The sequence below is a fragment of the Bubalus kerabau genome, chromosome 1 (genome assembly GCF_029407905.1).
Source record: "Bubalus kerabau isolate K-KA32 ecotype Philippines breed swamp buffalo chromosome 1, PCC_UOA_SB_1v2, whole genome shotgun sequence".
In the NCBI taxonomy this organism is placed as follows: Eukaryota; Metazoa; Chordata; class Mammalia; order Artiodactyla; family Bovidae; genus Bubalus; species Bubalus kerabau.
Window position 1 is genome coordinate 252,253,370 of NC_073624.1, and position 72,089 is coordinate 252,325,458.

A 72,089-nucleotide genomic window follows, 5' to 3' on the forward strand; every position below is an offset into this window, starting at 1 on the left:
AGGGTCATCTTTAGGAGCCTGGTACCTGACCCTGGGTAAGCAGGGATCTGGCCTCCTGGAATGTAAGAGCCAGATAAAGAAGGTGGCTCAGAGTCTGGGCTCTCGATTGGCTGGTGTGCCTATGAAAGTCCTTTGCTATCACTAAGGATTGGCTGACCCTACGAGAGGCAGTCTCTCCCCAGTCAGGAAAGCCACAAATATCAGAGCATCAGGAATATTGAAAATAAGAAAAGGTAGTTTCTACAGTATGCATTGCCACAAATGAAATATTATTGCCCCCGAATTGAACCTAAAGTGTATAAACCAGCACACATGCAGTATATTACCAAAACAATCTTATCAAGATAGATTCTAGACCTGACTGCCAATTTAAAGGATATAGATTGCAAAGAAGAAATTGTTAAAGGACACCCAAGGATACATTCAACAAAATCTAAACTATAGAAAACTCTGTAAGACAAATAACCCTATTTCTTAAAAAAAAAAAAAGCAAATTGCAAAAATAACTAAATAAATAGGAGAGGGGAACATATAAATTAAGAGATCACACCAAGCAATTGAGATATTTAGATCTTATTTGGATCCTGATTCAACTAGACAAACTAAAGATATGGAGTACAATTGGGAAAACTTGATCATGGACTGGCTACATAGTATTAAAAGTGATTGTTAATTTTTTAAGTATGATAATGATTTTGTAGTAATTTTTAAAGAATTTTCCTATTTTAGAGATACAGGCTGAAATAGTTACATATGAATAATATTCTGTGAGTGGTTTGCTCCAAAATATCCAGTGATGGAAATGGGGTAGGTGTATAGGGGGTGGGTGGGTATATTCCTGAAACAAGACTAACCATCAGTTGACCATTGTTAAAGCTGTATGATAGGAACATTAAAGTTCATTTTATTATCTTTCTACTTTTTAAATATGTTTACATTTTTTAATAAAAGGTTAAAAAATAAAAAACATGGAAATTTAAAATCTGACATTATCCAGTTTTGCAGGGATGTGCAATACTGGAGTATAAATTGATCCATTGACTTTAAGGAACAATTGATCATATCTAATAAATGTGAGGACAGGCATACTCCATGACTCCATGGGGTAAGGCATACTTACCTCAGAGAAACTTTTTCACCTATACATGGGAATACACACACAAGATTGCTGTTGCTTGTTGCCAAAAAAAGAGGGAGGGGTGGAAATGATCTAAATGTTTGTTAACATTTAGGATGAGGATAAATAAATCCATGCAAACAAAAAATATGCCAGAAATTCAAATGAGAATTTCATACATCAGCATGACTAAATCCCAAAGCGATAATTTTGAGTTGAAAGAAAGCAAGTTGTAGAAAAAAGGGAGAAATGTAATTTACACATAGCTTATATAAAGCTTAAAAATAAGCACAATTAAATGGTATAATAGTTATGAACAACTAATTCCATAGTAATAATATACAAAATATATGTTGGTTTGATAACTCCAAATTCAGGACAGTAGTTACTGCTGGAAAGGAAGGAAATGATATAGGTTCTAGAATAAACCTCCAGGAAACAAATAAATAAGTGATACTTTATCTCTGAAACAAAAATAAAAGGAAAGCAAATATAGCAAATTGTTAAAATTCACTGACTCTGGATGGTGGTTACTTTATGTTTTGTTGTATTATTTTCCACAGTTGTCAGCATGTTTAAACTAGTTGATCATCCAAAAATAAAAAGGATGGTATGTTCTGTATTATTAGTAATAATGCAAGAATGGAATGTTGCAGTCATTTCAAAATTGCCTTAAAATAAATTAATAATTTAAGCCAATGTGAACACAGCAATCAGTCAAAGGAATTGAGAGTTTGAACCTCTATGGTATTAAGTGGGTGTTGTGCTACCCAACTGGCCTCTTAGCAAAGATTTACCTTCGACTGCTGTTAAAAGGGGATAAACACATATCATTATATGCTCCTGTTTTTAGTGCACACAACCAAGATTAGCTGTATTCCTTCCCTTGACTTTTGAAAAATCATAGTTTCCTCTTACAATGTAAAGCTTTTTGTCCTACTAGCTTGGCTTTGTAGGGTGAATGCATTATTAGATGCCGCGTATACACAAATGCTCTCTTGTAATAATACAGTTGATAGAGCCCAAATCAGACAGTTGTTTCTTTTTTACATTATATTTGAAATTAGGCCGTAGAAAACAGACACTGTAGTTATGACTATGTCCAGCTACTGAAGGCAATAAGGAGCTGTACAACAATCTACTCCTTATTGGTTACAATGGTTTCTTTCCAAATGAAAACCTATTTTAAATACTTCAGGTTGATATTTTTTTTCCTCCCTTCCAATTTTATTTTCTGTCTTTTTTTTTTTTTTTTTGGTTACAGTATTGTCCTAGACAGAGTGACCTGTATCTCTTCAATTCTGAGAAAGTTTCTTTTAATACTATAACCATATTTTGCCATCCTCAGTTGGCACTTAGCATGTTCTCTCTCACAGAGAACAACGTGTGAAATGTGCTGGAGAGCTGTCCCATATGCATGGCTCCACAAAGATACCTTCTGCTGCACAGCCAAAGCCTGCCAGCAGTATCTTTGGGGTGCAGTAGTAAGAAGAGGTAAATGGAGCCTCTGAGCACTGCAAACCCTCAGCATCTGAGGGGGGCTATTATCTGTATTTCATTACGAAAGCAACAGAAAGACTCCAAATACACTTGGTAGCATCTCTGAAAATAAACTTAGTCAAAAATCTCCAGAATCTCTGCTTCCTTCATTTCAGGCTGGTAAAACAAGACCCAGCTCTCTACTTGGGTGAGTGATGAGAAACCACTGTCACCCAGGTGACAGGCTCGATGCAGACATCACTTTTATACTGTTGGGAAATAGCACATTGTCTTCAGAAGCAAGACCCAATGTAAGTGTGTGTGTGTGTGTGTGGGTGTGTGTGTGCGCGCGTGCGCCACATGGGAGACATTAACCCAGGGCTCTCCTGTTAAGACAATGACACAAAACAAAAATGTAGCAGAAAGCCACTGAGGTTTGGAACAAATCATCAGACTCTACCCTCCTAGTAGAAGGAGGGTAGAATTTTCCTAGTATTTCCTAGTATGGTGGAAATTTCCTAATATTTCCACCTAGGAAAATGGCCTCAAATATATAGGGAGGTAGACTAGCTGTGCTTAAGTCAAAACAAAGATTATCTTTTCCCATCTCCTCTGTTGCCTTTCATCAGATTTCCTTCCTAAAGAGGGAGTGAAATGGAATAGATACATGAACACTTTCATTTCTTTTTGTTAATCTACACTTTTGCCTTCTATTTTATCTTCCTTATTCTGTTCTCATCTCTGCCTTAATTTTCTTTCTCCTGCGTCTAGCTTGACATTCATAATAACCTTTTCATTTGGTTTTTGCCCCAAACCACATGTTTGCATGTTTGTTCTTACAACTTCTGGTGACTGCAGTTTTCATGGTTCTTTGCGAGCTGTTTTCTCATCTTGTAACAACTTCATCATAACTTGGATGTCTTTAACAAAATAAAACAACATAAACTCACTCTCTTACTGAACCACAATTTCTGAAATGAATCCAAAAAATCATAGTATTTCATAAAATCCCAAGAGTTAATAGGTCAGTAAATAATTATGGGTTATTTCCAAGAAAACCCCACATAAACAAAAAACATTTTTACCAAAGTGAACAGAAAATGCATATGTACCCTCTGAGACTCTGAAAAATATGTGAATAATTAATTCTTGCAAACAAAATTCTCCTCCCATGGTTGCAATTATTTTGACTGAAATAAAACTTAGATTTATTCCTGAGTTTTTCTTGAGTCTACAGAGTCTACAAACTACTCCTAGGGGTCACAGTTTGTAAAGTTCTTGGAATAACAAGAAAAATCACTGCATATGTTCAGCTCCTCTTCGTCTCTGTTGATGAACTTTCATTGATCTAATATTTTGTCAACAGTTCATCAAAGTAATGAATGAGCAGTCTGACAGTTCTGTCTCCTGGGACCACCATTTCCATCTGTGAGGTCTTGTAGCTGTCTCTCCACGGACGACTGAATGTACAGGATTGTTTTCGGGGCTAGGTGAAGGAACATGGTTCTTTCAACCTCAGGAGTCTAGTCCCATCCTGATAACAGACCTGAGTCATTTATTCTTTCTCAAAATGTGTTTTCAGAAGAATTTTTTGTTTGTCTGTTCAAGTTCAGTTATCTGTAATGATATGGAGCATTTAGTATCCTTTTTTTTTCTTCTGAAAGACTGATCAAGTAAGCTGACCAGACTGGAACCATATCTTTCTCATTGCCAGCACAGGGTTTATCTAATTTAACAACAAAGGATAGCATTCAACAAACATTAACTCCTTTCATCTCTGCAATAGTCCTGGGAAATGAGGCTATTTCTTTGACTTTCATCCCCATTTTAAAGCTGAGGAAGCTAAGGCACAAAGATGCTCAGTGACCTTACTGAAGGTCACCGCAGCAAGTGGTAGAACCGGGCTCCAAGTCTCCACAATTATGATGCTAGTTTGCACATCTTTGCTCTACTGCTTTTGGTGCTCTGCTGCTGCTGCTAAGTCGCTTCAGTTGTGTCCGGCTCTATGCAACCCCATAGACGGCAGCCCACCTGCCTCCCCCATCCTTGGGATTCTCCAGGCAAGAACACTGGAGTGGGTTTTGGTGCTCTACCTACTCAATACTTCCTGTAGCTCAAATGGTAAAGAATCTGCCTACACGGCAGGAGACCAGGGTTCCATCCCTGGGTTGAGAAGTTCCTCTGAAGAAGAGAATGGCAATCCACTCCAGTATTCTTGCCCAGAGAATTCCATGGACAGAGAAGCCTGGTGGGCTATGTAAGTCCATGGGGTCGCAAAGAGTTGGACATGACTGAACAACTAACACAGTCCAGTCCAGTCCATACTCAGTACAAGTCTGTGGATGAGAGAACAAGTAGAAAAGAGAAAAGGAGGAAAGAAGGGAAGGGGAGAAGGAAGCAATTTAAAATGTGCATGAATCTGGGCCTTCCTTGGTGGTCTAATGGTTAAGACTCAGTGCTCCCACCACAGGAGGCATGGGTTCTACCCATGGTTGGGCAATTAAGATGCCACATGCCATGCAGCCAGAAAGAATCTAAAAATGTCATTAATGATTCAGGGATAAAGTTTCTTTCTGAATTTCCTTGTTATTATGTAGCACTAGCTAGAATAAATTTATCTTTTTAGTATATTTTGATAACTAAAAAGTATAGGCAACATTTATTTAAATTTTTTAAATTTTAAAAATTTATTTAAAATCTAAAGCAAAATACAATGAATGTCCAAGAAGCTAGCACTCATTCAGAAACTAGAATATGTGTTATAGAGACTGCCTAAGTGTTAACAACTCAGTTCATCTCATTCACCTGGGAAGAAGTAACAGCTACATGACTTTTGTGCTCATCATTTCCTTCCTTTTTTGGTAGAGTTTGATCAAACATATACAGGTTGGCTGAACAATAGATTGTTTAGTTTTGCTTGCTTTTGAGGTGTATTAAAATGGCTACATAAAATCTTCTATCATTTGCTTTTTCCACTTCACATTATCCTAAGTTTCATCTATGTTGAGTAGATTCTTCTTTATAAAACGTCCTATATTTTAAAAAGCACTTTTATGTAAATTATTTCAATGGATTCACATAAAAATCTCCGGTAATAGATATTTTGGCCTTATTTTTCCTGTTTCTTTTATAACAGCACTATGCTGGTAGCCATGAACAAACCCAGATTTTAAGCTGAAAATCTGCGCATCAAGACCCACAGGTATTTGGGCTCCAAGACTTAACACTAACAGTGGCAGTGCAAGCCTTCCATATCAGTGAATATGTTTGAATGCTTGTAACTGTGAATTTATTTTCCATGTGGTATGGGTATTCCCACGTTATAATGCAACAACAACAAAAACGCAAACAAAAACTAAGTCCATGCCCTCTTCTTAGGACTGCTTGGAATTTCATCTTATTTCCATATGTATGACACATAAATAAAGCTTTGTCTTCCAAATATGATGGTCATGTCTATTTCACCATATCTAATAGGCTATGGTAAATAATAGCATATGTAAATTCCAAATATATATATATATCTGAGTGGAGACTCTGTTTTCTATTATCTTCTGAATATCTTTTATAGACATTCTTTTAGCTGCCTAGCAAGTATGGAACCAGGAAAAGACCTGATGTCCCTGTGATTGTCAGGGGTTTTGTGTTACTTATTACTCAGTGCTGTGTTAATATCTACCTTACAAAAGAGCAATGGGTCAGCAGAGAAATCAGAATTTTGCTTCCTACATGAAATGTTCAAAACAAATATGCCAATGGCCCATGCTGTCTGTGAGAAGAGTAGGAACACAGAAATCTTCTGTAGACTCCACTGAAAGGGAGCTAAGTCCTCTGGTGTTTCCTCCATGCTGTCATTGTTGTTTACTTGCTAAGTCATGTCCAAATCTTTTGGTTTCCTCCAGGACATTAGACTAATTGATCACTCCTTGTCTAATGTGCTATCGTTGACAAGACATTGATGCTTTCTTCGTGAGTTTTGACTGAAGTTATGTCTCTATAGGGGGATTCATTGATGAATTGAAACCAACAGGGCAATTCAAGGCAGCCTTCCCTGACTGTTGGGAAAGGGGTGAGAGGTAAATTTTTCACATAAACTTCTCAAGTTTGTTCTTGCTTATGGATTGATTAACTGCCTAACCCCCTCCCCGCCCCCCAAAATTAGTCATTACCGTCTAGGGAATAAGAGATGTGCATATATGAGAAGCAGTGTGCTTTGTAAAAACAGTGAAAATTGACTTGTGCTGACACTAAAGCAGTTACCACCCTACAGATAAGAACAAGTTGTCCAGTATCCTACAAGCAGCCCAAACAACTGCTCCCCTTTGAGTTTATATGACTGAAGAAAAATCACAGAGCAAAAGTTGTTTCCTTTTGCCTCATTAGCCAGCAGCACAGTAAGGAAGTTGAGGGCACGTGTTTGGAATCAATCAGACTTAGGTTCGAGGTTCATCTTTGCTGCTGATTACATTTTAGCTTAAGAAAATTGTGTGTGCTCATGTTCAGTCGCTCAATCGTGTCTGACTCTTTGCGACCCCATGGATTGTAGCCTGCCAGGCTCCTCGGTCTGTGGATTTTTACAGGCAAGAACACTAGAATGGGTTGCATATCCTCCTCCAGGAGAATCTTCCTGACCTGCGTCTCCTGCAGCTTTTGCATTGGCAGGTGGATTCTTTAGCACTGTGCCACCCGGGAAGCCCTAAGAAAATTACATAACCTCTTTGAACCTCAGTGTCTAGCACCATAAAATGGGGATATTTTGAATGGTCTTGATTTCATAGAGTTGCTATGAATATTAAATGAGGTAAATATAGATCAGCTGACAGTACCTGCCATATAGTGAGTGCTTCTTATAGTAGTGCATCCCATTGGGTGATGGAATGATCCTCCTGATTTAAAGAGCTCTGTCATTTAAAGAGCTCCCTGTCTGCAGGAAGGAAGTGCCTTTCTGCAGACAGGGAGCTGGTGGCTGCACTCTTAGACAGTGTTTGCATTTGGGTGCCATGTGGCCCCCACCCCTGATGGAGCAGAGGGACAGACATCCATGCTCAGCAGCACCTGGGGAACAGAAGGCTTGCATTAGGCTTGTGCTTTCTCTACTCAGCATCTTAGGGGCCGGAAGAGACCCAGCAGCCTCCTCTCCCCAGAGTGATCCCTACAGAGAGTCCGGATACACAACCCAATTTCATCCTGCCTCCACATGGCAATTGTTGTTCTTTTCTAGGGCTTCATGTTTTCTTTCTTACCAAGTCCTTTTCATGTTGAAGCTGGGCAAGATGCACCTCCACAGCAGGCGGGCTCTCCCCTCCTGACAAGTATCTGCTTCTCGTTTCCATCCCACATGGCTAAAGCTGGCTGTTTGGGGAAACAAACAGGCAAGGCCAGAGAGAGGGCAAACAGGCTGTGTTCCCACTCAGGGGGTGGCCTCTGTAAAGGAAAGTCCCACCTGCGGTACTGCTCTCTCACCCAACAACTCAGTTTGACATGGTCAAGAAGAGCAAGGCAAATCTGGACAAAAGGAATAACGTTCATGCAAGTGAGATTTACTGGTTTTGATGACTGCCCCTTCTTGTCTCAGAAACAAAACTGGGCCTGGTGTTTTAAAGACAATTCATTTGGAAGCTGTAATCAAGTAATGCAATGTACTTGAGATATGGAACTGAAATGAAGAGTTCCATTCTGAAGACTGAACAATTCCAAGGGGCTTCCAATGAGTGGTGTTTAACTAAAACATGATAATTTTTAGTCCACCACTGACTAATGTACACCACAGAGAAGCAGAAGAAAAAAAGGAAAGGAGAGAGGGCTTTCACATTCAATTCAGGAATGGAAACTGAAACGAACAAGGGTAGAGTGGAGAAAGGACAAATTGAAGGACGTATGCAGTGCATTGAAACAACTGTGTGTTTAAGGAATGGCCATGCTTTGAGTTCAGAGTTCTCTGTAGGCTTCTTCCCCCAGGAAGTCTCAAGATTCTTCCCAGAGGCAGTCAGCTAGCAACTTCCTAGGCTGCATGTTCCTCTCACAATACTGCTTCATCTTTGGCTTGTCATTTCTTTTTCCCAATATAGTTCCCGTACGCACTGTCATCCTTGATGTCTATACAGTCAGTTGCATTGATTAAGACTGACTAGGATTTTCATCTTAAGCAGATTTTAAACTCATTTGAACATATTTCCAATTGAAATTATTTCAGTGCATTCTGGTACACATCTTTTTAAAGTTTTTTAATTTAATTTTATAAGAAATAAGCAGAACTGTGGTGGTGGTTTTTCAAATTTCCTAAAACTGTACACTATAAGGGTGAAGTATTCTTCATGTCAGTTATACTTCAAATTTTAAAAAGCTTTAAAAAACAAAAGACAAGTAAATGTTACAGAAGTATCAGCTACTTGAGGGGACTCTAGCTAAACAGAACACACTGGGTATAGTATACTGAAGTTTAGAACACCATGAGCCCTGGATTTTAGGCCTAGCCACACCGCTAATTATCTGTGAGCTCTTGGGGGTGCAATTTAATCTCTAAAAACTCAGTTCATCATCTGTAAAATGAGGGACTTATCCAGATTAGCATTTCTTGAAGTATGTTTGGCAAAATGCTACTTCTTCAGTTCTTTAGCATGTTTGTAGTTTTTGTGTTAAAAAAAAGGGTGGGGGTGGGTTTCCTTTGTCAAATAATTTTAAGAATTAAGACGGGTTACCCCCCCCAAAAAAAATCAAATAGGTTTGTTTGCTGCTGGACTTCTCATGGCTTTTTAGCCTACATATAAATGTGTACCGGAGAAGGCAATGGCAGCCCACTCCAGTACTCTTGCCTGGAAAATCCCTGGATAGAGGAGCCTGGTAGGCTGCAGTCCATGGGGTCGCTGAGGGTCGGACACGACTGAGCGACTTCACTTTCACTTTTCACTTTCCTGCATTGGAGAAGGAAATGGCAACCCACTCCAGTGTTCCTGCCTGGAGAATCCCAGGGACGGGGGAGCCTGGTGGGCTGCCGTCTATGGGGTCGCATAGAGTAGGACACGACTGAAGCGACTTAGCAGCAACAGCAGCAGCATAAATGTGTACAACATTCCATAAACATATTTAACTATCAAACCCTTTATCCTCTCCACTCCAGCATGTAGTATATAAACTCTGGGAGACACTTACTAAATCCTGTTTTCTTGACAATTGTTCTGATCAGTTTCTCAATCAACAATTTCATCTTAACACTTAAGATTAAATATAATGAATCTAAATGAAATTATTAATTGGTTGTTATAACAAATTTGTAACAAGGAACAAATAGAACCATACTTCATGTTGCATGTGTAGGCACAGACATGTTCAATCAATTCATCATATAAATATATTTCAGGTTTGCTCTAGCATCTTTTGAGAGAGTTGCATGTAGAAAGCGAGCAGAGGCTAGCAGAAATAATAGAATAGTACGGAAGATCCCCTGGAGAAGGGAATGGCAACCCACTCCTGTATTCTTGCCTGGTGAATTCCATGGACCGAGAAGCCTGGTAGGCAACAGTCCGTGGGGCCGCAAAGAGTCGGACGTGACTGAATGGTTAACACACACAAGCGTAGGCAGAGTAAAAGCAAATTCTATTGGAAAATAAAAACAATTTAGGCCTAAGAAAAGTTTGAACTTTGTTACAAACTTGAATCAACTATTTTCTCTCTCCCCTCTGACAATTTTAAGAGCCAAGTTATAGTACAAAAGAGACCTCGTTTTTAGCTCCATTCTGAGAATCCGTGTACCTACTGTTGAGGTGCAAAGCTGGAAACGGGGGAATCTTTCTGAACTGAATGAACCAGAAAAAGCAGTAGGCTGTTTTTCCACACTCTAATCAGCAGCCAAGTTTTCGGCAGTCGTGCTTCTGAGAAAAGGCTCATCTTGACTTTTCTGAAGGTCTTTTGGTATATGTTAGATTATTTATATGCTGACAAAAGTTGGCTGAAACCCAAGTATCCACATTTATCCACAATTGCTAGAAAACTTAGCATAGGATGTTCCTGTGGTCTCTCTGCCTTTCTATGAGGAACTTATCTAGTTATTAATGGTTACTGGCCTCCTTTACCATTCTTTTGCAATGAAATCCTTCTGGATAACACAAATACAGAAAATGTAAATATGGTCACATATAATAAATGACTGCTTTTACAATAGCTTGACTACATGCTGTATGTGATGAACCCCAGCAGTGTTCTCTCTTTCCTAATTTTATTTATTAGATACAGTGGTTGTTTTTCTTATGTTACCAGAAATGATACATTATTAAGCAATTCCCAACATATATTTTTTATAAGTTAAACATAAATAAAAATCTTGGTAATTAAATTAATGGCACAATTTTCTTGGAAAGAAGTTGAACAAATGCAATGAGGAAAATATGAAGTCCTCAGTCAGAGTTGCAGAAAATAAAATTATGCTATACACAATTGGAAACAGAAGGATAACAAAAGTTTGTGGCCCCTCCAAGGCAAAATTTCAAAAGTGACCTCACTGCTCCTTTACTTGAAAATAAAATAGTTGTCTTCTCTTTCACAATATAGAAGAAAGGAGGAAAACACAAGTAGATATTGTGTTCTCCTGTATATTAGGGCAGTGGTTATATGAAAGTGAAAGTGAAGTCACTCAGTCGTGTCCGACTCTTTGTGACCCCATAGACTGTAGCCTACCAGGCTCCTCTGTCCATGGGATTTTCCAGGCAATAGTACTGGAGTGGGTTGCCATTTCCTTCTCCAACCCAGGGCTCGAACCCGGGTCTCCCGCATTGTAGACAGACGCTTTACCGTCTGAGCCACCAGGGAAGTCCAGTGGTTATATATAGGCAAGTAAATAACAAATTTTTGCTTCCCTCATGGTTCAAATAGTAAAGAATCTACCTGGGACAACTTGGGTGAAAACTGCTTTCATAATTATAATATTTCTATGTTTAGTTTGATATTGTTAATATGGACTCAAATCTAGAGAATACCATTATCTTCTAAGACAGCAGCATCAATTCTTGACCCTAATATCAGTAGTAAAAATATCGTGAGATGGTAAAATTATATTGGTCTTTAGATTTTTTTGGTAATTCCCTTCAGTTCAGATATTTACAAAAGACCTTTAAAATAATATATTAGATTTTGGTTATATAAGATGGATAAGTCTGAGAGGGACTGTATGGCATAGTACTCACAGTTAACAATGCTGTATTGTATACTTACAAATGTGATAGAAGGATCAACCTTATGTCAAGTGATCCTATCACATATAATAATCAGTAATAAGAGGACAAGAGGAGACTTCTGGAGGTGATGGATAGGTTTATGGCTTGGATTGCTATCGTGGTTTCACAGGCATATACTTACCTCGAAACTCATCAAACTGTATACGTTAGTTATTCATAGCTTTTTGTATGTAAATAAATAAGCAAAAAAATGGAAGAAATTAATTTTAAGAAGTAATAATATATCTGAACTTCTTCAAATATAAAATAACTGCCAGTTATATATGTCTTGTTCCTATTCTGCAAAAAAATAAAAATAAAAAAAGACTGAAAATGTTACTTGAAAGTTTCCAGCAACACATTCTAGGTACCTAGTAAAACATTCCAAATGCTTGTTGGATTGAAAGAACTTCAGCTAATAAGTAACAATTAGATATATGTAACACCTACAAGCTCCATCACTCAAATGTTGCCGAAACTAAACTATGGGCTGAAAAGTTTCGAAAAACTTTAGAACAAAATAGGAAATGAGCTTTCTTCTAGTGCAGCAGAATAACAGAGTGAAAGTGTCCCAGCCACAGAGAACATGTTACTATTCAATGAAATTTCTACCTGCTATTCCTTTTAAATGCCAGCAAATTCTTCCCAGGGGGGAAATCACAGACATTTTCTGTATTCTTGGGACAGAGCAAGAAGTCTGCTGCTGCTGCTGCTGCTGCTAAGTCCCTTCAGTCGTGTCTGACTCTGTGCAACCCCATAGACGGCAGCCCACCAGGCTCCTCCGTCCCTGGGATTCTCCAGGCAAGAACACTGGAGTGGGTTGCCATTTCCTTCTCCAGTGCATGAAAGTGAAAAGTGAAAGTGAAGTCACTCAGTCCTGTCCAACTCTTGGCAACCCCATGGACTGTAGCCTACAAGGCTCCTCCGTCCATGAAACTGGAGTGGGGTGTCATCGCCTTCTCCGAGAAGTCTGTGCTAATCATGCACTTTCCTACACATCCCTACTGTGTGCTAGGACAGGACTGCCACACTGGGTGACTGGAACAAGGCGATGATCTAGATTTGAGAAGCAAGAGGAAAGATGCTCCTGGTCTTCAAATTTCATCCCTCCACATTTCTCAAATGGGTGCCCTCAATCCCTGTATTATTGCTTCACGACAAGACTCTGAAACTGCTAAAATGAAAACACTTGGGTGTGCAATACTTTGGCAAATAGATTTGACTCCATTTGATATCTCTGATCAAATGGCAGTGTGCTAAGCCACTTCAGTCATGTCTGACTCTTTGCCACCCTATGGACTGTAGCCCGCCAGGCTTCTCCGTCCATGAGATTCTCCAGGCAAGAATACCGGAGTGGGTTGCCATGCCTTCCTCAATCAAATGGCAGAGGCTGTCTATAATGTGCTGACCACCTCCAAACTGAGCCGAAGAGAATTCTGTTTTTGATTAGCAATGTCTACTATGAGCAGAGGAGAAAAATTGTGCTACATGTAAGCTGAGTATTTCCTGACCCTGTTGTTTTAGCCAATATAATCTTCATTTTCCTTTGAAGATTCACCTCTTCCCTAATACATCCACTTGCCCTCTAAAATATTTTATATCTATTTTTAACACGTTAAAATTCAGTTCAGTTTGATTAAATAAGAAATGTGTCAAAAAGCATAGGTATTCCCTCCTGTCAACCATGTAGTCAGGCTATTTGGCTGGTGCAGAGAAGGGAGATTTGCTCTGACCTCAGTCTTTGCAGCAAGGAGATAAAACCAATCAATCCTAAAGGAAATCAACCCTGAATATTCATTGGAAGGACTAATGCTGAAGCTAAAGCTCCAATACTTTGACCACCTGATGCAAAGAGCCGACTCATTGGAAAAGACCCTGATGCTGGGAAAGAATGAAAGCAAGAGGAGGAGAGGATGACATAAGATGATATGGCTGGATGGTATCATTGACTCAGTCGACATGAGTTTGAGCAAACTCCAGGAGATCGTGAAGGACAGGGAAGCCTGGTGTGCTACAGTTCATGGGGTCACAAAGAGTCAGACACAACTTAGGAACTGAACAACAACAGTCTTATAATAAATGGATTGAAGATGAAAACTTTTTATTGAATCATCATATGCTTTGTGAGAACATTTAGCAGTAACAGACCATTTGGCTGAGACAGAAAGAAAGAAAAAAGAGAAAGAATAAAGATCAAAATATGTTATATTTTAAGCCAGTATGGGCTTGCTCAAGATATTTTAAAAGTGGTACAGAATTATATCACAAAACAATATATACATGCCTCATATATGAGAGTATCTATAGCAGCAATTTCTTTCTGAAAAATTAAGGAAGCTTTTTAAAGAGGAGGGCTATCCACCAGTGCAAGTTTCTAACCCTGATGTGCTTGGTTTATTCTGCAAGAGGATATCTGATTTGATTTAATGTACTCCTGAAATAATCTTACTTCCCTGTTTATTGCTTTTCCTCTAACCATTTATTTTCCACGGAAGTTTGATCTTATCTATCTATGACACTTTCGAAGAAGTAAATCCAGACTTTGTCAAAGGGGTATTATATATCCTTTCTTCATAAGACAATCTTTAAGACTTTCATAACAGATGCCTGGAAAATCCCATGGACAGAGGAGTCTGGTGGGCTTTTTTTCATGAGACAATCTTTAAGACTTTCATAATAGAGCTTGATCTTGGAATCCATTCTTTCAAAAATAAGTTTAAAGATTTTCTCTATCTATGGCCCTACTTATTTTCACATAGCACTTATCTAAATCTGTAATTATCTTGTTATCTGTTTCCCTGTTCTTTGTCTACACCATACAAACTACATAAGGGCAGGGACTTGTCTGTCTTGTTCACTGTGTTTCTAATACCAAGTAGAATACCTGGCACATTATTATGTTTGAAAAAGATAATGAATGAATGGATCTGATGGTGATAGAACAGAATGCTTTCATTTTGCAAATAGCTTTTTTTCAACAATATATGGTAGTTCATAAGTAGGGAGGTCCTAGGTAGATTCTTCCTGTTTCTCTTGAGTGTGGCCTCCATACCCATCTCGCATAGATCCCTAGGCTGCCACTTCCAATGGATCCTTGCTATTTCTGGACGAAGGCATTATGAACCCAAAGCAGGTTTTCATGCCTCTGTTGGTCCTGACCCTGCCTGGAGCCTTTATTCAGCAAAGCAAGCTAGGGCACATTTTCTGCTCTTTGTCTTAGCATTTGAGTCTACACAAAAGTTTGGGCCGTTCAGTGCTCTGCCAAGAAACACTCTCTGCACCATTTATAACATCTGGCCCACAGTTTTAATAACCCACAGGATGTCTGGACACAAACAACAGCTAATTTCATATCATGCAACGTTTTGGTAATATTTTTAAAATGAGATAATATACATGAAAGTGCTTTATAAACTATGAAATTCTATACAAATGATAATGATCATGATTACTACTATGATCATTGTTGCCCTAGCTAAGACAAGAAACCTCTCTGAAAAGCCTTTTCACATTCTGTTCTTTTGGCTTTTAAGAAATATTGAGCTACACGCTTCCAGGGAAATTGTCTCCTGGCATTAAAATAGAAAAAAAAAAAAATTTTTTTTTAATCACATTAACACTTCCAAGTGCTATGTTATAGAAGAGAACAGAAAAAGTAAAACCATTTCCTGCTGACCCAGATCCAGCATTTATCCAAAATGTGAAGGACAGGCAATTCTTAGCAGTTTACATTTATCAGACATATAGCATAAGCTTTGAAAAATTGTTTCATTTCCTACCATGAAAAATGAGCATGAGTCTCTTTTTACACAAATTATCTCCTTATCCTGCTTCAGGGAAACTATCTCCTTAGGGTGGAGACCTCACTATGTCAATCAACCCAGCAATATCACAGGTCTCATCAGACTTATCACATCTCAGTCATAAGCGAAATAGAAGCTGCCCGAAAGTTTGTAACTTGAAGCATATGAGAGCCCCTAAACCCAGAGGCTCTACCTAGAGGTCTAGCCTTGAGGAGTGAACAGATTGAATAATAGTCCTAGTCTCCCTGTCTACTTTCAACTAACAAGCAAAAGTCTTTCTAAGCAAATGAGAAAACAAGGATGAAAACATACAAAACATGCTTCTTTTAGCATACAAATGTTCCTAGAAGGTATTGAATTACATGTTAGCAAGAGAACTAGCTGAAAAAAAGAGCAGTCTCAGAAAGGGTTTTACAAACAAATTCCTCTGTTGCACAATGTTGACCTTTGCTGTTCAAGAACATTCAGCTCTCTCCCACTACCTTGAGCAATATCACCATTTCCTAATAATATAGATAAAAGAAAATATAGACCAAGAGTCCTGAAAAGCCCATACTTACTAAATGATACTACAGGATTCTGAGTAAAATTGATAGAGATTTCAAACATGTAACATACTCTCCTAAGGGACTGTATTCCCGGAAAGAATCTAGTTCGTTAATTTTTAGAAAAACCAAAGCATTTTTCAAGGCTTATTTTTGCAGGATCAGTTTCTCCTTTAGCTCCCCTCTACTTATGAAGAATCAGAGGAGAAAATAATAAAATCTATCTCAGGTAAAAAGCATCCAACTAAAGAACTTCAATATTATTTACAAGCCTTTGACACTGACTTGGGGTTTCACTGATGATTGGACTGGAAATTGACATTTGTGAAGAAGCTTTGAAAAATATGTATAATTTAGCTTTAGTAGTTTACATAAAGTAGAGGTTAGATTCTTCCAATGACCTTTCATGAACTTTTGAGAGTGGATAGTTTTTTGGTGAAAAGGTAAAAAAATAAAGACTCCTTTTTCCTACCAAGCTGGTAATTACACTTAAGTTTATGTAGCTCTAATGTTCGTGGGAGATCTTTATAATTTACTCCTGGGTAGGCTCTCTATGAAGCTTCTTTTTTTTTTTTTTTTCCTTGAGAGAAAAAAAAATGTTTTAAACTAACATCCTTGTAAATTGGGTAAGTGTGGCATTACAGTGGTTTTCAATCCATTGATAGAGGCTCATGTGCTTTGAACTTTAGTAACAGCATTTGAAAGAGAGATTAAAATCCCCTTAACCAGCAAGCATTCACTTTTTAAAAGTTTCTCTTTCCAAGGGCATGAAAGCACTGCATTTTGAAAGCCATGTAAGTCCAAGCAAAGCCAAATGTACCTCTACTCAGATGAGTTCACTGGTGGTCGGAGCTTTCACAAAGTGACATTTTTTGAGACTGTCTGCAAATTGCCCAAAGAGCCGGTCCTTCACTCAGCATCACAGGGTTCTTCTGCCATCATGGTAATTACACACGTTGCCAACCCAATTAAGATTGCATGGGGAGAGATGAGCGTTCACTGTAGCCATTTCACTTTACAGTCAGTGGTAAATTCTGTGAGAAAACTTCATCCGGCAACTTTCCCATCCTTCTGGAAGGGGGGTTTTTGGTGGTCAGCCAGAAATATGCAAAGCTATCAATATAATTCATGCCGCTTAGGGGTTCAAAAAAACAGATATTTCCCAAGCCAGGGCAAATTAGCCTTTGGCATTGGAACTCTGGATTATTTATCCACTCAGGCACATCTATACAATGAGAAACAACTGCCTTGCAAGGCAATAAAATGCTGCGTACCATTCCCAGGGGAAGGCTTGCTTGATGAAGCATTTAATCAAGTAGGCCACAGAGCTATTTGCCTTCTGCGTATGCATGGGAGGCAGGCAGTGAATCTGGTTGAGAGGAAGCCATGTAGCCCAGGGCCTGATTTTCTCTACAGGCCAAGTCTCAAAGTCCATCTTCAGGCTCCTGGGGGGTGTTTCCAAGCTCGAGATGTCAGCTCTGCTTTCTCAGGAAACTCGGGGCAGGAAGGTATTTATTCTCTTCCACTCTTCTTGAACTTTCAGACTTGTGGTCAGAGCTTCTTGCTCATCATTTTGAGTGCTTTAGTTTTCTTTCCTCAATAATAATGTAGACTACACAAAGGCAGGACGATGGCATTTCCCCCACAGCATCTGAAACAGTGCTTAGACAGATAATTGGTTCTTGAAAAATGAGTCTCCACTGGTCTATTTGTGGCTCCTCACCTAAACAAAATTTTTATTTGGAAACAGGAATACCCCAGTCACTTATGTAAACACTGCTTTCCCTTTCTTTTGATCTAGGCTTTCCTTTCAACCCTTTCCATCTAATTGTTCCCTACGCTAAATTTTCCTGGGCACAAAATTTGCTACTTAAAATTTTTTAATGTATAAGTTTTCGTGCATGCAAAAGCACATCAGAGCAAAAGCACAGTATCCACTCATCTAGTAGTACTTTGCATATAAGAAGAAAAGGGAAACAATCTTCCAGAACCCTAGTGGATCATCTCTAGAGGAGTATTTATAGTGATTATCTGGCCTCCTTATTCAGGAAGCACAAAGAATCTTTCTTTACATATTCAAGTATTAAGGATGCATTTATTTGTATAAAATGGACAGGCTCTACAGTGAGTTTGAACGCTAACCACCAGTTTCTCCTCACTGCAGAGCTCTTGATGACTTATTTGGTGTCTCTGTGCACTCAGACATCACTAGGATAATTCCAGCTGTATCGTGGTCACATTATTTAACTTTGATGCCTCAGTATCCAAATCTGTGAAATGGAAACAGCAATAGTACTAGTTCAAAAGCCTCTTGGGAGGATTAATTGAGTTAATATATGTAAAACACTTAATCCCTGACACTTGATGTGTACTCATTGAGTAATCGGAGAAGGCAATGGCACCCCACTCCAGTACTCTTGCCTGGAAAATCCCATGGGCGGAGGAGCCTGGTAGGCTGCAGTCCATGGGGTTACGAAGAGTCGGACACGACTGAGAGACTTGACTTTCACTTTTCACTTTCATGCATTGGAGAAGGAAATGGCACCCCACTCCAGTGTTCTTGCCTGGAGAATCCCAGGGACGGGGGAACCTGGTGGGCTGCCGTCTATGGGGTCGCACAGAGTCAGACACGACTGAAGCGACTTAGCAGCAGCAGCAGCAGCATTAAGTAATCGTTCTTTTTTTCTCTTCCAGATTTTTGGATGTTTTTATGTGTTCCAGCAAATTTTATCCCATACCAGCTGAGAGTAGTGGAAGGATGCCTCTTAATTTGGGATTCTTAGTGCTGAGTCCTTGACCTTTTATTACATACTTGTTCAAATTACAGGCTTCAAGTGATGACTCTGTATTTCTATAATCACTAGATTATAGCTTAGATTGAGAGATTCCTAAGGACATGAACTCTATCCTAAATTTCTTTGTATTGCCCACTGTGTCTAACACAGTATGTCACACAGAGTAAGAGCTCCATATTTATTTTTGCAGTTAATTTTTTTCTGTTTCTTCCTCTCCCGTTGTCCAAGGCTGATTATGGCAGTGTTCCACTTTTCATCTTCTTCCACACCATGTGTTTTGATCTGTGAGGGGTTACAGAGCCTGTGAAGCATAAAGCAATGGGGGGCTTAACACATCAGTAACCAAATATGTGAGCCTTGCCAGAACTCTTGCTGTTTAGATGGAAGAAAGGGCAGAGATTTTTTGGACAGATTTGTGTCCTGGGTCATGTCATCTGTGGGTTGCTGGTGGGTTACTTATGGGCTGGCATGCTGATAACATTGGAAGGCAATTCAAAATTCTCACAAAACATCATTTGAAGCCAACGTGAGAAATATTGATTTTGATGGTAGCAACTTTGTTTACATCAGTGGCCGAGACAGTCCATAGTGTGTGTTTAATGAAAAATGCTCCACCATGTGAATGAAGATAATGGGTGAAAAATTCAAAGTCACTGGGATAAGCTCCTTTCCACATGTCCTTATGTGGTCCAAGTACCAAACACTTGTTTTCTCACCCATTCACTGCACCTTTGAATAGGAATATGCAACAGTGAACTGACTTGTTCTCTCCAAAAGGAACTGTTTCCAGTGCTAATAAAATGCAGCCACAAAAGAAAATCTTTGTAGCGGAATTTCGCTCCAGTGGGAAGAATTAACCCTCAAACTGTGCATGTGCGTGCGTGCTCGGTTGCATCTGACTCTTCGCAACCCTTTGAACTGTAGCCCGTCAGGCTCCTCTGTCCATGGGATTTCCTATGCAAGAATACTGGAGTGGGTTGCCATTTCCTCCTTCAGGGGATCTTCCCAACCCAGAGATTAAACCCCCACCTCCTGTCCACTGAGCCACTGGGGAAGCCCAACCCCCAGTCTATCAGCTGTTTTTTTTGTTTGTTTTTTCATGAACTCTTTGGAAAGTCCCTTCCCTTATTTAGTCCCTTATCTCCCCATTTACCCAATCCCCTTATTTTGGCTTCCAGTGTTATCTTGTGATTATTATTAATGTTATTAACATGCTATTTCAGACAGCCTACCCTATAGTCCATGAGAGTGAAATATTTCTTTCCATCTACTGGCAAAAGATCTCTCTTGTATTTTCATTTTCTTTAAGTTGTGACTTTTCCTGGTACTTTGGTTTCATCTGATCTGTTCTGTGACCTGTGTACAAGGGGTTTTTTTTAAGTTGAAAATAAGCTGGGTTCTTTGGTGATCACTTACACATGTTGCCTTTTTTCCTTTGTTTCTCTGCCTACTCATTCTAAACCCCTCACATGATAAGGTGAACTCAATTGTTTTTGAACTAGGAGCACTGTGAACTTAGGACTTAAATTTTTAAACAAATAGGTTTTTTGAGTGAAGGGCTTTAATGTTATTTGCTTTTGAATTTTGCTGTTTTTAATGCTTTTCTAAACCCTGGAAGTTGTTTAGCCTTAACAGAGGGCACTTGAACTGTACAATTAAAAAGATGTCAACTATTACCATTTAGCGCATTGCATATTTTTAAGTACATAAAATAAAATCAGAATTACCTGTTTATTAGTTAGTGACTTAAATTTGCTCTATAGTGAGAAGAATTTCATGTTATTGTCCAGCATGAATTACTGCTGCTGCTGCTGCTGCTAAGTCACTTCCGTCATATCTGACTCTGTGCGACCCCATAGACAGCAGCCCACCTGGCTCCCCTGTCCCTGGGATTCTCCAGGCAAGAACATTGGAGTGGGTTGCCATTTCCTTCTCCAATACATGAAAGTGAAAAGTGAAAGTGAAGTCACTCAGTCGTGTCCGACTCTTAGCGACCCCATGGACTGCAGCCTTCCAGCCTCCTCCGCCCATGGGATTTTCCAGGCAAGAGTACTAGAGTGAGTTGCCATTGCTTTCTCCACATGAATTACTGAGGATATATCAAATAAGGAAACCATCTTCCATTCAAATTGGTCTAAACACCAGAGGAGGGACGGTCATGTTTCCAGCCACTTTCTGTGGTGGCTGTCAGACAGATCAGGGAGATCCTTCATGATGTGGGATGAGTGAAGAGACAGTTGCAGGAAACAGAAGCTCCTTACTTTCCAGAACCCAAGAGAAATCAGGAGAGAAGGTTCCTGAAGGCAGGGACAAGATTATTCTTTCTCATTCTACAAGTTCTCTCTTTCCCACCAGAATCAACAAGAGGGAATTAAAAAGTATAGCATTCAGGGTGGTCCCAAGATGGCAGAGGAATAGGATGGGGAGACTACTTTCTCCCCCAACAAATACATGAAAAGATGATTTGAACGCTGAGCAACTTCCAACAAAACAACTTCTGAACGCTGACAGAGGACACCAGGCATGCAGAAAGGCAGTCCATTCTCTTCAAAAGGAGGTAGGACAAAATATAAAAGACTAAAAGAGAGACAAAAGAGTTAGGGATGACTTTTCACTTTATAACTTCTTACGTTTTTCTGAAGCACAAGGAAGCATTATCTATTCAAAATTAAATGTAAAGGACGTAAATAAAAAAGGAAAAAAATGTTAAAAAAAAAAAAAAAAAAAAAAGAGTTAGGGATGGAGACCTGTCCTGGGGAGGGACTTGTGAAGGAGAAGTTTCCAAACAGTAGGTAACCATCTCACAGGTGGGTCTGTGGGGAGTTTTGCAACATAACCAGGAGAAACAAACAAACAAACAAACACCGAATAGGCACCTAACCACAACTACCAGCGGAGAAGTAGCCCAGAGGCTCGCATTCGCCACCAGTGAGTGGGGGTTGGACAGGGAGGTGCGGCCTGCATCATCCATGCTTAGGGTAAGGACCAGGCCTGAATGCCCTGAGGACAATCTGAGGGAGCTAACATGAGATAGCAACACAAACTGTGGGATCACCAAAAAAAAAAGAACTTTCCAGCAAAAAGCTCTAACGGGCAGCCTGGGCCGATTACAGAACAAAGGATTGAGCAAATACCAAAGGAGAGCTAGCGGGCTGCATACAGGCCCCTCCCTGCACCGGAGGCAGACAGGAAGGCGTGCAACAGCCAGAGCCGGAAGGCAAGGGGCTGCTCTTATCTCAGCCCCAGAGACTGGCCATGGACTGTAGCCTACCAGGCTCCTCTGTCCGTAATATTCTCCAAGCAAAAGTACTGGAGTGGGTTGCCATTTCCTTCTCCAGGGGATCTTCCTGACCCAGGGATAGAACCCAGGTCTCTTGCATTGCAGGCAGATTCTTTACCAACCAAACTGCTAGGGAAGCCCAGAGACCAGCATCCTCCACCAAACTGTGAGCAGGCTTGCAGTTGCTAACCACGTCTTCCTGGGATCCTGAACGCTTGACATCTGCCAGGAGGGTCGCAGCCTGAGATCAGCTCCCCAGAGGAGACACATGGCACACCTGAGACGGTGCTTTCAGCCGGCGCACTGGGAAACTGAGAGAGACCAGGGAGGTGATTAAGACACATGGTCCACATGGGACAGTGCACTCGCCAAACACCTGGTTGCCTGAGCTGCTCGGACCTGGGAAGGGCACAAAACACATGCCCAACCGAGTCTGTACCCTTGCGGAGTATCCGAGAACCTGAGCAACTTAGACCTGGGAAGTACACGAAATGCAGGGCCTGCTTTGAACAGTGCCCTGCAGAGCAACCTGGAGCCTGAGCAGTGTAGACCAGGAAAGCACACACTGCCTTGAGCTGGGGCAAACCCAGTGTGGTCCATTCGCTGCGAGCACTCCCCACACATGCCAGGAATACTTGTTTGCAGTGTTCCTCCCTCCTCACAACACAATTGAACAAGTGAGCCTAAGTAAGTGACCACCTTCCCCGCCTTGTGTCAGGCACTGAAGAGACTTGAAAACTGAGGAAGCCAAAATTAATAAAGAAGAGGGAACCGCTCTGAAAGTGACAGGAGCAACATATTAAAACTCTGTAGCTAACATTGACTAAGCATTGGAGAGGGCCTATAGAACTTCAGAACAATTACAAGCTGGAACAAGGAACTATCTGAAACTGAACTGCCCCCACACTGCCCACAACAGCTCCAGAGAAATTCCTAGGTATTTTTACTATTATCACTTTTTAATTTTTTTAAATTTACGTTCTTTATTACTCCTTTAATTTTCATTTTTATAACCTACTATTACCTTGCAAAAAAAAAAAAAAAGATCCTATTTTTAAAGCAAATTTCACATATATATTCTTAATAATTTTTGTGATTGATTTTGTTTTGTATTTTTAATATTTTTTGTGAGAGTCTAACCTCTACTCTAGATTTTTAATCTTTGCTTTTTGGTATTTGTTATCAGTTTTGTACCTTTAAGAATCTAATCTTCAGTATCCATTTTCATTTAAGGGTGTGATTACTGGCTCGATTGCTGTCTCCCCTTTTGACTCCCCCTCTTCTCCTCCTGGTCACCTCTGTCTTCCTCCTCTGTCTTTTCTTTTCCATGTAATTCTGTGAACCTCTCTGGGTGTCCCTCACAGTGGAGAATTGTTTCACCATTAACCTAGATGTTTTATCATCTGTGCTGGATCTCCATCCATGGATGGGGAAATCTTGAGGCTACTGTAAGAATAAGAATGAAAGCCAGAGGCAGGAGGCTTCACTCCAAAACTTGAGAACATCAGAGGACTCCTGATTTCAGGGAACATTAATAGACAAGAGTTCACCCAAAAGCCTCCATACCTACACTGAAACCAAGCTCCACCAAGAGCCAACAAGTTTCAGAGCAAGACATACCATGCAAATTCTCCAACAAAGCAGTAACTCAGCCCTGAGCATTAAAAAACAGGCTTCCCAAAGCCACACCAAACCCATAGACACCCCAAAACTCACTACTGGACACTTAATTGCACTCCACAGAGAAGAGATCCAAATCCACCCACTAGAACACAGATGCAAGCTCCCCTAACCAGAAAACCTTGACAAGCCACTAGTCCAACCCCACCCTCAGGAAACAGGCTCCACAAAAAGAGAAACCATGAACTTCCAGCCTACAGAAATGGCAGCCCAAACCCAACAATCTAAACAAAATGAAAAGGCACAGAAATATTTAGCAGGTAAAGGAACATGATAAATTCCCAACAAACCAAACAAAAAAGGAGGAGATAGGGAGTCTACCTGAAGAATTCAGAATAATGATAGTACAGATGACCCAAAATCCCGAAAACAAAATGGAGTTACAGATAAAGAGACTAGAGACAAGGATGCAAGAAATGTTTAACAAAGACCTGAAAAAAAATAAAGAAGAGTCAATCAAAAATGAACAATGCAATAACTGAGATCAAAAGCACTCTGGAGGGAACCAACAGTAGAATAACTGAGCCAGAAAATAGAATAAGTGAGGTGGAAGATAGAATGGGGGAAATATATGAAGCAGAGAGAAAAAAAAAAAAAAGAAGAAAGAAATGAGAACAACCTAGAGACCTCTGGGACAATGTTAAATGCCCAACATTTGAATCATAGAAGTCCCAGAAGAAGACAGAAAGAAAGGGCATAAGAAAATACTTGAGGAGATAATAGTCAAAAACTTCTTTAAAATGGGAAAGGAAATAACCATCCAAGTCCAAGAAACCCAGAGAGTCCTGAACAGGATAAACCCAAGGCGAAACACCCCAATACACATATTAATCAAACTAACAAAGATCAAACACAAAGAGCAAATATTAAAAGCAGCAAGGGAAAAGCAACAAATAACACACAAGGGAATCCCTGTAAGGATAACAGCTGATCTTTCCATAGAAACTCTTCATGCCAGAAGGGAATGGCAGAAAATACTTAAAGTGATGAAAGAGAAAAACCTACAACCCAGATTACTATACCCAGCAAGGATCTCATTCAAATATGAAGGAGAAATCAAAAAGCTTTACAGACAAGCAAAAGCTGAGAGAATTCAGCACCACCAAACCAGCTCTTCAACAAATGCTAAAGGATCTTCTCTAGATAGGAAACACAAAAAAGGTTTATAAACTCAAATGCAAAACAACAAAGTAAATGGCAATGGGATCATACTTATCAATAATTACCTTCAATGTAAATGGGTTGAATGCCCCAACCAAAAGACAAAGACCGGCTGAATGGATACAAAAACAAGACTCCTATATATGCTGTCTACAAGAGACCCACTTCAAACCAAGGGACACATACAGACTGAAAGTAAAGGGCTGGAAAAAGATATTTCATGCAAATGGAGACCAAAAGAAAGCAGGAGTAGTGATACTCATATCAGATAAAATAGACTTTGAAATAAAGGCCATGAAAAGAGACAAATAAGGATACTACATAATGATAAAAGGATCAATCCAAGAAGATAAAACAATTATATATGCACCCAACATAGGAGCACCTCAATACATAAGGCAAATGCTAACAAGGACCCAGTTAGACCTAACTGATATCTATAGGACATTTCACCCCAAAACAATTAATTTCACTTTTTTCTCAAGTGCACACAGAACATTCTCCAGGACAGATCACATCCTGTGCCATAAATGAAACCTTGGTACATTCAAAACGGTTGAAATCATTTCAAGCATCTTTTCTGATCACAATGCAGTAAGATTAGATGTCAACTATAGGGGAAAAACTATTAAAAATATAAACATGGAGGCTAAACAACACATTTCTGAAGAGCAAACAAATCGTGGAAAAAAATCAAAAAGGAAATAAAAAATTTGCATGGAACAAATGCAAATGAAAACATGACAACCTAAAACCTATAGGATTCAGTAAAAGTAGTGCGAAGGGGAAGGTTCATAGCAATACAAGCTTACCTCAAGAAACAAAAGGAAAATCAAATAAATAAACTAACTTTACACCTAAACCAACTTGAAAAAGAAGAAATGAAGAACCCCAGGGTTAGTAGAAGAAAAGAAATCATAAAAATTAGAGCAGAAATAAATGAAAAAGAAACAAAGGAGACTATACCAAAAATCAACAAAACTAAAAGCTGGTTCTTTGAGAAGATAAATAAAATAGACCAACCATTAGCCAGACTCATCAAGAACAAAAGAGAGAAGAATCAAATCAACAAAATTAGAAATGAAAATGGAGAAATCACAACAGACAACACAGAAGTACAAAGGATCATAAGAGACTACTATCAGCAACTATATGCCAATAAAATGGACAACTTGGAAGAAATGGAAAAATTCTTAGAAAAGTATAACCTTCCAAAACTGAACCAGGGAGAAATAGAATATGTTAACAGACACATCACAAGCACAGATATCGAAATTATAATAAAAAATCTTCCAACAAACAAAAGCCCAGGACCAGATGGCTTCACAGGTGAATTCTAACAAAAATTTAGAGAAGAGCTAACACCTATCCTACTCAAACTCTTACAGAAAATTACAGAGGAAGGTAAACTCTCAAACTCATTCTATGAGGCCACCATCACCCTAATACCAAAACCAGACAGAGATGCCACAAAAAAAGAAAACTACAGGCCAATATCACTGATAAACATAGATACAAAAATACTCAACAAAATTCTAGCAGACAGAATCCAACAACATATTTAAAAGATCATACATCATGACCCAGTGGGCTTTATCCCAGAGATGCAAGGATTCTTCAATATTTGCAAATAAATCAACATGATACACCATATTAACAAATTGAAAGATAAAAACCATGTGATTATCTCAATAGATGCAGAGAAAGCCTATGACAAAATTCAACACCCATTTATAATAAAAACTCTCCAGAAAGCAGGCATAGAAGGAACATACCTCAACATAATAGCCATATATGATATATCAGATCAGATCAGTCGCTCAGTCGTGTCCGACTCTTTGTGACCCCATGAATCGCAGCACGCCAGGCCTCCCTGTCCATCACCAACTCCCAGAGTTCACTCAGACTCACGTCCATCGAGTCAGTGATACCATCCAGCCATCTCATCCTCTGTCGTACCCTTCTCCTCCTGCCCCCAATCCCTCCCAGCATCAGAGTCTTTTCCAATGAGTCAACTCTTCGCATGAGGTGACCCAAGTACTGGAGTTTCAGCTTTAGCATCATTCCTTCCAAAGAAATCCCAGGGCTGATCTCCTTCAGAATGGACTGGTTGGATCTCCTTGCAGTCTAAGGGACTCTCAAAGAGTCTTCTCCAACACCACAGTTCAAAAGCATCAATTCTTCAGCGCTCAGCCTTCTTCACAGCCCAACTCTCACATCCATACATGACCACAGGAAAAACCATAGCCTTGACTAGACAAACCTTTGTTGGCAAAGTAATGTCTCTGCTTTTGAATATGCTATCTAGGTTGGTCATAACTTTTCTTCCAAGGAGTAAGCGTCTTTTCATTTCATGGCTGCAGTCACCATCTGCAGTGATTTTGGAGCCCCAAAAAATAAAGTCTGACACTGTTTCCACTGTTTCCCCATCTATTTCCCATGAAGTGATGGGACCGGATGCCATGATCTTCATTTTCTGAATGTTGAGCTTTAAGCCAACTTTTTCACTCTCCACTTTCACTTTCATCAAGAGGCTTTTGAGTTCCTCTTCACTTTCTGCCAAAGGGTGGTGTCATCTGCATATCTGAAGTTATTGATATTTCTCCCGGGAATCTTGATTCCAGCTTGTGTTTCTTCCAGTCCAGCGTTTCTCATGATGTACTCTGCATATAAGTTAAACAGGGTAACAATATACAGCCTTGATGTACTCCTTTTCCTATTTGGAACCAGTCTGTTGTTCCATGTCCAGTTCTAACTGTTGCTTCCTGACCTGCATACAGATTTCTCAAGAGGCAGATCAGGTGGTCTGGTATTCCCATCTCTTTCAGAATTTTCCACAGTTTATTGTGATCCACACAGTCAAAGGCTTTAGCATAGTCAATAAAGCAGGAATAGATGTTTTTCTGGAACTCTCTTGCTTTTTCTATGATCCAGCGCATGTTGGCAATTTGATCTCTGGTTCCTCTGCCTTTTCTAAAACCAGCTTGAACATCAGGAAGTTCATGGTTCATGTATTGCTGAAGCCTGGCTTGGAGAATTTTGAGCATGACTTTACTAGCGTGTGAGATGAGTGCAATTGTGCGGTAGTTTGAGCATTCTTTGGCATTACCTTTCTTTGGGATTGGAATGAAAACTGACCTTTTCCAGTCCTGTGGCCACTGCTGAGTTTTCCAAATTTGGTGGCATTTTGAGTGCAGCACTTTCACAGCATCATCTTTCAGGATTTGGAATAGCTCAACTGGAATTCCATCACCTCCACTAGCTTTGTTCATAGTGATGCTTTCCAAGGCCCACTTGACTTCACATTCCAGGATGTCTGGCTCTAGGTCAGTGATCACACCATCATGATTATCTGGGCAGTGAAGCTCTTTTTTGTACAGTTCTTCTGTGTATTCTTGCCATCTCTTCTTAATATCTTCTGCTTCTGTTAGGTCCATACCATTTCTGTCCTTTATCGAGCCCCTCTTTGCATGAAATGTTCCTTTGGTATCTCTGATTTTCTAGAAGAGATTCCCTAGTCTTTCCCATTCTGTTGTTTTCCTCTATTTCTTTGCATTGATCGCTGAAGAAGGCTTTCTTATCTCTTCTTGCTATTCTTTGGAACTCTGCATTCAGATGTTTATATCTTTCCTTTGCTCCTTTGCTTTTTGCTTCTCTTCTTTTCACAGCTATTTGTAAGGCCTCCCCAGACAGCCATTTTGCTTTTTTGCATTTCTTTTCTATGGGAATGGTCTTGATCCCTGTCTCCTGTACAATGTCACAAACCTCATTCCATAGTTCATCAGGGACTCTATCTATCAGATCTAGGCCCTTAAATCTATCTCTCACTTCCACTGTATAATCATAAGGGATTTCATTTAGATCATACCTGAATGGTCTATTGGTTTTCCCTACTTTCTTCAATTTCAGTCTGAATTTGGCAATAAGGAGTTCATGGTCTGAGCCACAGTCAGCTCCTGGTCTTGTTTTTGCTGACTGTATAGAGCTTCTCCATCTTTGGCTGCAAAGAATATAATCAATCTGATTTTGGTGTTGACCATCTGGTGATGTCCATGTATAGAGTCTTCTCTTGTGTTGTTGGGAGAGGGTGTTTGTTATGACCAGTGCATTTTCTTGGGGAAACTCTATTAGTCTTTGCCCTCCTTCATTCCGTATTCCAAGGCCAAATTTGCCTGTTACTCCAGGTGTTTCTTGACTTCCTACTTTTGCATTCCAGTCCCCTATAATGAAAAGGACATCTTTTTTGGGTGTTAGTTCTAAAAGGTCCTGTAGGTCTTCATAGAACTGTTCAACTTCAGCTTCTTCAGCGTTACTGGTTGGGGCATAGACTTGGATTACTGTGATACTGAATGGTTTGCCTTGGAAACGGACAGAGATCATTCTGTCGTTTTTGAGATTGCATCCAAGTACTGCATTTTGGACTCTTTTGTTGACCATGATGGCCACTCGATTTCTTCTGAGGGATTCCTGCCCGCAGTAGTAGATATAATGGTCATCTGAGTTAAATTCACCCATTCCAGTCCATTTCAGTTTGCTGATTCCTAGAATGTCGACATGCACTCTTGCCATCTCTTGTTTGACCACTTCCAATTTGCCTTGATTCATGGACCTGACATTTCAGGTTCCTATGCAATATTGCTCTTTATAGCATCGGACCTTGCTTCTATCACCAGTCACATCCACAGCTGGGTATTCTTTTTGCTTTGGCTCCTTCCCTTCATTCTTTCTGGAGTTATTTCTCCACTGATCTCTAGTAGCATATTGGGCACCTACTGACCTGGGGAGTTTCTCTTTCAGTATCCTATCATTTTGCCTTTTCATACTGTTCATGCGGTTCTCAAGGCAAGAATACTGAAGTGGTTTGCCATTCCCTTCTCCAGTGGACCACTTTCTGTCAAATCTCTCCACCATGACCTGCCCATCTTGGGTTGCCCCACGGGCATGGCTTAGTTTCATTGAGTTAAATAAGGCTGTGGTCCTAGTGTGATTAGATTGACTAGTTTTCTGTGAGTATGGTTTCAGTGTGTTTGCCCTCTGATGCCCTCTTGCAACACCTACTGTCTTACTTGGATTTCTCTTACCTTGGGCGTGGGATATCTCTTCACGGCGGCTCCAGCAAAGCGCAGCCATTGCTCCTTACCTTGGAGGAGGGGTATCTCCTCACCACCGCCCTTCCTGACCTTCAATGTGGGATAGCTCCTCTAGGCCCTCCTGCGCCCGCACAGCCACGGCTCCAGGTAACTCCTCTTGTCACCGCCCCTGGCCTCGGGCGTGGGGGCCTGGGATAACTCCTCCCGGCCGTCGCCCCTGGCCTCGGGCTTAGGGGCATGCTTTAGCTCCTCCTGGCCGCCGGCCCTGACCTCGGACGCTGGGTATCTCCTCTCGGCTGCCCCCCCTGACCTCGGATGTGGGGTAGCTCCTCTTGGCCACCGCCCTTCGGGCATGGGGTCCTCCCGGCTTCTGCCCGTGACCTCGGTCGTGGGAGTGGCTCCTCTCAGCCGTGCTATGGAACCCACAGCAAACATTATCATCAATGGTGAAAAATTGAAAGCATTTCCCCTCAAGTCAGGAACAAGACAAGGGTGCCCACTCTCACCACTACTATTCAACATAGTTTTGGAAGTTTTAGCCATAGAAATCAGAGGAGAAAAATAAATAAAAGGAATCCAGATTGGAAAAGAAGTAAAACTCTTACTGTTTGCAGATGACATGATCCTCTACATAGAAAACCTTAAAGACACCACCAGAAAATTACTAGAGTTAATCAATGAATATAGTAAAGTTGCAGGATATAAAATTAACACACAGAAATCCCTTGTATTCCTATACCCTAACAATGAGAAAACAGAAAGAGAAATTAAGGAAGCAATCCCATTCACCATTGTGACAAAAAGAATAAAATACTTAGGAATAAATCTAGCTAGTGAAACAAAAGACCTATCTACAGAAAACTATAAAACACTGATGAAAGAAATAAAAGATGACACAAATAGATGGAGAAATATACCATGTTCATGGATTAGAAGAATGAATATAGTGAAAATGAGTAAACTACCCAAAGCAATCTACAGATTCAATGCAATCCCTATCAAGCTACCAATGGTATTTTTCATAGAACTAGAACAAATTATTTCACAATTTGTATGGGGAAAAAAAAAAAAAATCAAATAGCCAAAGCAATCTTGAGAGAGAAGAATGGAACTGGAGGAATCAACCTGTCTGACTTCAGGCTATACTACAAAGCTACAGTCATCAAGAGAGTATGGTACTGGCACAAAGACAGAAATATAGATCAATGGAACAAAATAACCCAGAGATAAATCCACGTACCTGTAGACAACTTTTCTTTGACAAAGGAGGCAAAAATATACAAAGGAGAAAAGACAATCTCTTTAACAAGTGGTGCTGGGGAAACTGGTCAACCACCTGTACAAGAATAAAACTAGAACACTTTCTAATGCTATACACAAAAATAAACTCAAAGTGGATTAAAGATCTAAATGTAAGACCAGAAACTATAAAATTCCTAGAGGAAACCATAGGCAAAACACTCTCTGACATAAGTCACAGCAAGATCCTCTATGACCCACCTCCTAGAGTAATGGAAATAAAAGCAAAAATAAACAAATGGGACCTAATTAAAAGCTTTTGGACAATGAAGGAAACTATAAGCAAGGTGAAAAGACAGCCTTCTGGATGGGAGAAAATAATAGCAAATGAAGCAACTGACAAAGAATTAACCTCAAAAATATATAAGCAGCTCCTGCAGCTCAATACCAGAAAAATAAATGACCCAGTCAAAAAATGGGCCAAAGAACTAAACAGACATTTCTCCAAAGAAGACATACAGAGGACCAACAAACACATGAAAAGTTTCTCAACATCATGCATTATCTGATAAATGCAAATCAAAACCATCTCACGCCAGTCAGAATGGCTGCTATCAAATAGTCTACAAACAATAAATGCTGGAGAGAGTGTGAAGAAAAGGTAACCCTCTTACACTGTTGGTGGGAATGCAAACTACTACAGCCACTATGGAGAACAGTGTGGAGATTCCTTAAAAAACTGAAAATAGAACTGCCATATGACCCAGCAATCCCACTGCTGGGCATACACACCAAGGAAACCAAAATTGAAAGAGACACACACTTGTACCCCAATTGCAGCACTGTTTGCAATAGCTAGGACATGAGAGCAACCTAGATGTCCATTGGCAGATGAATGGATAAGAAAGCTGCGGTACATATACACAATGGAATATTACTCAGCTTTTAAAAAGAATGCACTTGAATCAGTTCTAATGAGGTGGATGAAACTGGAGCCTCCTATACAGAGTGAAGTAAGTCAGAAAGAAAAACACCAATACAGTATAATAATGCATATATATGGAATTTAGAAAGATGGTAATGATGACCGTATACGCGAGACAGAAAAGAGACACAGATAAAGAAAAGACTTTTGGACTCTGTGGGAGAAGGTAAAGGTGGGATGATTTGAGAGAAGAGCATTGAAACATGTATATTACCATATATAAAGTAGATGACTAGTCCAGGTTTGATGTATGAAACAGGGCACTCAAAGTCAGTGCACTGGTACCACCTAGAGGGATGGGATGGGGAGGGAGGTGGGTGGGGGGTTCAAGATAGGGGACACATGTACACCCATGGCTGATTCATGTCAATGTATGGCAAAACCCACCACAATATTGTAATCAGCCTCCAATTAAAATAAATAAATTAATTTTTTTAAAGTATAGAATTCAATCTGAATTGAACTTTTAGTTTTAGTTAGAATGAAAGCTTTGCAAATCTCCTAGAAATAATTACTAGGCAATTATCCCTCCCCATCATAGCAAGTTACTTAATCTCTTTCTGCCTCAGTTTCCTTGTTTCCTCAACCCACACAAAAATATCAATCCTGTTTGTTACTGAATCTCTACAGCTTTGTATCTTCAACATAGACTATTTCTACATAGCCAAAATGAAAGAATTGAAAGTAATAGGGAGAACTGAAGTCTCATGCCCAATTTCACTCCTGCAACACTCAGAGAATGACTATCTTTTGAATAGCTGTTTAAGTGCCCTGGAACTAAGCCCTGGTAGATGGAATATAGGTAATACTTTGGAGCCCATTTGTTTCAAACTTCTACTGCCCCAAGTTCACTAAAACGACTTGTGCTAAGACCAGAACCTTCCTAATGATCAAATCCAGTGGAAACCAAGCTATTCTCATTTATTATCTTAAGTGACCTCTCTGGAGCTTGAGGCATTGTGAAAACATGGACTATTCTCTCCACCTGGACTCTTTTCTTTTCTTTATGTTGGAGTGATATTATAGAAGAGACAAATGTACTGAGCCTGGAATCAGATGCCAATGTCACTACCCACTAGCTGGTACTCTCAGGCAAATTACTTGGCCTCTCTGTGCCTCCGTGTCCCCATGTTAAAAATGGAAATAGTAGAACTTACTTTAAAAGGTTTTTGTATTCATTGAGTTAAGGACAATCCTTATCAAGAACTCTCTCACCTAGCAGATCCAATAAATATTAATTTCATTATTTACAACACTATTTTCTTAGTTTTCTTCCTATTTTGATCATTGTTTCACAGTCTCCTTCAGGAATACTAATTCCTTCTCTTTTGAGATTAAATCAATATCTTTGTCTTTCCTGCTCTATGCATTCACCTTCCATGATCTTACTAACCCTGTATCTTTACATACAATCAAACTCTGAAAACCCCTTCAATCTCAGTCACTGGTCAGACCTCTGAAGCTCCAAGCTTCTCTAACTTCTTACTGCATTATTCCCTTTGTTTGTACCATCAGTTCCTCAAATTTAATATGTCCACAGAGTAACTCATCAGCCCCTTCACAGGACTTAAACCACCAGAAACGAGGGCATCACATTCAAAGCAACATGGTAGGGACACCAAGGTGGGGGTGTTTAGTGAATGGCTGTTCTCTGGCTCAGTTCCAGCACAGGGTGGCTGTGGATAGGCCAAGAGTCTTCAATCTAAGAAGATAGCTTGGCTCAGATTTCTGTAAACCTTGTAATTCTGGATTCCATTCTATAGGGAATGGAGAATCATTGGAGATTTCTGATTAGAGCAGCTCCTAAAAAACATGATTACATGTTTCTAGCTCCCATAACAATTAGCTAGTGGACTCTAATGATGACATGGGTGATCTCAGTCTATTTCATTGTTTATTTCTTTGTCAATAGACCTCAGTCTATTTTTCTGTGAAGAAAAATCAAAGAGCCTACTGCTGTCATATTTTCTCTGAATGATCTGAAAAGGTCCAATATTTGAACATGAATCCTTTCCACCATGGAAATCTGAAGACCAGCTGATCTGGCTCCCTGCCTCCCTCTGAACTCTCTGCTGAAATGAGATAATCCAGTTCTAGTTGCAGAGTGTCATTCCACTCTGACAGCTGTTGTTTCATGGCTTAAGTCTGAACTATTTTAGCTTGTACCTGAAGGAGTATTATTCACAGATTTTCTGAGTTATGGTAAGAGTTTAATACTTGATATTTCAATAGATGGTAGATTCTGATTTATTCTATCATTCATGCACCAAAAGTCAAAAGGCTAGGGGCCAAACTGGATGCTCACTGGTGATAATTCAGGCTGACTCTCTAGATAGTTATGTAGTCATGTATGGATGTGAGGGACCGTAAAAGTAGGCTGAGCACCAAAGAATCCATGCTTTTGAACTGTGGTGTTGGAGAAGACTCCAGAGAGTCCCCTGGACTGCAGGGAGATCAAACCAGTCCATTCTAAAGGATATCAACCCTGAATATTCATTGGAAGGACTGATGCTGAAGCTGAAACTCCAATACTTTGGCCACCTGATACAAACAGCCGATTCATTGGAAAAGACACTGATACTGGGGAAGATTGAAGGCAAAACAAGAGGGTGGCAGGGAATGAGATGGTAAAATAGCATCACCAACTCAGTGAACATGGATTTGAGCAAACTGCAGGAGATAGTGAAGGACAGAGGAGCCTGGCATGCTGGAGTCCATGGGGTCTCAAAAAGTCAGACACGACTTAGCTAGTGAACAACAGCAAACAACTCTAGATAGTTAGCGGGACAGCCAGACAACTCATAGAAGAGGGCAGCAATTCCTCTTTACTTTATCTGGTAAGAAAATGCAACAAGTCAGAGAAGGGATCCCCATTTAAGACCATCACCTAGCACAAAGCAGGACAAAAGAGGATCCCAGCCACACCAGGTGTGGATAGCATGGAGCATCCACAGCCAGGAAGAGAAATCTGGCTATTATATGCCAAGCACACAAAAATTACTCAGGCAGAATACTTATTCACACCACTTCATTCACCATCTATTAATTTAGCAAGTATTTGTATGCAGGTCAGGAAGCAACAGTTAGAACTTGGACATGGAACAATAGAATGGTTCCAAATAGGAAAAGGAGTTCGTCAAGGCTGTATATTGTCACCCTGTTTATTTAACTTAAATGCAGAGTACATCATGAGAAACGCTGGACTGGAAGAAACACAAACTGGAATCAAGATTGCCGGGATAAATATCAATAACCTCAGATATGCAGACCCTATGGCAGAAAGTGAAGAGGAACTCAAAAGCCTCTTGATGAAAGTGAAAGTGGAGAGTGAAAAAGTTGGCTTAAAGCTCAACATTCAGAAAATGAAGATCATGGCATCCGGTCCCATCACTTCATGGGAAATAGATGGGGAAACAGTGGAAACAGTGTCAGACTTTATTTTTGGGGGCTCCAAAATCACTGCAGATGGTGACTGCAGCCATGAAATGAAAAGACGCTTACTCCTTGGAAGGAAAGTTATGACCAACCTAGATAGCATATTCAAAAGCAGAGACATTACTTTGCCAACAAAGGTTCATCTAGTCAAGGCTATGGTTTTTCCTGTGGTCATGTATGGATGTGAGAGTTAGACTGTGAAGAAGGCTGAGTGCCGAAGAATTGATGCTTTTGAACTGTGGTGTTGGAGAAGACTCTTGAGAGTCGCTTGGACTGCAAGGAGATCCAACCTGTCCATTCTGAAGGAGATCAGCCCTGGGATTTCTTTGGAAGGAATGATGCTAAAGCTGAAACTCCAGTACTTTGGCCACCTCATGCGAAGAGTTGACTCATTGGAAAAGACTCTGATGCTGGGAGGGATTGGGGGCAGGAGGAGAAGGGGACGACAGAGGATGAGATGGCTGGTTGGCATCACTGACTCGATGGACGTGAGTTTCAGTGAACTCCGGGAGTTGGTGATGGACAGGGAGGCCTGGCGTGCTGCGACTCATGGGGTCGCAAAGAGTTGGACACGGCTGAGCGACTGATCCGGTCTGATCTGATCTGATATACAAGACACTCTTCTAGATGCCAGGGATACACCAATAAACAGACAAAAATCCTGACGTGGAACTGACATCCTATTGTGCTGAAAAGGAATTTGGAACATGAGATAAAGTTTGGTTGGAAAAGTGCTTGCTGGAGACCAAATTTCTTAATTGTACATCCATGCTCTGGTGTTAACAAATCAGAAAGTACACACTCACAGAGAGAGATACATACCTATATATGTATATATTCATACATAATCATATGTGATTAACAACACTATTCGCTCATTCCACATGTATTTCTAAGAGTGAGAAGGTATTCTTTCAGATGGTGTCACAGTTGAAGAGAAAAGCAGATGGTACTTCTGGAGGAGGCAGCTTGCTTGCTGAAATGTCATGGATATACAGAAATAAAACTGAAAATGAAAGGCAAGAAAAATTCTCATTTGAATAACGAACTAGCTCGTGTTTCCTCTGAGCAGCACAGCTCAGATAATGAAAAGAAACACTCTCAGATCCTTTGTTCTGCATTTACAACAAAACTCGAACCACATGTCTGTCATGTAACAAGCCACTCTGGATCATTTCTTGAAGAAGAGGAATCATTGTTTGATGGGACCACTTGTAAAAATCCAGAAGGTACCCCAGAGAAGCTAACACTCAGAATAAACCATCCAAGGGGTAATTTGTGGGGACAAATGATACACTGAGTATTGCATTTGAACTTTAAAACAATTGCTCACACATGAAAAAAAAACAAAAGGCTGAGCCTGCCCTCCACCCCAGCTTCCTGTCACTGTTCATTTTTTAGTGTTCCCCGTGATTGAAGGAAGCCCTCAGGACTCATGGCAGCAGATAGTTCAAAATGATGCCTATAAAGCTTTTCTAATTATTATTATGTTAAACACATAATTTGGTGGCTTTGTTCTGTGACTCTATGTGCTTATTTCAGCCTCATAATAGTTGCCAGATTCTGCTGCAGGATTTGCGTCCTATAGGGAAACACACGGACCACAAGTTCTTTCCTGTGTACCCACAGTTCCACCAGCACTAGGCACCCCAACAATGCCCATCATTGTCTCCAGGGAGCCTTGTCCAGACCTGAAGTGACAAAAAGGAGTGAGTTCAGGCAGATTAACAGCATGTAATTACAGGCAAAGAGTTGGGCTTTACTCCTTGGAAAGATCTTTGAGGCCTGGGATAAATTTTGACTCAACACCAATTCAACCAGTTTTAAGATCAGTTGTTTACTTAAATCCATTATGCCCAGATTTTCACCAGCCAGGAGACCCAGCTGCAGAGCCTACCCAGAACTTATTGTTCTCCCAACTACATTCTAACAGGGAATACCGGAGATATGACCTTTAGCACTGTCAGCGTGGAACAGAACCAAGTTATTAAGGCCTCTGGGATCCCAGTGATGTGGAAGAGGAGCCAACCATTGTATAAAACCCCTCTGATTGCCATCCCACCCCCAAACTTCCTCCTCCCAAAGCTGCTTCTGAGAACAAAGCAATTTGCCTGCTACTTAGAAGCAAATCATCCCAGGTCTAAACAGAAAGCACGCACATTTGTTTCACAGAGAAGGTGAGATACCCTAAAAGCACTGTAAGCCAGCAAGGGAAGAGGTTTGGAAAATTGATTGAATCGTTTTCCCTTAAGAGTTATTTGATTGAATAGTAAGAGGCCAATTGTTAGGATCTGAAAACAATTCAGAAGCTGTAGAAATCCTTTGATGGTAACCTCTCTTGCCCAGACTTTGGTCTCAAGAGAAAGAAAACTCTCCTCAATTAGACCAAGCAAATAATGGCTCCACGAAGTTTCTCAGTCAGGGCAGATGAATCAAAGTTAACAGGAGGCAGCCAGTAGCAGTGTTTTGCAGTCTAACAAATCCTGGTTTTAGAAATCAGGCCTCTCCTACACAGTGGAGAAGTTGGACAGCATGTTGACCGGGTACGTGAGTGCATGCTAAGTCACTTCAGTTGAATCCAACTCTTTGTGACCCTATGGACTGTAGCCTGCCAGGCTCCTCTGTCCATAGGATTCTTCAGGCAAGAATACCAGAGTAGGTTGGCATGCCCTTCTCCAGGGGATCTTCCCAACCCAGGGATCAAAACTGCATCTCCTACGGTTCCAGCATTACAGGCAAATGCTATACTGCTGAGCCACCAGGGAAGCCCATTGACCGGGGTCACAATTAAAATATCAAGGAAGGGCAGACAGTCTATGGTGCCACTGGGTGCCATATCCTGACCTCACCTGAGTAGTTGTCTGACAGGATATGCATAAAATTGAATTTAATAATGAGGAAACATCAGAAAGATAATTTTGGAGCATTTTATTTAAAAGGGAGAAGTGAGGCTGGAGGCTTCACGAATGACAAGGTAATAAAAGTTAATGAAAGAATAATATGTGATCTTAGAATGGATCCTGTATAGAGGGGGGAACACCATGAAGAACTTTGTTGGCTAATTGAAAACATTGAACTATTAGAGATTAAATAATCTAATATTAAATGTCCTGATGTTGGTAACTGTACTGTGATTGTGTAAGAGAATGTCCTTGTTTTCAGGAGATACATACTGAAGTATTTAGAAGTAAAGGGGCATAATATATGTAATATATTCTCAAATAGTTCAGGAAAAATATATATATATACATATATATGTGAGAGAGAGAGTAAGATGGGAGATAAACGGGGAGAAACAGAGGATAAAGGAAGGAAGGAAGGGAAGTATAAAGGGGGTGGAAGGATGAGAGGAAGGGAGGATGGAAAGGTAGGAGGATAGGATGGGAAGAAGGGAAAAAGTAACTGGGGCAGAATATGAACAATAGGATAACCTTGATGAAGCATATAGAGATGCTCTTTGTACGATTCATGCACCTATTCTATAAGTTGAGATTAATTCTAAATAAAGGGTTTTTTTAAGCTTTTAGGATGTATCCCAGGATGTCCTTTAAGAGAAGGCAAATTGATTCCTCTATTTATTTCATCAGGTCTTCTAGCTTATTTCAAAATCTTCTCTGCTTAAGGTGATTAAATCATGAAGGAAAATATACATGGCATCAAGGGATGATCTAAAACCTATCTGAAAAAAAATAAGTAAATAAAACCTATCTGAAAGGTTAGATGAGTCTATTTTCTGATTATGATATTCAGTTAAGAAAATATTTGAAACATTTAATAATTTTTAAAAACAAATCAATAATACTACAATAGAGCATTTAGTAAACAATGAGTTTCTAAACTTAAACAAATAGAAAAGGTGCCTCTTCAGCTTCTTGTCCAAGATACTCAACTTCTCTGGGCCTTGGTTTCCTGAGACTAACATGGAAATAATAATACTAACTCGGCTTCCTTTAAGGTTTACGTGAGATAACATATATATATATCTCTGGGCCTTGGTTTCCTGACGTGAGATAGGACGTTACGTGACGTAACGGGACGTGAGATAGAGTTACGTGAGATAACATATATATATCTCTGGGCCTTGGTTTCCTGAGACTAACATGGAAATAATAATACTAACTCGGCTTCCTCTAAGGTTTACGTGAGATAACATATATATATACATGTTTTACTATAACTAAAAACATAACTCAAACTAGTTTAAATAGTAAAGGAATTTATTATCTCACAGAAGAAGGTATTCCCGAGCAGGATATTGTCTCAGGATAAATATGCTGACCTCAAACCTACTCCCTCTCTTCATGTCCTACCCACGTCCCCATTGGTTATAGTCAATTGGAAACCATAGGACAAGACAGCCCATCCACACAGGTCCAGACAAGTGAGCCTTTCAGAGCAGAGAGCAGGATGAGAAAGGTAGATGATGGCTAGTGGGCCAATGGAGGCTATCTGCCCCATGCAGTTTAGGTTTGGTTGGTTGAGTTAATGGGTCTATGGCATCAAGGATCTAGATCTTTCCATCAGTCTACTGCCCACAGCTTTGGCTCCATCCCCCCAAAAGTGGAAAAAATCTTTCCCTTCAGTTGGATTGCCCAGTTTAGATCTCATGCCCAGCTTAAATCCAATGAGCCATTAGGTGAGATTATATATATATATATATATAAAATTTTATATATTATATATTATATATATATTATATATAATATATTATATTATATATATTATAATATAATTATAATTATATAATTATATAAATATAATTATATATAAACCTAACCAGGTTTAAGTCAATCAGAACATTGCTATTAATATATATATATATATAAAATATATTCCCACAGGAGACGGAATGGGATAACTATGATGGGATTAGACTGCTTAGAAACCATGCCTTTTTGCTGCCCAAAGGAAGGCGCTGGAATGGAGGTCAGAGTGTTCACCTCAGTGCCTACTATAGATGAAAAGCCCCACAGTTCCTGGCACTTATTGGGGGCTTAATAATTTTTTTTTCTTTCTGTTGAGCAAGGTTCTCTGCCATGCATTTTTCTTGCTTCTAAACATCCTGGGCATTAGAATGTAATATATTTCTCTTTTAATCCACACAGAGGAGAAGAATATGAACATAAAAATATATAACCTAGAATGTCAATACAAGGTACTATATTAAATGCTCAACTAGGGGCACGGATTTCCGTAGTTTAGAATCGTGGTTTCCAAGACATGGTCCCTTGTAGACAGGTAGAAATCATTACAAGAATTTGCAATCCAAGTGCTCATTAAGCATTAACCCTAGGGTTTAGGCTATTTCTGATGAGAAAATAAATATACACTCTGAGTGCAGTCATGTTTCTTGCCGGTAAAGCATCCTTCAGCAGTCTCCCTACAAATAGGCTGTGTGGTCTAGCACCCCCAACTAGCATACACGACAACACACCAGGGTTTCTGTTAACCACAAGCAGAACATGGCAGCCATGCCCACCGGTGGCTGGTTCCTAGCTGGTGCTGTCCGGATCCCCTTCCTGTAAGAGGTCCTGCAGAAGTGCCAAGTACCCGGGGAAGCCATTGCTCACCACCCAGTTTCCGGCAAGGCAAGCCCTGGTGAGCAAGCTTGTCTTTGAAAAGCCCACTCTTCCCTCCTGGCCCTGGTGCTGAAGTCCCCAGAGCTCTCAGACTCTCCCCAGGCCTCTAGTGGCCTGATCCCCAATGACCTGGCTGGAGAGGCCTAGAGGAAGCATCAGGTGGCTGGCGGAGCATAACTGCAGTCACCAGGCTCCATGCTGGAGGCGTCAGAGTCTTAGACTAGGCAGGCTGCAACGAACACAGAAGCAGTTGGGTTTTTTTTGGCATCAAAACACCAAAAAGAAGTCAAGAGTACCCCACCGTTACTACCCAAGACACACCTGAGCTTTCCTTATGCAACCAGCAGACATAAAATAATAAAACAAAAACACTATCTGCTAGTACTTGTAAAAGGTTAGATACAAATTAAGGTATTACTACATTCATGATAGCTTTTTACTATTAAGTATTTCCCTCAATGTTAGTCACTCATTTGTCTCTGACTCTTTACAACCCCCGGGACTATAGCCCACCAGGCTCCTCTGTCCATAGGATTCTCCAGGCAAGGATACTGGAGTGGGTTGCCATTTCCTTCTCCAGGGGATCTTCCTGACCGAGGGATCGAACCCAGGTCCCCTGCATTGCAGGCAGATTTTTTACCCACTGAGCCACAAGGGAAGACCCATATTTCCCTCAAAACTGATATTGAATGAACAACCATTGTCATAACACATCCTTGAAATACTTTTCATGTTTATAAGATACCAAACTGGAAAAGGCTAAGACCCCTAATTTAGGAGTTCTTAGTTCTTTTATCTGCAGAAGGCAATGGCACCCCACTCCAGTACTCCTGCCTGGAAAATCCCATGGACGGAGGAGCCTGGTAGGCTGCAGTCCATGGGGTCGCTAAGAGTCGGACACGACTGAGCGACTTCACTTTCAATTTTCACTTTCATTTTTCACTTTCATGCATTGGAGAAGGAAATGGCAACCCACTCCAGTGTTCTTGCCTGGAGAATCCCAGGGACGGGGGAGCCTGGTGGGCTGCCGTCTATGGAGTCGCACAGAGTCGGACATGACTGAAGCGACTTAGCAGCAGTTCTTTTATCCTCCTCCTCCCAGTACGCCTTCCTTGTCTTCCTATGCGGGTCATTCAGGCTACTTCATTCTTGTCCTGCTGATCTGTCCGGTGCATTTTCTGTTGGAGGATGTATTAAAGAAGTACTAAGGAAAGGGAGAGATGGTGTCTGGAAGGAGAGCCCTGCCCTTTTATAAACTTCTGCTTCCAGACCCTTCTGCTCCAGTCCCATTCTCTCTGGCCTGAGCCTCAGAGTATCTCCTCTTCTCTCTGGACCCAAAAGTGCTTGGTCAGAATCTTAAGTTGGAGACTCATCTTGCCAAGGAACTATTTTCCACTGATAAATCAAGAAGCATGTGTGTGAATTCTCTGAGGAATAACATCTATTTTCGCTCATTTTTCATTCTCAAAAGAGCAAGGTAGTATTTTTCCTACAGGGACAATATTCCCTCTATTTCATTCTCTCTAGTGGATTTGAAATGAGATTGGCTTTATTCAAATTCTAAGTCGGTCACTTACTAATCGTATGATCTCAAGCTGTATTTCACCTATACCTAAAAATGGCTTATGGTAAAAGATAGGACTTGTAGCTTTACACCATCAAATATATATAGGAGGAATTCAATAAACCGTTGAACGTATGAAAGAATAAGTAAATAAATTCCTAAACATCCCTGTCCCAGCCAAGATAGACTATGCTCTCCTTTAAAGCTGTAGAAATAAAACCTTAGTGGCAGATACAACTGGAATGGTCTTAGGTGATCTGGAGAAGACCTCTTTACATTAGAAACCTCCAGCTATTCCATTCTTGGTATATATCCCAAAGAATTGCTGTCACAGATCCAAGAGAGCTTGTACAAGGACGTCTACCACAGCATTATATGTGGGGGCAGAGAGTTGGAGCAACATGGGAGTCTATCACTGGGAGTTTAAACTGTTTGAAGCAATGGATTCAGTATGCACATAGCAACATGGATGTATCTTAAACCAATGGTGCTTAAGGCCAAACATAAAACATGCAAGCAATTTATGCACAAGCACACAAAGCAGCAATACTCATTTTGCCAGGAAAGGATGCAAACAAGAGTCACAATAAAAACCATCACCTTTTTTTTTAACTCACTTTCATAGCAGGCAAGGTGGAAAAGGGGAAAAATCAGGTTTATTAATCAGATATTACAAAAACAATTTACAAGTCCTTTTCACACAAGAATAAAAAGCAGATCTAAGAAATTTGTTTGGTATTTCTTCAAATCTCTTGACACTAGCAATAAAAGATTAGCTGAACTGGTATCTATTATAATTACGCATGCTGATGTATGTTATTTCTTCTTACATGGAATACATGGCAACTCTCCAGAAACTCTTGGTCTGCTATTATGTTGTAATATTCTTCAATACAGAGGAAAACTTAAAAAAAAATTTTTCCCTCTTTTGTTTGAAATGATTTCCCATGCCTTTCATGGGTCTTGGTAGTGTTCCAAAACTTTTCTAATCAATCTAACTTTGGAAGTTGTCAGAATAGATTTTCTTCTCCAAAATTTTTATGACAGTATACATTTAATATCTGTTATACATAAATCCTTCTATTGTTTTCTCTTTGTATTATTTCCTTTTTTTTCTTGCAAGTTGGTTTTTCTTTTTTTAAGGTCTGTTGAGTTTTCTCCAATTTTTAAAGCTTTATTAAAATAGCTCTATAATTCTATTTTCAGAAAAACTGAATCAGCAAAATCTTTCTGACAATTTTCTAATCATGTTAGTTGGGGTTTGTGAATCACTTCATTTGAAAAGCTTCTAAAATGTTAGAACGTTGTGGAGTATGAACTGTTCTGGTCGAACTAGTTGGTAAATTCAGTCACATAAGCAGAGAATTCTGATGTTTGATGACTATTTTTTTGTTGTTCTTTTCATATATTGAGGGACTGCCTTCACTTATCACTTTACCAAAACAGAAGTTTTATTTATGTTTTTGCCTCACTCTAAGTCCATAATCAAAAAATAACTACATTGAACATAAAAGTAAATCTTAAAATTAAATAATAATTTCAACTTTATCAAGTTGCTTCTTCATGTAAACAGTTTATACATCTCTCATGCACCCAAGATATTTTTGTCTTATCAATTAGCATCTCTGAAATAAAAAATATCACAGTGTACAAGCTCCTCAATCGATCAGCACAATATTGGCCTCCATTCCTAAAGAAAACCTTCTATATGATTTCAGTGAAGCAAAGGATTTGATAATGCAAATAGAAAGATAATAACTTCCTGAAAGCAGAACCTAAGTGCTGCCTATGGCATATTAAGATAATAGATCAACTTATTGGTTTGATTGGAAGATTTTTGTTTTGTAATTGCTGTCATCCTTTAATCTTTACCTGCAGTACAGCCTGGTGGGCTGCAGTCCATGGGGTTGAGAAGAGTCGGACACGACTGAGCGACTTCACTTTCACTTTTCATTTTCATGCATTGGAGAAGGAAATGGCAACCCACTCCAGTGTTTTTGCCTGGAGAATCCCAGGGACAGGGGAGCCTGGTGGGCTGCCGTCTATGGGGTCTCATAGAGTTGGACACAACTGAAGTGACTTAGCAGCAGCAGCAGCAGTACAGTGTGGTTTAGGAATCACTGGGTATTGGTTCCACGCCCCTGCTACTCAATGTGGTCTGGGAATCAGCAGCATCAGCATCTGCTGATGTCACACGTGCAGAGCCTCAGGCCCGCTTACCCACCCCCACCAACATGCACTTGAATAGAGTCTTCAGATAATTACCTGAACTTGACAGTTTGAGGCATGCTATTTTCATGATCTTCTGACTTCCCTCCTCTCACCGTGTTCCTAACAAGAATTCAATTTCTGGGGTGAATTATCTGTTGTTTGTTGCTTAACGAAAATGATTATAACACCACCAACAATACTTCTTATTTCCGCGGACTTCTTTTCCACTCTAAGTGGTAACACAACAAGCACTTATATTGATTTTCCCTCCCAAGAGTCCCATTTAAATGCTCTTTACCTGAAGTTCTTTTAGAAACAGACCTTCTCTAAGATGTAGCCTCACTATCAACTCAAAGTTCAACCCAAAGCTTACCTCAAAGCTCATGTCTGTTACAAGATGTTAAAATTAGAAAAGCCAAACAGCAAAAGCGGGTCAAGGAAAAAGTGCCTGCAGGCCCGAGGAGCACGCTAGAATGTTCTATTCATTCTCTCTTTGGTCCACGGGAATTTCAAAGGTACCTTAAAGGCGGAAGGAACTGGTTACTGCAGTCTCTGCACAATAGTTCTCCTTTGCTCCTTCCTTGAGTGTAGCGCTGCTGCTACTGCTGCTGCTAAGTCACTTCAGTCGTATCCAACCCTGTGTGACCCCATAGACAGCAGCCCACCAGGCTCCCCTGTCCCTGGGATTGGATTCTCCAGGCAAGAACACTGGAGTGGGTTGCCATTTCCTTCTCCAATGCATGAAAGTCAAAAGTGAAAGTGAAGTCGCTTAGCCGTGTCCGACCCTTAGCGACCCCATGGATTGCAGCCCAGCAGCGTCTTCCATTGATGGGATTTTCCAGGCAGGAGTACTGGAGTGGGCTGCCATTGCGCAGCAGTTCACAAATTCTAATGTGCTGAAGAATTACCATACAGCAGTCGTGTTTGATGAAATGCATCTTGGCCTTGATGGCCATGGGTGGGTTTGACTTCATGAACTTTTTATCTTACATAGTCATTTAAAACCTAATCTCCATATAAAAGGGGGATGTACTTTATTTTTTTAAATATCAATAACTGAAATTCCTGAAGTGTTTGTATCGTGATTAAATATGCAGAATTAATAGGTTATTTTGGCATTAATTTACCAATTTTTAAAAATGTATGTTATATAGGTAAAATAACTGATAATTCAGGGAAATACTCTAATGTTACTAATTGATTGGGCAGGATATAAAAATAATATTACAAAACAAATTAAAAATGGAAAAACTGAGTCTTATAGTCACCACATAAAATACTGTTCTTTACAGAATGTCACCTTAGCTGTCCAACTACAACTAAGATTTGAGTTGCATATTCTATTTCAGTATTGTATTAACTTTGTGTGTTACCGATTATTCTTTTAAGAACATGCATTGGAGAATATATACTGGAGAAGGAAATGGCAATCCACTCCAGTACTATTGCCTGGAAAATCCCATGGACAGAGGATCCTGGTAGGCTAGAGTCCACGGGGTTGCAAAGAGTGGGACATGACTGAGCGACTTGACTTTCCAGGATTCTATATATCCTTTGCGTCTCTTAAAGATTCACACACCTTTGGGAAGATGTGCTATTGGGTTATGTACTGACCTTGGAACAACTTACCTTTGTGTTATTCCTGTATGTACTATGTGGGGAAGAAAGGACTGAACATTAAACAGTGTGTGAGTCACTGATAACAGTAGAGACTAGCCAAGTCAGTGTTCATGGGTTGGTGAAAATCCTACTTATTTTGCAATATGAAACTTTCTGTTAATTTGGGTTTAAGGCTAAATAGGTATTATATATTGACAGGGCTTCCCAGGTGGCCTGAGTGGTAAAGAAACTGCCTGCCAATGCAGGAGATGTAAGCCACCCAAGTTTGATCCCTAAGTCAGGAAGATCCCTGGAGGAGGGCACAGCAACTTGCTCCAGTTTTCTTGCCTGGAGAATCCCATGAACAGAGAGCCTGATGGGCTATAGTCTATAGAGCCTCAAAGAGTGTGAAGTGACTGAGCACACAGCACACAAATTTGTTGATATTAGACTGTTGACAGAGTGAAAATGTTTTATTTTCTGAAAACACCACAGGTGATTTCTGAAACCTTTAAACTCTGGCATTAACCAAATATGCTTTCCACATTTCCACCTTTCCCCTATACATAAATATGAATACATATAATATACATGTTTCTGATTCATTTGCAACTAATTTATCAAAATGAGCAAGACCTGTTTGCTAACCACAAGGTCTAGGGAGTCTGTGTGTGTCAGCGGAAGGGGGAGGTGGGGGGTGGAGAATGTCTTAAAATCTTACTTTTGGACACAGTTAATCCAGAGGGGATTCAAACTCTGATTATGAGAGTTTATTAAAAGTTGAAGAACCATTGAATGTTTCTTTCACTTTATTTTTTCTGTCTCATCTCCTTTGCTATTCTCAAGGTCCCCAATTCTCCTTGGTTTGCCTTGCTCTCAGGATAGGTGGGACATGTCCATTAACAATATTAGCAATAATAAATCCAAAATGTGAATTGAATCCCCAAATTATGAATATGAGTGCTTTCATCCCCCTTGGTTCTTATTTTCAAAGAGAAAAGTTACTTGAAGTCAGCTATATAATAAATTCAGCACATTTGCTTTGAGTTTCTTCCATAACTTAACTGATGGTGTGTTTCAGTCTAGATGTTCTCCACTTAAACTTACCCTAAAACCCAGCAAAGAAGTGTGCATATTAGCAATTATTAAGCCATTGAATATCCATATGTCAATCTATCTGATAATTAATCAGTTAACAAATATTTCATATTATCCAGTCTCCCAAACGTGCTTCATTGTAGAATTTACCTGAGCACTTACTTTATGTACTGAATCTCCAGTCCCTCTTCAGAAGCTAAGGAACATGTATGTTTAAATAGTGCCCCAGAGTGATTCTTGACAATCTGGGCCCCAACACACACTGTGCTGGTTAATTACGCTGTTATGAAACAGAGTTTCTCAAAAGGCCATTTGGGGTCATTTTAATCTTTTTAATGAAGATTACATTTTAAATGTAAAATTATATGTGATTTAGTATTTATATTATATCATAAGAGCTTTCCTATTAATAATTTATGAACTAGAAAAGTTTCTTTGTCAGACTGTTTGTCTCAATTTTTCCTCTGGAAGAGTGATCAGAATAAGATTAACCATGGTCTCTTCCTTCAAGAAGATTAAAGGCGCTACTTAGACAGGGGCTATAGTATGATGTTGACAGTCACAAACTCACTGTGTAATTTGGGATTTGTCACTTTATCTATTTGAAATTTATTTGGACATTAAGGCAAATATCAGAAATAGAGCTGCATATATTTTTATAATAAAGTGGTCGTAACATCACTGCTTTTATTTTATCTGGTCAAAGCATTTTTTTTTTACTTTGTATTTTAGGTAACATTAAAGGAATGATTAATGTGTAACTTTACATTTATCAAATGGGGGACATGGATTAAAACAGGTTAAGAAGTACAGGTTTGGGCAGTGCATTTGTTTTCTATTGCTGCGTAACAAATTATCACAAATTTGGGAGCTTCAAAAAACACATTTTATGTCATGGCTTCTGTCTGTGGTTCACAAGTCCAGGTTTTGCTAAGCTGATTCTTCTGCCCAGGATCTCATTAGGCTATAATGCTGGATTGATTTGGAGGTTTGAATAGGGAAGAATCTTCTTCTAAGCTAATTCATGTTGCTGGGAGGACTTATTTCCCTGTGGTTGTAGGACTAAGGGCCACTGCTTCTTATTGGTTATCAGCTGAAGGCCACTCACAGTTCCCAGCCTTCTCCATTGGTGGTTCATACCATGGCCATTTGCTTCTTCAAGATCAGCAGGAGAATCTCTCTCTCCAGTTCACTAAGATGGAATCTTATATAAGAAAACAATCACAGGAGTGACATCCATCACCTTTCCTGTATTCTATAGAAGCAAATCATAGGCTTCATATGCTCAAGGGGAAAGGATTATACAGCCAGTGGGCATCCCAGATGGGACTAGCGGTTAAGAACCCTCCTGCCAATGCAGGAGACATTAAGAAACACAGGTTCAGTCCTGGGTTCAGGAAGATCCCCTATAGGAGGGCATGGCAACCCACTCCAGTATTCTTGCCTGGAGAATTCCATGGACAGAGGGGCCTGATGGGCTATAGTCCGTAGGATCACTAAGAGTCAGACATGACTGAAGTGACTTAGCACGCATGCACACACAAGTAGGTCCAATTCAGGAGTCTCAGCTAGATGATGTCTAGATTAAGCTCCTTACTTTACTTAGAAAACAATGTGGCTTGAAATGTGGTCCCAAAACCTCATACATGAGAATCTCCCAAGAAGCTTAATAAAAATGCAGATGACTGGATCCACAGCCATACCTGCTGAATCAGAGTGTCTTGGCACAGGTTGAGGGAATCTTCATTTTTTTACAATTTCCCAGGTGATTCTAATGCATATTAATATTGGGGGACATTATTATTCTTTAAGTTAATTGTGAAAAAGTAACTTTTAAAAGGCAATGAGGATACCAGGGAAAAAATAAGTTGGACTTCACTGAATAAAAACTTCTGTGCTTCCAAGGATGCCATGAATAAAATGAAAAGACAACTCACAAAATGAATCATGTATCTAATAAGGATCTACTTTCCAGAATATATTCTTACAATTCAAAATTCTTACAACTCAAGAAGACAAATAATGCAATTTAAAAGGAGCAGAAAATTTGAATAGACATTTCTTCAAAGAAAATAAGGTTTTCAATAAGAACACGAAGAAATCAACATCCTCAGTCATAAGAAAAATGCAAATCAAAACCTCAATGAGATACAACTTCACACGAGTTAGGGTATTATAATAAAAAAAACCTGAACAATAACGAGTGTTGGTAAGGACATGAAGAAATTAGAACCCTTATATCTTGTAGGTGACGAAGACTCCCTCCTTGATCAGACTTAAGTCAGACTCCTCTGATCCCTCATCTCTACTAGACATCATCCTTGGCCTATATGTTCTTAGAATTGATTAGCCTGATTCAGCAAGAATCCTGACAAGGCAGTTTACCGAGAATTACTCACCTTGATACCCAGGCCCCATCCTCTTAGTGATTTTCCATCCACCTACCCTCTGGCTATAAGTTCTCAACTCTTTCTGGAGTTGAGTTTAGTCTCTTTCTCCTTTTGCAATAATCTTGAATAAGTTTTCCTTGCCTACTAAACTCCATCCAGTACAATTTTGGGGGCTTCCCTGGTGGCTTAGATAATAAAGAATCTTTTATATAAAGTGGTGAAAATGTAAAATGGTACAGCTGTTTTGAAAACAGTTTGGCAGTTCCTCAAAGTTAGTTACCCAGCAAATCCATTTCTATGTATATACCCAAGAGAATTGAAAAGATATTTTTCACAAAAATGATTTGTACACAGATGTTCATAGCATATTCATAACAGCCAAAACGTAGAAACAATTCTAATATCAGCTGATGAATGAAAAAACTAAATGTAGCATGTCCTTACAATGGAACTCTGATCATCCATAGAAATAAATGAAGTACTAATAGGTGTTAAAACATGGATGATATGAGAACATTATGTTTAGTAAAAGGAGTCAGACACAAAAGGCTATGTGTTGTATAATTCCATTTATATGAACATCCAGAAGAATCCATAAAGACTTCATTACTCAGTCATGTCTGACTCTTTGTGACCCCATGAACTTCAGCATACCAGGCCTCTCTGTCCATCACCAATTCCCAGAACTTGCTCAAACTCAAGTTCATCCAGTCGGTGATGCCATCCAACCATCTCATCCACTGTCACCCCCTTCTCCTCCTCCCTTCAATCTTTCCCAGCATCAGGGTCTTGTCCAGTGAGTCAGTTCTTTGCATCAGGTGGCCAAAGTATTGGAGCTTCAGCATCAGTCCTTCCAATGAATATTCAGGACTGATTTCCTTAAGAATTGACTGGTCGGATCTCCTTGCAGTCCAAGGGACTCTCAAGAATCTTCTCCAACACCACAATTCAAAAGCCAGCTTTCTTTATGGTCCAACTCTCATATCCATACATGACTACTGGAAAAACCATAGCTTTGACTAGATGGACCTTTGTCAGCAATCATTCAGTTCAGTTCAGTTCAGTTCAGTCGCTCAGTCGAGTCCGACTCTTTGTGACCCCATGAATTGCAGCACGCCAGGCCTCCCTGTCCATCACCAACTCCCGGAGTTCACTCAAACTCGCGTCCATCGAGTTGGTGATGCCATCCAGCCATCTCATCCTCTGTCGTCCCCTTCTCCTCTTGCCCCCAATCCCTCCCAGCATCAGAGTCTTTTCCAATGAGTCAACTCTTCGCATGAGGTGGCCAAAGTACTGGAGTTTCAGCTTTAGCATCATTCCTTCCAAAGAACACCCAGGACCGATCTCCTTTAGAATGGACTGATTGGATCTCCTTGCAGTCCAAGGGATTCTCAAGAGTCTTCTCCAACACCACAGTTCAAAAGCATCAATTCTTTGGCGCTCAGCCTTCTTCACAGTCCAACTCTCACATCCATACATGACCACTGGAAAAACCACAGCCTTGACTAGACGGACCTTTGTTGGCAAAGTAATGTCTCTGCTTTTCAATATGCTATCTATATTGGTCATAACTTTCCTTCCAAGGAGTAAGCATCTTTTAATTTCATGGCTGCAGTCACCATCTGCAGTGATTTTGGAGCCCAGAAAAATAAAGTCTGACACTGTTTCCACTGTTTCCCCACCTATTTCCCATGAAGTGATGGGACCAGATGCAATGATCTTAGTTTTCTGAATGTTGAGCTTTAAGCCAACTTTTTCAACTCTCCACTTTCACTTTCATCAAGAGGTTTTTGAGTTCCTCTTCACTTTCTGCCATAAGGGTGGTGTCATCTGCATATCTGAGGTTATTGATATTTATCCCGGCAATCTTGATTCCAGCTTGTGCTTCTTCCAGCCCAGCATTTCTCATGATGTAATCTGCATATAAGTTAAATGAGCAGGGTGACAATATACAGCCTTGACGGACTCCTTTTCCTATTTGGAACCAGTCTGTTGTTCCATGTCCAGTTCTAACTGTTTCTTCCTGACCTGCATATAGGTTTCTCAAGAGGCCTATCTAATTCCAGGACACTGACATTATCCTGAAAAGAAATCTCATACCCATTAGCAGTCAATTCCCAATCCCCTCCTCCCTCGGGAATTGACTCCTAATAGGTATGAGATTTCTTTTCAGAATAATGTCAATGTTCTGGAAGTAGTGTCAATGGTTGCACAATGTTGTGAATATACTAAAGGCCACAGAATCTTACGCTTTCAGAATGTGAACTTTACGTTGTATGGGTTACATTTCAATTTCTTTGAAGCACATAGGAGGGAAATTCAGGAGGAAAGGAACATTTGTATACCTGTGGCTGATTCATGTTGATGTATGGCAGAAATCAACACAATGTTTTAAAACAATTATCCTCCAATTAAAAATAGTTTGTTTTTTTTAAAAAAAGTAAGCATAAAAAAAGCAGTGAGAAGAATCATCTTCTAAATGAACTTTCTTTTTGTGTGTTTGTGTGATGTGTGTATCTGTTGAAAGTCAATATTAATTAAAAGACCAAAATAGAAATATGGAATGTTTATGTTTCAAATAAGTACACCATTAAAATCACTTCTCTTTTCCTAAGCACTATAGCTCAACTTGCATTAAGCTTTTAAGGATTCATCATCCCTAAATAATCAATAAAAAAGATATAAGAAACTAATATGCAGTGAATAAACCTTTTCTGTAGAATGTTACCAGAGAGACACACATTCTCTCAGGTACATAGCTTATCTTGCCTGTGTTTCTCTGAAGCTTTGTGTTATCCAGGAAAGGGGAGAGAGAGAGGAGGTGGGGAAGGAAGAGAAGTAAGGAGAGGAGAAGGAAAAGAAATGGAAAAAGGAGAGGAGAGGAGAGAGTCATTACTGCTCATCCCCGAAATTCAGGTTTCTGCCTTAGGGCTTTGAAGTTGCTACTGGTTTTCTCCAACACCTTCTTGAGATTAGGCATTTCGGCTGCATTCCATAACATATTTTGCAATATTCACTTGTGGCTGTTGAGTTACATAGCCAATAGTTTGGAAGGAGACTGCAAAACCAAAAAGAAAACTGCTTTGCATAAGAAAGAAATGGGAAACTCATGGGTGAGAGATAAGCAATTAGAAATAGTCTAAGGAAGGATGGAAGAATCTATTGAAAAGACAGGTTCCCAGTAAAATGGCCAACTCCACAATAGGGATTAGCCAATGAGAGGGCAGAGGGACTTTTTAAGAACAGGATTACCTAATACAATTGAAAGTCACGTTCTGCGTGGTGCTGTAATAAATACCACTCGTTCTCCCTTGAAGTCTGTCGAATGCACACAGGCTTGTGCCTGTAGTCCTCTGGAAGGTGGATAAATGCCAGGGCTCAGGAAGGGATCCCAGTGTACAGGGTGAGGTGATGCTGTGTGCTTGCAAAGGAACCACTTATACAGTGAGGTGAGAGACTGGAGCTGTGTAGAATCAGGGGATAAGCATGGTGAGGGAATACCTCTGCCATGTCAGAAGGATCCCCTGCGTTTCCCACTCTGTGTTCTGTCTCTTTATTCTTTCCAGAAGAGACTGTAACAGGCCCTCCTCGGAGCTAATGGAGAATAAAACAGAAAATATTAAGTTTATGTGTAATTTTTTACCCTTCGGATGATTGCGATGATTTCTGGTCTCATCTTGAGTAAAGACTTGTAAGAATTCACTGTGCAGAATGTCCCATAGAGGGAATGACACAAGTCCTTGCAAAAGACACACTTGAGCTGGTTCACCGTGGCCTGATCATCTTCCCATATTCATTAGGCAAATACAGAGTGTTAGAGACCTTGATATGTGTTCTTGCCTAAAGATCGGTAAGGGATGGTCTCTGCTCTGAAGGAAACAGTTGATACCTGTTTAAAATGCAAATGTAGTATTAATAGTCCTCAATACAGTACTGCTGCTGCTGCTGCTAAGTCGCTTCAGTTGTGTCCGACTCTTAGCGACCCCATGGATTGCAGCCCACCAGACTCCTCCATCCATGGGATTTTCCAGGCAAGAGTCCTGGAGTGGGGTTCAATACAGTACTACTCAAAGTATAATCTGTGCACCACTGCTAGTCCACAAGTTGTTTACTGTGGTCAGATATGGACAGAAATTGAAAGTATTTAAATCTTTCATAGTACACTTGTTGCAGGAAGGCGGGCCCCTTCCAGGGCCCGAAACTGGGCTCTTGTCTAATACTCGGAAATGAATTGTCCGAGAAGACACATGCGCTGACAAAGCAAGAGATTTTATTGGGAAAGGGCACCCGGGTCGAGAGCAGTAAGGTAAGGGAACCCAGGAGAACTGCTCGCAGTCTCGGGTTTTATGGTGATGGGATTCGTTTCCGGGTGGTCTTTGGCCAATCATTTTAATTTAGAGTCTTTCCTGGTGGCGCACGCATCACTCAGTCAAGACGGATGCTAGCGAGAGGGATTCTGGGAAGTGGACGGACACGCGGTGTCTCCTTTCGACCTCTCCCGAATTCTTCCGGTTGGTGGTGGCTTATTAGTTCCGTATTCCTTATCAGGATCTCCTGTCATAAAACAACTCATGCAAATGGTTACTATGGTGCCTGGCCAGGGTGGGCAGCTTCAATCAGTGTGCTTCCCCTAACACATTGACAGAGTAACCTGCTATCTGTTGAATCTAATTATTAAAAATTGATAATTGTATTTTATATCTTTTATTTCTAGCATTTTTCTATTAATTTATTTGTATTGCATTTCATAAAATTCTTAGTCCATGATAGGTTAGAGTGAAATAAAATACTAGTCCCTCACCACTGATACATTGAGAAGTTCTGTTCTAAAAGAGAGATATGGGGTGCATTATAACTAAACTTTCCCTGGAGTGTCATGGTAAACCTCCCAGAGGGGACAATTCTAGAGGAGAAACCTCAAAGATAAACAGATTTGTCAGACAGGCAAGGAAAGGAAGGCATTACAAGAAAGGAGTGCTTATGTCAAGGCAGAGTGTCATCAGACAGCAAGTAGCTCAACATGGTTTATATGGGTGCTGGGTTGGGGGTGAGGGGGATCACAAAGGTGAAATTGAGAAACAACCTTATAGCAGTCTGAATTTCACAGGACAGGCAATGGGAGAGGTCACAGGTGGGGAATGTAGCTTGTTTTAGTCTGCTTGGGCTACCATAGTGATATACCATAGGCTGGGTGGGTTAAACAACAGGCACTTATTTCTCCTAATTCTAGAGGCTAGGAAGTCCAAGATCAGGTTGCTGGCAGATTTGCTTCTTGGTAACAGCCCTCTTCCTTGTTTACAGACCACTGCTTTCTCACTGTGTCTTTACATGGCAGAGAGAAGAAGCTTTGGTGTCCCTTCCTTTTCTTGCAGAAGCACTAATCCCTTTAGGTGGAGGGGGTGTTCCATCCTCATTATCTCATCTCGCAATGGCCCCTTCTCCTAATACCATCACATTGTGGGGTGAGGACTTTAACATGTGAACACAGGTGGGGCACAAACGCAGCTCTAAACATTCATTCCGTAACATAGCGAATGAATTGGCCATATCTTGTTAGAGTAGTAATTGTACATCCAAAACTGCCCAGCAGGCAACTGCTGCACCAGCCCAGTTCTTTGCAGAGACTCACGTAGGCTCAAGATTTGGTTTATAAAGGCATCAACTTCAAGGTGGTTGTTAAAGTCAAGGAAATACTAAGATGCTACACATAAAGAATATAGAGTGAATAAAGAAGAGGGTCAAAAATCGTGGGGGCTCCAAGGTGCAGACAGAGAAAGAGGAATGTGCTTAGGAAACAATAAGACTCTGTTCGAGAGGGAGGGGGAGAACAGGATTGCAGAGTCAGAGAAGCAATTCTAAGAGAAGAGAACTCTAAGGATTGGGAAGGGCTATCCAGGAAGCCCCAAGAAATTGATGCACCCTCTAGGCCTTCCTATTGGCTGTCTCGGTTGCTTAAAATTTCATCTCATCACCCCATATGATGGCAACCTGGTGGTGGAAATAGGCAAGAGTATCTTGACTCAGCTTAGTTTTGGTTCAGATGTTCTACTTATCATTACCACCAGCAAATTCTGTAGCCCCTCAAAACCATAATGTTGTCATCTACAAAAATCAGGATACTATTTCTAGCCACGTCTTCTTCACAGGGTTGTTGATATTGAATGAAACCATATGTGTACTTATTAAAATGTTATGTCTGCAAAGTGATAATATTTTAAAAGTCTCCTGCTAAGCTGCAGCATTGTGACTGAGAAGAGTTTATTATCATCCATAATCACATTTATAGATAATTAATTCTCATCAGCTCCTCTCAGTGATGGAACGTATGCTTGGCTGATCCCAGGAAAAGTCCATGGCAGGAAATACAAAGCTGGGCATCAGAAAGACACTCAGGAGACGGGGGACAACAAAGAACAGGGGCTGTGGAAGAGGAAACTTGTCCTGGGCCAGGCTTAATGGAAATAGAACCTGTCATGAATTCACTGCATCCCAAAGCCACTGCGATCTTTGTGAAAGGAAAGGTGGCCCTTTGAACTTAAGTTACAAAGAAGTTACATTTAATCGGCACATGCAATAGAATAGGCCCTTTAAAAGAAATAATAGCTTAACTGTTGGCACAATTACCAGCAGGTTTTCAGAAAGGACCTTTCAAAAAACTTCTAGCCAAACAATCAAAAGTAAGTGTTACAACTCTCAGACCTTTGGATGACAGAATTACTGAACTCAGGAAGGAGAAACATTTCTCACCCTGGGACCTCTTGGTAACCTGACTGTGGAAAACATGCCAAATAAACAAAAGCACCAACTTTAGACAACATAAGTTGCCAATTTCCCCTTGAAGACTATCAAATGTTTTAGACTGAATGGACCAAATGTATGCTCAAGTTAGGTAAAGAGAGTATGTTGTAATATTTTTCATTTTTCTTGCTCTGTTCATTATTAATGTATTATAACAAAAATGAAAGTGATAAGTAAGACAAAATATAGACTACATGTCTTGAAGGTCAAATTAGTTCCGACTAAGGCAGCTGCTATTAGGGAATTTCCCATAAAGGGATTTAAATCTTCCAGCCCTGGGCATAAGAAGACAAGGAATTATTGATGTAGAAATAAATAAAAGAAGAATAGGGAGATGCTCTGCCAAGTGAAAGATTCTAAGCAGAGCCAACTTTTCTTGAAATCATGTATTCATTCATAAAACAAATCCACACTGCAATTATTAACTGAGCCCTTTTATGTTCCAGACACGTTTCCAAAGCAGGGGAGAGAGCAGGAAGCACTTTGGAAGGGGCCCCTGCTTTTATGAAGCTCATAGTATAGTTGGGAAGGCTTAGATCAATCAAGTTATTAAACAAAGCATCACCTGATTGAACAGACAATGCAGTGTTGGATGGAGATGAATGAAAGGTCATTTGGGCCTATAAATACTGTTAGTGTGTTTAGCATCTCCTTTCCCTCTGATTCGGAGAAGGCAATGGCACCCCACTCCAGCACTCTTGCCTGGAAAATCCTATGGACGGAGGAGCCTGGTAGGCTGCAGTCCATGGGGTCGCTAGGAGTTGGACACGACTGAGCGACTTCACTTTCACTTTTCACTTTCATGCATTGGAGAAGGAAATGGCAACCCACTTCAGTGTTCTTGCCTGGAGAATCCCAGGGACGGGGGAGCCTGGTGGGCTGCCGTCTATGGGGTCGCACAGAGTCGGACATGACTTAAGTGACTTAGCTTAGCTTAGCTTCCCTGTGATTACTACTTGTCTCACGCATATGTGCATTCTAAGTCGCTTCAGTCTTGTCTGACTGACTCTTTGCAACTCTATGGACTGCAGCCCACCAGGCTCCTCTGTCCATAGGATTCTCCAGGTAAGAATACTGAAGTGAGTTGCCATGCTCTCCTCCAGGGGATCTTCCCAACCCAGGGATCGAACCTGGATCTCCTGTATTGCAGATTCTTTACCATCTGAGCCACTAGCAAAGCCCATATGCCCCATACACTGTGACTCTATTCCAGCCTTCCTTTGGTTTTAAGAAAAATATTGAAAGGTTTGAGTTGATTGTCAGAAACTGAAGAAGCTCCTTGACTCAGCATAGAATCAAGTGCAAGTTCCATGGCAGCCAAAGTTAATCCATCAAATTAATGACATGTATAATCCATATTGTGCTTCATTGTAATTAACCTAAATGGTTCAGGTAAATCACTTTAATTTGTATTATATTGAAAGAATCAAATTATGTTTTTTTCTTTGCTTTTCTCTTTGTTGTTGCTCAGTCGCTGAGTTGTGTTTGACTCTGAGACCCCTTGGACTGTAGCATGCCAGGCTCCTCTGTCCTCCACTATCTCTGGAAGTTTGCATAAATTCATGTCCATTGAGTCAATGATGCTATCGAATTATTTCATCCTTTGCTGCCCTCTTCTCCTTTTGCCTTCAATGTTTCCTAGCATCAGGTCTTTTCTAATGAATTGGCTCTTCGTATGAGCTGACCAAAATATTGGAGCTTCAGCTTCAGCAACAGTCCTTCCAATGAGTATTCAGGGTTGATTTCCTTTAGGATTGACTGGTCTGATCTTCTTGCTGTCCAAGAGACTCTCAAGAGTCTTCTCCAGTACCATAATTCGAAGGCATCAGTTTTTCAGTGCTCAGCCTTCCTTATGGTCCAAGTCTCACATCTGTACATGACTACTGGAAAAACCATAGCTTTGACTATACGCACCTTTGTCAGCAAAGTGATGTCTCTGCTTTTTAATGCACTGTCTAGGTTTGTAATAGCTTTCCTTCCAAGGAGCAAATGTCTTTTAATTTCATGGCTGCAGGCACCATTCACAGTGATTTTGGAAACTAAGAAAGTAAAATCTGTCACTGTTTCCACTTTTCCCCTTCTATTTGCTATGAAGTGATAGGACTGGATGCCGTGATCTTAGTTTTCTGAATGTCGAGTTTTGAGCCAGCTTTTTCACTCTCCTCTTTCACCCTCAGCAAGAGGCTCTTTAGTTCCTTTTTGCTTTCTGCCATAAGGGTGGTATCATCTGCATATCTGAGGTTGTTGATAACTCTCCCAGCAGTCTTAATTCCAGCTTGTGATCCAGCCAGCCTGGCATCTCACATGAGGAATTCTGCATACAGGTTAAATAAGTAGGGTGACAATATACAGCCTTGTCTACTCCTTTCCCGATTTTGAACCAGCTCGTTGTTCCATGTCTGGTTCTAACTGTTGCTTCTTGACCCTGGTTTCCATGGTGGCTCAGTGGTAAAGAATCCATCTGCTAATGCAGGAGATGTGGGTTCAATCCCTGAGTTTAATCTTATCTATTGCTGACATCATAGCTTATGCTAGAAAACATCACTATTTCTCCAAGTTTCTACTCTCTGAAATTCCTTCCAAAATGATATGAGAAGGGAGTGATGCCTTGCATCCCTATCAGCAGAGCTGGAATGAATGAAGCTGAAGAGTCAAGACTCCATTTGCATGGACTCTTTTCAAGCAACTTTTTGGATTTATAATTATGTATTCTTTTTTCTTGACGATGGGGTCCCCCAAGCTGGAACCACCCTCAAAAGAGATTTAAACTAAAAAACTATATACCCATGAGAATAAAAAAGTTAACTAAAATATGTTCCTAGTATATCATCATGACATCACAGTACAAGACGTATTTGTTTGTGGGACGAGACTGTCCAGGGAGGAAGGGAAAAGTATATAAATAATCTTTACTGGTCTTTTTTACTTTTGCTTGGAGTGGAATTGTTTAAACGTTCAGTAATTCAACAAATAGTTACTGTGTGCTCAATCTGTGCCAATAGTGTTCTAGAAAACTTGGATTTATCAGGAAACAAAACAACTAATAATACTCGACTTGTGGAGCTTCTGATCTAGCAAGAGGGGAACGAACAATATACAGTAAGCATGATAAGTAAATATCTATTACCTTAGAAGGTGGTAAGTAACAATGGGGGAGGGGAAGGTCAGCAGGATAAGTCAGATTGAGAGTGTAGGGTGAGAGAAAAGTCACACATTCTTAGAAAAAGACAGCAGTCTCTTGGAGTAGTCTGTGTCTACCAGTGAATTCATGCCTCTGAAATTCTGCCAATTCTTAAACTTCATGTTCCCCCACACTATACAAGATTAATCTAAGAGTCTGCTCTCTTCTTGGCTTGGAGAGGCTGTGTGTGAGCTGCATAGCCCTCTCTCTCTGACCATAGAAAGCAAAACAATTGAGCTTGGTCTTTTAAATCTCTGAGATGCTAAGGAATTGATAGGTGTACAGTATCGGGTAGTAGACAGTTGGACAGAGCAGAACCCATTGAGAAGATGACATTTGAGCAGAGACAAGAAAGCTGAAAAGTTGGTCAAGCAAATAACTGGATACAGTTGTAAGAAGGGACGAAAGAGGACTTCACTCTTCCCTAGATCAGTTCCTGAGTGCTTTCTCAGCGTGAAGTTAGTGTTTAAAAACATGACCTTTTTAATGATGTAGTCCTTATATCATGCTTGGTATTTGATCAGGGAAAAAGGAATTTTTGTTCCAATACGAAAGAAAACTTGATGGTGCTAGACATACTGAGAGATGGGCTGTGGTCTCCCAAAAGATACCTTCCTGAGGAATTTCAAGGAAAATTTGATTATATTCAAATATCACTTTACTTACTGATGTTCAAATCATATCATCAAGTAACACGCAATTCCACTTGTATAGAGGTGTAATGCTACTGGGCTTCCCTGGTGGCTCAGTGGTAAAGAACTCACCTGCCAACGCAGGAGACATGGGTTTGATCACTGGTCCAGCAAGATCCCCTGGAGAAGGGAATGGAAACCCACTACAGTATTCCTGCCTGAGAATCCCATGGACAGAGGAATCTGGTGGCTACTGTCCATGAGGTCACAAAAGAGTTGGACACAATTTAGCAACTAAAACAAAATTTAAGAAGTTAATTTAATTAATACTCATAACTCTATAAACTTATATACATGCATCCCTATACACATGCATAAAAATTATATAAAATTTTTCATTTTACATATGAAGGACCTGAGGAACAGAGGGGTTTAGCAACTTACCAGAGTTATACATTTGGTAATAGCAGAGCTTGGGTTTCAAACTCAGGGAGTCCTGCTCTGGAGTCTGAACTCCCACAAGACTAGGATACTACTCTATGAATGCTTTTATGATTAAATACTGACATTTGCAAACTCAAAAATAGTTACTTTCTTCCAAGCAAAGGAAAAGTTTCTTCTCACCTTCTACCTATTGATTTGAAGTCACTGCATCACTATGTAGCCAAAAAAGTGGTTAAGTGTTGAGTGATTCAAAAGAAATGTCGAATACACAGACCCCTGATGTTGAGAAACATGAGACACTCTTTAACACAATAGACAAAACTTCCCTGGCCTTCTCAGGTACACAGAGTTAGCACTCTCTGGGAATTAATGATTTGCCTGTTGCAGGAAGGTAAGGGGACTCAGAGGACTGCTCTGTCAACATGGCTTGCAGTCTCAGGTTTTATGGTGATGCCATTAGTTTCTGGGTTGTCTCTGGCCTGTCATTGTTATCCAGGATCCTTCCTGGTGGCATGGGCATCACTCGACCAAGATGGATTTCAATGAGAAGGATTCTGGGAGGTTGGTAGGACATACGTACTGGCAGTTTCTCTTTCCTTTTGACTGTTCCTGAATGCTACCGGTTGGTGGCAGCTCATTGGTTCCACGTTCTTTATCGGTACCTCCTGTTTTAAGCAGAGAAGGCAATGGTACCCCACTCCAGTACTCTTGCCTGGAAAATCCCATGGACTGGTAGGCTGCAGTCCATGGGGTCGCTAAGAGTTGGACACGACTGAGTGACTTCACTTTCACTTTTCACTTTCATGCATTGGAGAAGGAAATGGCAACCCGCTCCAGTGTTCTTGCCTGGAGAATCCCCGGGACGGGGGAGCCTGGTGGGCTGCCATCTATGGGGTCGCACAGAGTCGGACACAACTAAAGCGACTTAGCAGCAGCAGCAGCAGTTTGTTTTAAGAGAATTTATGCCAGTGGCTACTTACCTGGCCAGAGCAGGCAGTTGCAGTCAGTGTTAACTAACACGCTCATTCACCATTCTCCATGCCCTTCTGCACGTGCCATAACCAGAAGGGAGCATCTACACCTAGGTAGATATCTTCTGTTTCTCTCATAAGATCCTATGTGCCTAGTATGGTGCCTGGCACATAATGGTGTCTCCAAATTGTGCTGAATGAAGCAATTAAATGAATGGGTAAGGGGGAATAAAATTGTTATTTACATGATGGTTGACCTTTTGTTCCTTTTTCTACCTATGTATGAGTCAAATGTGCAACCACATATTATTCCATAACCTTGAGGCTGCTGCTTATCACTTTCCTGGAGCCTCAGGTAATTATGCTGTCCTGAAAATTCCCATTACTTATGTAAAACCTTCCGATGTCTATTTCTAGGGGCAGTCAACTTTAGGTGACCTAAGGCAATTTTTGGAGGCAGTAGCTACTAAAACTAGTAGAAAGCAGTCGTTCTCTTTTATGTAAATGGGAAATTTGCTGCCTTTATTGTTGCTTTCAGAATAAGAGAAAGTATACGCTTTCAGGCTGAAGAGTGGAGATAATGAAATGATGAGGGACAGGCCGAATTCTTTGCTGGCTTCTAGTGATTAGCAATAAAGACAGTTTTAAGTTCAAGGGTGTGCCCTAGGAGGCAGAGTTTTTCACCTCAGGGCAATCTTTGCTTCTGTGAAACCAAACTGGCTAATTGGTATCCTCTTCAAAAAACTCCCACATTGTGGTCCCCAGAGACCAGTAAGTATCTCGGGCTCCCAGCTATCTAGCAATAATGGGAAGGAGAGAGGAATAAATTATCATTAAAGACTCGTTGTCCTCCAAAGCTGGGAGTTTCAGCATTTGGAAACATAAAAATGTGCTAGGTCATTTAATAATTCACTTCCTGAAGTGCAATCTAATTCTAATTGAAATGTATGTTCTAATTAGCACTTTGTGGGAAACTTAAAATAGAACCACACTTCTAAAGGTATCTCTTTGAGAAAGGTTGGCTTTAGTTTTATTGAACAGTACTCCCTTCATCTTCGTAACTTTGTAGTTCACATAGATTTTATAAAGATAACTTTTCTTGTAAATCTGGTGAGAGGTTGTTTTCCCCTCCACCCCCCCTTAGGATTTGTTCACTCTCAGAATTCAGATGCCCAACTCTGGAACAGAAAGTGAACATGACTGCTTTGCTGATGATTCTTACTTACACATATGGCTATTATGTTGTACATTTTAAATATATGTAATGCAGTGAATTCAAGTGCTTTCCATGTGAGTTAGTTCTCCTTCTACCACTTCATAACCCTGTGTGCTATGTACCATGTGCTCAGTCATGTCCAATTCCTTGTGACCCCATGGACTGCAGCCCACCAGGCTTCTCTGTCCGTGAAATTTTTCAGGCAAGAATGCTGGAGTAGGTTGCCATTTCCTCCTCCAGGGACCCAACCCAGGGATCGAATCCGAGTCTCCTGCACTGCAGGTGGATTCTTTACCCACTGAGCCATCAGAGAAGCCCCTCATAAAAGGGAGGTATGTGTTAATAAGCCAAAGAATGACCACATACCAGCTTCAAGTTGTATATAGTTAGGATTCTTCAGGCTGTAAGTAAAACATGACAGTTTAAACCATTAGGACAAATATTGTCTCAATAAATTTTAAAGCCCAGAGTCGGGGAAAACTCCAAGTTTGGTAAGGAGCCCAGTAAGTCACCAAAACCATAGGTTCTTCCTTTCTCTCCTCTCTGCTGAATTCACCGTCAATGTCATCCAAAGGCTACCTCCCCTTGTAATACCAAGAAGGCTGAGAGTGATAACCAGGCCTTTATTCTTTCTTCTTCTTATCCAGGAGGAGAGAAAAAAGAGAAATTCTGCCCACTCTGCTGTCAGCCTGGCTAGGAACCTTAGGCAACAGACGCGTTACAGTTACCAAGGGAATACAGCCAACTTAGACCCTCAGTGATCGATATGGTGGCTGCTAGCCACATAAGGCTGCTGGGCACTTTGACATTAGGCTACTGGGCGCTTTGAAATGTGGCTTGTCTAAGCTGAAATGTGCTGCAAGTGAAAAAGATACTCTGGATATCAAAGATTTAGTATCAAAATTACATAGCATCTCATTAATAATTTATATATTTATTATATATTAATATGTTAGATAAGATATTAAAATGAATTTTATTGTTTATTCTTACTTTCTAAAAATTTCTGACTACTAGAACATTTTTAATTACATACATGACTTTGTATTTCTATTGGATACTGCTAACTGATCTGGGTTCCTCCTGGAGGGGTGAGGGGCAGATACACATTCAAACAAAATTCAAGGGTTTTTTAGAAAGAGAATTGGTGTTCAGAATTGGTATAGTATGGCCTACTACATCTGGAGAACTATTTCTTTAATTACTCTCTTGCTATTTTGATTCTAATTTTTAATTAGTGGCTAGAGGATAAGGCAATGGCACCCCATTCCAGTACTCTTGCCTGCAAAATCCCATGGACAGAGGAGCCTGGTGGGCCACAGTCCATGGGGTCGCTAAGAGTCAGACAAGACTCGGCGACTTCACTTTCACTTTTCACTTTCCTGCATTGGAGAAGGCAATGGCAACCCACTCCATTGTTCTTGCCTGGAGAATCCCAGGGATGGGGGAGCCTGGTGGGCTGCCGTCTATGGGGTCGCACAGAGTCGGACACGACTGAAGCGACTTAGCAGCAGCAGCAGAGGATATAGGAAAATCGATAGCTATAGGTGGGCTTTGCTTTGGACAAGACAGTTTTCTCTAAACATTCTAGAAAAAAAAAAAAGCCACTGCCTTGCCTGAAAGTTCTGAGAGAGCAGAAATTTCCAATACTCTTCCTCATTTCCCTGCAAAGCCACTTACACTGGGATGAAAGCTGGATTGATCTCAGGCTTGAGTTCTCTTCCACTACTCAGTCCTAAACAATTTTATTTTGTTTCTATACAGTATTTATTATTATTATTATTAGAGCAATATGCCCTGGCAGCCGCAAATGCATAAAGCTGATTGAAAAGCTGTGGGGACAGCAACATTGTTGAAAGCACTGCTTCCTGCATTTCTGCTGTTTCTCTTTCTCCCCTTCTGTTTGCTTTCTCACACTCATAGGAAAAGAGTTCTTTTCCACACTCACTATGAGGTTATCCTTGTCTCTCTGATAGCTATTTGCACAACTCTTCCAAGAACAAGGATTCAAAAGGATTTGTAGAGTGATCAGGAGGATTTTAGAATCTGGCAAAGAAAAATCAGGGTGAATTCTCAACAAATTTTATAGTCGAAGTTCTCAGTCATAAAGTGAAGACTCTTCCTTTGAGAAAAAGTTTCCTTCTCTCTTCATTCAAGGAGTGCACGTGGGGCAGAACTACCTTCTACCTTAGAGTCAATTACACCCAGAGCTGACATTCCACTTGTGCAGAATATAGCACAGGCCGTAGCACAAGCTGCAGTACTGGATGCTTGTAATCAGTAAGCAACCATATTCCTGAGATATAGAAGCCTATCGACCCTCTTAAAGGCCTCAAACCCCCAGATGCCTTTATTGCCACCCTGGCTCTCCTGGTCTATCCTCTGCAACCCTGTTTTTTTTTTTTCCCCCAAAAACATAATTAATTTCCAAGATTAAAAGAGATTTAGTTAACCATGTGCATATGAAGGCTGTATACTCAGAACATGAGGCCATAATGCCTGGGTGACCCTTACCTGCTAAGAGCTTCCTCAAAGAGCAGGCAGACAACTGTAAGTACAAGAAAAGAATCAAACTCTACAAGTGTGCATGCCAAACTAAAGCTGCAAAATGATGGCCGGCATCCCAACTGTACTTTAGCTTTATAGTTGGATTGAGAATGAAGCAGTTCTTTGTGAAAGCCAAGAGCAGAACAAAACTTTTTTTTTTTTTTCATCATGCTTGATGTAGATAACAAAAGAAATGAATCCAAACTATAGCATTTGGTTGCCAGTTTTTGGGGTGAAGGTGAGGATGGGAGTTGTTGAGCGTAGACTCTCCAAATGCGTATTTGTTGCTTAGTAATATAAAAAGTGGCTTTTTACTGCAAGGAGAGGAAGAGGCAGGTGGGGACGGCTTGAATCTACTTTCCATAGGAACAGACAGGATGTGTCTTCTCTGACCTCTTGCTACTCTATTTCTGTCAGGCCTTTTGGGTGATTGTGCTCAGATTCTTATTTAAATCCAATTAAATCTGAGGCTTGAATAAACACACATCTATATCATCCAGAAGATAGTATTAAAGGATTCTACACATAGGCCAGAGCAGCTGTATCTTTTCTGCTGTTAAAGATTTATTCTTGTTCTTAGGATCTTTGGAGGGGGAAGAAATTGGCAGTAAATATTGGAGGTTTTAATTTCATACAGAACCAAAGTGTCCCTCTTTTCTGTTCTTTCCTCCTTTTTGGCCTGGGCCCAACTCATTGTCTTAAAACAGTGTGGTCAGGCCTCTCTTTCCAGAATCTCTCCATCACCCACAGGATAAGATCCAGCCTCCCAGGGGGACTTCAGATCCCCTTTATGATCTGATCAGCCCTGTCTAGCTTTATGTCCGGCCACTTCTCACATAGAATATTCCATCAAATCTAGACTCTTGCATTGTCCCTACCTCAGAGTATTTTCATACCTGCCTGCTTTACCAGCCTTGTTTATCTTGCCCATGTTATCGCCATGTGTTTGTATGTGATTAATCCTCATCTAGCTGGTGAGCTCTGTAAGGGATGCTCCTCCCTCCTAATGACCTTGTTCTCCTTACTGGGTAGCACAGTAACCAGCATGTCCATGCCACTCTCTATGAACATCTAATGAAAGAATAAGGAACCGTATTCCTGAGATATAGGAGCCTATCGACCCTCTTTCATTATTATTGAGTATTTTCTAGGAAGAAGATGATTGAGGAATATGCTGTGAAGGGCACGACTGAATTTACATTTCTTGCTTACTCAATCTGTGCCAAAGTAAAATGATGAAAGGTCACCAGAAATTATAAGACTTTACTTGGCATACAACAGTTTTGCCCTTCATGGACATGGATGTGGAAGACGTCAATTAGTTGAGGACTAAACTGGGAGCATAACCATCCTGAGAACCAGCGTGGTGGCCATAGGCAAACTGCTTCATCTCAGTATCATTTAATTTGTAAACTGGGAGCAATAATAGATTATTTGCGTTCCCTACCTAAGAGAGGTTTTAGAAAATGAGAGAATGTAATTTTTGTGGACATTTCTGAAAATGCAAACTAATGACTATAAGGCAGTTCCCAGCAGGGAGTGGCTTGGCCTCATCCCTGCCCCTCAGGAGATCTTTGGTCATTTGTGGAGGCATCACTAGTTGTTGCATCTGGGGTCGGGGTGGCTGTTACGGGTGGTAGTCACTGACGCCGGTAAAAAAATCTACAATTCACAGGACAGTTCCCAGATTCTCAAGAAATAATTGTGTACTCAGTCGCTCAGTCATGTCTGACTGTTTGCAACCCCATGGACTGTAGCCTGCTAGGTTCCTCTGTCCATGGAATTTTCCATGCAAGAATACTGGAGCGGGTTGCCATTTCCCTCTCCAGGGAATCTTCCAGACCCATGGATCAAACTCACATTTCTTGAATTTCCTGAATTGGCAGGCAGATTCTTTACCACAGTGGCACCTGGAAAGCCCCAAGAAACAATTACCAGACCCCCAATATCACTAGTGCTAGGACTGAGAAACCCCTGTGTAAAGCACACTGTGACATTTCTTAACATTTGGTTCTGTTAATTTTTTCTTACATCTTTATTGAAGACAAAAAGGATGATATTAGTACTTAAGTTCTACAAACTATAACTTGGAGACTCACAATGGATTTGTTGAATTGTGGGTAATCAACATGCCACTCTCTGCCACCTTGGTTAATTAGCTGCTATCATTGAGCCAGGTGCTGTATTAAGCACGTTACCTGTATTAACTCATGTAATTCTCACAACAACCCTATGAGGTAAATTTATTACTCCTATTTGACAGATGAAAAGACTGAGGCAAAAATGACAAAACCAGATTTGAGCCCAGTTTTGCTCCAGGCCTTGTGACAAAGATTCAGCTAAGACTAAGCCTCTCCATCCTCCCCTACATATATCTCACTTCTGGTCTTAACTTTTTTTTTAAGCATGTGTGATTTTCTTTTCATTGTCACCTTTGGCAGGGAAATTGACTCTGGTTTCTCGGGTCTTCTTAACAGAGGACTTACTGGTTTAGATGCTAGACAACCGCTCAGCACAGAAAAGGACATAAGGAAACAAACCTCTCGAGAAGCTGGGGTTTGAGCCTGGCCATCTATGGAAAAGCACTTGGCAAGTGACAGGGCTGTGCTTTTCAAACGAGAGCATATTCAAGAATTACCAGGGGAGCTTGTTAAAAATGCTGATTTCCCAGCATCACCCTAAAAGCTCCTGACTTAGAGGATCTGGGAGGCTCCCAGGAATCTGCCTTTTTAACAAGCTCCCATGTGAGCCTGATGCAGGTGGTCTAAGTGCACACCTTGAAAAACACTCTGGTGCAAGTGGGGATTGAGGACAAGCACTGGCTGATCCCAGAAGAAGATTTGGGTTTGCCTGCACGTTAATTCAAACCACTTGCGTGGGAGCCTATGCGTGCTGTTCTGGTCCCTGTAATTTGCTAGCTTCAGGCCAAGGAGCCTGATTGAGAGGGCAGGGATGGGGAGGATGGAGAGGAGAAGAGAGGGGAAGGCCAATTACAAGCACTTCCAGGGAAGTGATTGTTTCTCTGTGGACAGAGGGGGAGCTGTCACTGGACGCCCTTCTCCCTTCAGTGTCCCCCTAATTGGCTGTTGTGACTATCATTCAGCCCCGAGGGAGTTTAATAGAATCAAGAAAAGAGAAGAAAAGGATGCCAAATAACTTGGAGCAGGAACAAAAAAGGAGTAGGGCTCATTTCCACCAGCGCAGAGAGAAGCCCTGATTCAGTCCCTTTCCCCAGGGTCCTCTTTCACACCATCTCCTCGACCTTTCCCCTGCCTTTTTCTTTTGTCCCTTCCAGAGACCAATAAACTCAGGTTGTCTGGATAAGCAGAGCTTTATAATTATCCAGGGAAGATTCCGATGGCCCAGAATTCTGCCATAAAGTCATGTTGTGCTGTTGCAGCGGCAAAGCAGGGGTGTTTTAACTTTCTCAGTGAATCACATTCTTTTGGAGGTGAACACCAGGCAGAGGCTCTTTTATTCTGAGCATCTTTCCAAGGGACCAATTGAGTTATTTTGATTTTAATATCTGAGCATTATGCCTTAACAATGTAGTCAACTTCTCTGTCCCTGAACTGAGTAATTTAAATCCATTTCAGCAATATACTGTAGCATAGTGATTAAGATTGCCTGGCTTCGTTCCTAGCCCCGCAAACCACCAGCTGTGTGACCTTGAAGGTTACTTTACATCACTAAGCTGCAGGTACTAATCTGTAAAATTGAGATAATAATAGGACCCCACTCCCAAAACACACATGCACATATATATACACCCCCCCCACACACACACACACACAAACTTTAGTGGATTGTTGTGACCACCAGATGAAACGATATATTTAATATTTTGCCTCTTCCGCAGCAAACCCACAGTGTTTGCCTCCACTGTTCAACTTGTTTTCCCTGGATTATTAATGTTTGATATTTTAAACCTATCTCTGGACAAAAATCAGCAGAAAAACACAAGGAAAAGAGAAACCAGGGAAAAGGTGTTTCCACTCTCTTCACATTGAATTTCAAATGCTTGTAACTCACTGTGAGCGGGACAACAGATGACTTCCATCCAAAGGGAAGTACACAGAACTCGAGAAGCAGACAGAGGAGAACAAGATAAATCATTCAGTTGCCTACCACACACGTTGTGAGATATTAAACGTGGATTAGAAGCTTCTTACCAATAGTTTGGCCTCCATTTCTCGAGTGGTTTATGTTACCAGACTGCAAACAAATGATTATATGTGTGACAAAAATATGTAATAAGCTGGAGGACAGATTCAAGTAAGCCAGGCTCTGGAGTTCTGGTCTGCTCGCTTGCAGCTCTCTGCACAAGAAATCCTCCGAGTGCAGCTTTGCTGACAGGCGTCTTCTTCCAGGCAGCTTCCTTGGGGTTGTAGCTCTGAGAGTAACAGCCTCCAGTCAGTGCGGGGTTACCAGGCAACTCATTTCCCACTGAGGTATTTGAGGAAACAAAGTCTTGATTTTAAAAACAAAAGAAAACCAAAAAGCCCTGCTGAGCAGACCTAAACACACACACACACACACACACACACACACACACACACCCCCCCCCTCTTTCTCCTTAAGCCTCAAGGTATTGTACCTTTACCAAACAGCACAACCTCCCAGAAATAGAAAGCGAGCTGCAATTTGTCAAGTAACTTCAAGCACTAGTCTAAATTACTGCTGCTACTGCTAAGTCACTTCAGTCGTGTCCGACTCTGTGCAACCCCATAGATGGCAGCCCACCAGGCTCCGCCGGCCCTGGGATTCTCCAGGCAAAAACACTGGAGTGGGTTGCCATTTCCTTCTCCAATGCATGAAAGTGAAAAGTGAAAATGAAGTCTCTCAGTTGTCCCCGACTCTTAGCGACACCAAGGACTGCAACCTACCAGGCTACTGCTAATAAATTTTACTTTATAGTGGAACCTTTTATAGTGGAACCTCATATAGTGAATTATATTGTATGCCTTGTCTCTCAGTTGGGTGCCTGAATGAAAAGCAACTATCATTTGAATAAGTCTTAGCAAATAAATTCCGGAGAAGGCAATGGCACCCCACTCCAGTACTCTTGCCTGGAAAATCCCATGGATGGAGGAGCCTGGTGGGCTGCAGTCCATGGGGTCTCTAAGAGTTGGACACAACTGAGCGATTTCACTTTCACTTTTCACTTTCACGCATTGGAGAAGGAAATGGCAACCCACTCCAGTGTTCTTGCCTGGAGAATCCCAGGGATGGGGGAGCCTGGTGGGCTGCCGTCTCTGGGGTCGCACAGAGTCGGACACGACTGAAGTGACTTAGCAGTAGCAAATAAATTGGCTAGTTTTTCATACAAGAGGTGATGGAAAGAGGAATGAGAAAGCTCTTAATTATTATGTTGTAATTTCCTGCATTGGAGAAGGAAATGGCAACCCACTCCAGTGTTCTTGCCTGGAGAATCCCAGGGACGGGGGAGCCTGGTGGGCTGCCGTCTATGGCACATCACACAGAGTCGGACACGACTGAAGTGACTTAGCAGCAATAATTGAAATTACTAGCTTCAAAGAGTCAAGTAATAGTATCACTGTTGTAACCTTTCCCAGGATAGAGCAGGGGAGCAGCAGAGAGGAAGTTGGAGAGAATTAGAACTCCTAATTAGAAGTGAGCCTGGGTCTGACAACAGGCTGTACCTTCTGACCTTTTCCACATCATAATATATTATGTGAAACAAACAAAAAAACTATAATTTCATTTTTACAAAGCATCAGACAGAAGGACTTGGGTTGGAGAAGATTGAGACATCGGTGACCCAGGTCTTGTCTAGATGCTTCTAAGTCACCTCTGGAGCCAGACATACCCATGGGAAGCGCTGTGCATCTAAGACATGCTGTTTACATGGCTTTGCCCACTGGGGAGCTAAGATTTTCTTCATAACATGAAGGAATGTTGCCCCTACAGAACTAACTACAGTCTGTGGGATGTAATGCGCTTGGCTGGACAAACAGAGCTGCGGTAAAACCCCAGCCTGAACACTCACTAGTTTCCATGAAGGTAGCTCACATCTCTAAATT